Source organism: Pleurodeles waltl, chromosome 9 (genome assembly GCF_031143425.1).
Source record: "Pleurodeles waltl isolate 20211129_DDA chromosome 9, aPleWal1.hap1.20221129, whole genome shotgun sequence".
NCBI lineage: Eukaryota > Metazoa > Chordata > Amphibia > Caudata > Salamandridae > Pleurodeles > Pleurodeles waltl.
Window position 1 is genome coordinate 507,340,627 of NC_090448.1, and position 72,089 is coordinate 507,412,715.

Sequence of the window (72,089 nt, forward strand, 5' to 3'; positions counted from 1 at the left end):
AAAATAGACCTATTTATTGGCACACTTGGAGGACCAGAGGCCTCATATGTGTTAACCAATTATTTAACCAAGATTCCCTTATTTGTTTCTCACAAGCTCAGGCATTCTTTGACCTATAGTCAATCTTTCAAAAAAGATTCCTAACTCTACAGAATATCATTTCACAAGCATATGATCACTTTAAATCCATTTATTCTCCTACCCAATTCCACCCAGTCACCTTGCTGACCTCTTGCACACAAATACAAAGGCTTTCAATATATACTCACACTTACCACGTATCTCTATTTATAGACCCAAATCCAGTATTGAATTGGCTTGGGAAAGTGATCTCTCCATCCCTTTATCTGTTTCAACTTGAAAAAAGATTTGGGTTAAAATTAGTAGATCCTCCTGAGCATCAAACACAATGCAAAAACGTTTTTTCATATATAATAGACTTTTTCCAGTTCCTACATTCCTACATAAAATGAATCCAGATATTCGAGATACTTGTTGGACGTGTCATACAAAACAAGCTGATTTGAAACACCTGCTATTCACATGTCCGTCCACCTCTATCTTTTGATCACAAGTTTGGAAAGAAATCACTTCTATATTTCATTCCAACATGCCCTGCTCCATCTCTAATGTGTTTTTAGGAAGTGTATCTGATGCATGGGCAAATGTTTAATTTAAAATGAAAATACTAGGGGGCAGATTTAATAGCCCCTTCCGCCGTCTAACAAAACATTAGCACCATTTTTTAAAGCTAATGCCGCATTAGATGACCAAAAACACCACAGTAGTTTTATAAAGTGGAGCAATGCATGCATTGTGCCACTTTATAACCCTTTGCACTACATCACGCATGGGCCATGCATAATGTATACAAAGGGGGCGTTCCCCTGTTAGGGGGGCAGAAAAAATGGCGCAAAGAAATTTATGAGATTTCTTTGCATAATTTTTTTGGCACTTTTAACTCTTGCTCAGAGCAGACGTTAAAAAGAGTCACACTATTATGCATAATAGGCTTCAATGGTCTTTGCAGGATTACGTCACTGTTTTTTCCGCTAATCCTGCAAAGCACTGAGCTCGCGCCAAACATATTGACTCTAGTTCCCTAACTACCGCCACGGTGCACAGTATCTTAGATATTGTGCACGCATGGTTGCATTTGGAGGCCGCTAAGGGGCACAAGAAAAGTCGCTCTGTACTGGGTGCAGCACCACTTTTCTTAAATCTGGCCTAGATTCAGCAAATAAGTCGACATTGGAAAGACTTTAAGCAATTATCATTTAAAGCATGGTGGTATGCAGCTTGTTATAGTGATCAATTGGATACTGCAGTTATGCAGCATTTATCACTTCTTTTTACAATGAAAAGTTTCTTGATACCGCTGAAATCTTGCTGTTTGCCCATCCACCCGGTGCTCAAGACCTTTTTTAACCTCCCTGATTTTCCACCCCTGATTACATTATCTTTAATTTGTTTTATAGTTAGTTACATGATTTCTATACATACCTTCCTTCTCCCCATTATTTTATTTTTTGTACTCTAACGTATCAATTCAGAAGTCTTCTGATTGTATTGCTCTTCTTTCAATAAACTTATCTTTTAAAACTTAAAAAACATTTATGACACAGTGACAGGCACAGTGAGAAATGTATGCTGCCTTCAGTTGCAACTCTAGAGCCCCATCTTGAGTACCCAAAGCATAAAATCCACAATATATGGGTTACGGATAGGATGAAACAGTATTGAAACATACCATCTGGATAAAGCAAATGCTTTTAGGGAATACAGGATAATATAAAGCATGATATTTGGTGCCACATAATGAAGACGAGCCCACAACCTAACCACTGCAGGCATCTTAGTTCACAGTATATACTATACAGGGGTCATGTGCCATGAATACATGAAAACATAAAACATGCCATTCAGAAAAAAGAAAATCTTTTCAGGAATGTAGGTTAATGTAAAAAATTAGATGTTGAGCCCCATCATGAACACCCACCAACAACCTGTGACTTCAAGCAACTCTGTTCAACGTATCCACTATGCTTGCGCCGCATGTGGGATGAAACAGTATTGAAGCACGCCATTAGGGAAAAGTAACAACTTTTATGAAATGCTAGATGACGTGAAGCACGAAATGTTGAGCTTTGTCATAAACACCCACCAACAACTTAGCTAATGCAGGCAACTCTATTCACAGTGTCCTCTATACAGATGTCACATGTGGCGTGAAACAGTACTGAAACATGCCAAACAAAGAAAGCACAAACTTTATTGGAATGCAGAATGAAGTAAAGCATGAAATGTTATGCCCCATCATGGACACGCACCAACAACTTAACCAGTGCAGGCAGCTTAGTTCAGACCATGCACTATGCAGGGGGTTCATATGTGGTATAAATATGTACTGATTCACACCATTTCTAAAAAGCAAAGGCTAGCAGGACCATAAAGGGAGTGAAAGAGTTTCCAGATCAAACCCAGAGGTGGCCCCCAAAGCAACACACAACATATGCTGGTCCTGTGTCGGTGACCACTTCATCAATAGCACCCAGTTATGTGCACTCGATCTCCAGATCATGTCAGTAGCAGCTGGGTGTTAAAATGTATCCTTTAGAATACTTTTTAATTAATTTCCCTTTTTATGAAGTACACTGGAAAGGGTATTTCAAAAAGCACACTATTCAATGGTGCAGGTAGTAATGGTGCAGTTGCACATAGAGCCTAGATTCTGAGGGGTCAAATTCACCCTAATAATGACTGCCTTTTGCTATTCCACTTGATGTCACTGGGCTCACTGTCATTTTTTTACGGGGACTTCTGAGAACCTTCCTATGCCACTGACAGTATTGGTTCAGGTTTAAAGCTGTAAATTAAAACTTGATGACTGCGGGGATAATTACTAAGGATTTGTGGGTGTGTTTTCCTGACGCAAAGTGATGCAGAGTGGCGCAAAGCTTTATATCAACATACCAGTGTTGCAGTGACTCTTTAATTAGAATCATGCCCTTGATACTGTATGTGGAATGTTATCTTTGTAACTCATCCTGGAAAGGCTGTGAGCACAGGGTAAAAGTGTGCAGGGTCAGGCAATGTGTCACTTCGTAAATATTCTCCTGAATAAGCCCCTGACTGCGCTATGACAAGATAATGTGTGCTGTACAAAAATTGCATGGGCTTTATAGACAAATTATGCCTATCCTAAAAAAAAGATTAGGGCAGAAAAGGAAAACATGCATGGCAGTTTCTACAGCATTGTGGTTCGCTGGAATATCTGGTCCTCAATCGGCTTCCTTTCTAAAGTTCCCACTCTTGCAATCCAGCTGGCCCAGACCACAGAGCAAGTGAAATATATGGGAGAAGGTTTTAGTAATTTCATACAGGCCACATTTAAAGTTAGAAAAAAACACAAACTCTCAAAATGGATCACAGTCCGAATGCTACTGGATGCCAAAATAGTCTCTGATTTGTGCCTTGAACATACAAAAACTTGATTTTCCATTTGTTTATCATGGAGTTAAATAAGAGGATTGGACATCCCTACATCAGGTAATTATATGTCATAGAAACGTTTTAATTTGTCTTAAGCAAACTGAAGTGGTTGGTAGGCTCTTTACAACCAGAGAATTCTTAATATAGCTGTTCCATCCAAAGTGCCAGATCATTTTCACCAGAGCTTCAGTCAGAAAAGTTGGGGTTTAATGGTTAACTGCTTTACTGTGAAGTGCATGCAAATGTCTGCTCCAACAATCAAACTAGGGGTATACTCTGTAGCACCTAACAAGAAACGTAGCCAGAAGACAGTGGCACACAGTACACAGTGAAAGATAAGGACAAAGTCAACGAGGGATAGGAGAGGTAGCTGGGTTTGTGGATGGTGACTGTATTGTGATATAGTGCTCTTTTAAGAGGGTGATTTCAACTCGTCCCTAAATTGAAGTGGTCTATTCATATGGGGATGTTTTTTCCAGATCCTAGGTGTGTAAATGAAAACAGCCTGCTGCCTTGTTATTTCTTTTTATACTTCTTAGTCCGCAGTCTAATGGTGCCCTGCCTGCACGTATATCGAGATGATGAGCTTGTAAGATAAGGGGGCAGGGTGGGAGAAGGTTATGGTGCCTTTGCAAATGATGCAGCAGCTGGTTTTGAAGACGGTGCAGGCCAGCAAGGGAAGCCAAAGGATTTCCATCAGAATGGGGGTAATGTGATTTTATTTCTTCAAGCCCTGGATGAGGAGTACTGCAGCATGTAGGATGTATTTAAAGGGTGACAGTGTGCTGTCTGGGAGGCCATGGGAATAGGGTGTTACCACCATTCAAACGTGACAGTACACTACAGGGGCCTGAACAGTCAGTCTGAAGTCGTTTTCTGGAAGAAATGGTTCCACTTCCTTCTAGAAGAGAGCAGGAACCAGGTAGGCTTTGGTTTTTGGCAGTGTGTTCCTTGAGAGTGAGGCTGGTGTCCGGGGTAAAACAAGTGACTTGCCATTTGGTGGAATTTACAGTAAGAAACTGACATGGTTCATGTAATTGAGGCCAATGGGTACTGTTTCATGTTGCTTGTCCTTTAGAAATAACAGGATGATAACAATGGTCAGTAGGGAAACTGGGGTACTCCGGAGGTGATATGAATCTTTTGGCACCTGGAGATATCCAGGTGAACAAATGGGTGTTAGTTGGAAAGATAGGAGGAGAACTATGGAGGGATTGTCTTCATATAACAGAATAGAAAGGAGCCTACCCATCAAACATATAACATCATAGGCAGCGTCCCATATGATATCCTCTAGGTCACTTATGAGCAAATGAAAAAGGAGCAGTGCTGAAATGCAGCCCTGGAGATCTCCACAGTTTATAGAATTTTTCTGGGAGATGCCCTCTGCCCAAAAGAGCACCCTAGTTGTATCGCCATTAGGAATTAATTGAATTTTCTCTAGGAATGCCTCATCTAGACATTAGGTCAGAATTTTCATCTATAGATGTGGGGTGACTGAGTGAACGAAAAGCGTAACTAAGATCAATAAGGGCCAAGTAAAATAGCATCCTCTTTAGTTAACATATTCTGGGTGTTTCAAGTACAGGAGATCAGACTATTGAATGGTGTCCACCCCTCACTGAACCTTGAATGTATCTCAGCCACTATGAACTCCTGGGTAATTACAGATCCCATTAACATGTACGTTATCAGGATTGTTCAAAAGTGAAGGTCTGAGGCTTTTAAGCATCCTAGGCTAAAACCCTTGCCTCTTTTTTTCTGAGAGACAAGAGTTCTGTACTGTGTCATTGACATCTCAGTTTGTAGCATGTCACAGCATCATAGGCCTCAAGCACGTAGTCTGGCATTTGAATGAGCTTGTTCCGCTCTCTCAGTTACGAACAAGTCCTTTAACAGAGACCACACAAGGTGAAGGCTGGGAAATAATCTACTCATACAGCTTTCTTCCTCAAACAAATGCCATAGATGCCAATGAGTCACACAGGGGTCTGCTGATCACCGGTATGAGTACAACTTTCAGAAGCACATGGTTCTAAAATTCCCTTCCTCTCTCTGGAATTGGTTCCTGGCCCTTAGAAGGTGACACAAAGCACATCATTCTCTTCCTCATCCTAACTATCTGGGTGATGGACTCCTTCACCTGCACATTGGGGTGCCCCAGTATGGCTTTATGTGGTGCTCTCCTTCCCCGGGTTCTAAATGATGTGGTGACATTTCACCAAATTTAATTGAGAAATTATGGCTAGTTGTTTGTGCTCTAGTTGTATTACAACAAATCTTTGTACGTCTTGAAAGGGTGTGTCAAGTTACATCCTATGTTATGTTTCACAAATCAAAGGTGGAATTCATCAGGTGCATAGTTCCATTATTACTTTTTGACACGACTGAGTGATACACGATCCATGTGGTTAATTGCAGCCCTTCATGTGTAGTTTGCCTTGCGTATTGGTTTTCTCAATGGTGGCTCAAATTCTATAATCCCAAGTCTTTAGAGTCGAGCCTGCGAGTGCATGAGCTAGACCATGTATCTTGCTTACAAGACTCTGCTGGGTACAAGCAAAGGCATGGAGCCCGCCTGTCATGTCCATTTGTTGGCTTGTCTGTCACATTTCTTTACAGCATCATAATTTGTCAGTGCAGGCTTGGCATTATTTCTGTTCCTCTCTGTGGAGCAGGGACATTCACTGATTGATTCAATATAATCAGTGCCCATCCGCTGCTCCCAGGGTGATTGAAGTACTATTTTGTTCTTTTTAACTTCTATTGCCCTGCAAACAGAAGGCTTGTGATTGTCGAAAATGTGCCCAACATGACAAACAAAATTGCAAAGTTTAATTTTAATAGCTAACTTTCTTTTATTTGGCCAAGTTGTCTTTTCTCACCTTGACCTCTGGATTTCTTTTGTTTTTGCTCGCAAGCACTGTTTTCAAGAGATGAGGGTTATCTTGTTCTAAATATTGCAAAGCAACATTGATTCTTTATTATATGTAAATTCTGAAATGATGCTTTAACTGATAATCGTGCAGTACACCCATGCCACCCACTCCAATCTGCCCCAATACAATCCACCCCAATCCACCTCACCTCACCCCACACAAATCCACCCCACCCTTTTCCAATATACTCCAATCCATCCCACTCCAATCATCCAAACTCATCCCAGTCTAATCTGCCCTATTCCAGTTGACCCCACTCCAATCCAAAACAATCCACACCACTCCAAAACAACTTGTCCCCTTCCAATCCAAAACAATCTGCCCCACTCATATCCAAAAGAATATGCCCCACTCTAATCCAAAGCAATATGCCCAACTCTCATGTGCCACACTTTAACCTGCCCCACTCCAAACCAAAAGCAATCTGCCCTACTCCAAACTGCCCAATCCAAAAAAAACTGCCCCACTTCAATCTGCTGAACTCCAATCCAAAACAATCTGCCCCACTCCAATCTGCCTCACTTTAATCCAAAACAATATGCTCCACTCCAATCTGCTCCACTACAATCCACTCCAATTTGCCCCTCTCCAATCTGCCCCACTCCAGTGTGCCCCAAGCCAGTCTGCCTAACTCCAATCCAAAACAATCTGCCCCACTACAATTCGCCCCACACCAAGCTACTCACGCCAATCCAAAACAATACTCCCTACTCCAATCCAAACCATCTCCCACAATCCACCCCAACCCACCCACTCCAATCCACCCCACTTCCATCCAAACCAACCCACACCAACCCAAACCACTCAACTCCAATCCAGTCCAATCCACTCCAATCCAATTCTGCCTAATACAATCTGACCCACTCCAATCTTCCCCTTCCACCTACCCCACTCCAATTCATTTCAATCTGCCTCACTGCAATATGTCCCACTTCAATCTGCCCCTCTTTAATTTAAAACAATCTTCCCCACTCTCTTCTGCCCCACTCTACCCTGCCTCACTCCAATCACAAACAATCTGTCCCACTCCAATTTGCCCTACTCCAATCCACCTCACACCATCCCAATTCAGTCCACTCCAATCCACCACAATCTACCGCACTACACTCCAGTCCACCCCACACCACTTCACTTCACTTCAGTCTAATCTGACCTCTCAAATCCAATACACCTCACCCCAGTCCAATCCACTCCACTCCAGTCCTAACCATCCAATTTCAATCCAACCCACTCCAATCTATCCCATTCCACTTCAATCCAACCCATCCTACTCCAATACAGCCCACCCACCCCACTCCAATCCAATCCAACTAATCCTCCCAGTTCAATCCACCCCACTACAATCATGTCCACTACTACCCAACCCACCTCACTCCATTCCACCTACACCACCCCAATCCATCCCACTCCACCACAATCAACTTTAATCCACCCCACTCTAGTCTGATCCAGTCCACATTTATCCACCCTACTCCAGTCCAATCCACCCCACTATAACCACCTTAATCTACCACACTCCAATCCAGTTCATCCCCTCCAATTGATCCTCCCACACCATTCCAATTCAACACACTTCAATGCAAACTGCCACACTCTAATCAAATCCATCATAATCCACTCCAACATACCCCACTCCAATTAACCCACCCCAATCCAATCCACCCCACCCCACCCCACCCCATCCAACCCCAACAAGTCCAGCACACTTAATCCAATTCACCACACTCAAACAAATCTACCCTACCCCAGCCTACTCCACCACACCCTGCCCTAATCCACCCCACCAAATCCCATCCAATCCACCCCACTCAGTCCAATCCACCTCGCTCCTATCTACTCCACTCCAATCTACCCCACCCCAATCCAATCCACCCCAATCTGATCCATTCCAGTCCTGTCCACCTCGTTCTAGTCAACCCCACTCCAGTCCACCCCACTCCAATCTGATTCACCCCATGCCACCCCAATCCAATCCTCCCCACCCCACTCCAATCCAATTCACCCCCTCCAGTCCACCCACCCAAATCCACTCCACCGCATTTCAGTCCACTCCAACCCACTCCAATCCATCCCAACCCATTTTAATCAGCTCTGCCCCACTCCAATCCATCCCACTCCAATCCACCCCACTCTACTCCTATCCACCCCACTCTACCCCAATTCAATCCACCACACCCCATCTCAGTTCAGTCCATCAAACTCCAATCCAATCCATCCAACCTACCCAACTCCAATCCACCCCACTCCAATTGAGTAGACCCCAATCCAATCCACCCCACACCAATCCAATTCAGTCCACTGCAATCCTATCCAATCCACCCCACCCCAATCCAATCCACCCCATCCCATGTCAGTCCACCTCACTCCACTCCAATCCATCTCACCCACCCCACTCAAATCCACCCAGACCAAGCCAACACACCCCACTCAAATCCAATCCACTCCACTGAAATCAAATCCACCTGAATGAATCAAATCCACCCCACTCAATCCAATCCACCCACTCAGTCCCACTATGTTCAATCCACCTCACACCTATCCACTCCACTCCAATCTACCCCAACCCAACCCTCCCCACTCCAATCCAGCCCCCACTCCACTCCCCTCCCCTCAATCCCACCCAACCACAATACTCCCCTCACTCCAATCCACCACCTCCACTCCAAACCAGTCTATCCCAGTACAATCCACCCCGTCCCAGTTCAGTTCACCCCACTCCAATTCAATTCATACAGCCCACCCCAATCCAATCCACCCACGCAGCCAAAATAATCCACCCCACTACTGTACAATCCACCCTCCACAGCCCTATCACTCCAATCAATACCGCCCACTCCAATCCAATCTAATGCACCCCTCTCGAATCCACCCACCATACTCCCCTACTCCACTCTGACACTCCACACCATTAACTTTTAGCCTAGCCATGTTGGACAGCAGCCACACTGGTGTACAACGTGGCAAAACAAATTGTCAAAAGCCTATAGCTCTTGTACAGAGGAGACCTATTGACTTTGCCAATGCTTGCTTTCAGTTGTTTTCAGAAGAAGTGGATCTTTGTGCCCAGCAGTCAACTATAGCTCTGTGAATTCTGACCCCCAGTGAACACTCATTGGGGTCACAGAGCTGAGCACGGCTTTGTTAGATATTCTAAGACTGTCAAGGCAAACACTATCCTATTTTTAGGTTCATTTATGACCCGGGTTGAATTTGGTTGCTGGAATGCATCATTAATTTGAAAGGTCTAGCTTTACCTCTAAGTGTGCTCTCAAGCATGGTCCTACCAAGCACCTCTGTGTATCTATGCGGGAACCTGTTCTGCTATGTCGTTGTTGCTCATTGTACTGGTGGTCTGTGTGTGTTCTCAATCTAGTTCCAGTCTAGCTCTAGTCAGCTCTTATGATTACATGGTCGTGATGCAACATTATGCTCCCTGATAATTAACCCTATTAGGAAGCAGAGTTAACAGTTATGATTGGGTGTTTTGGGAGAATAGGAAAGAACACGCACGAGGCATGATAGAAAGTGGGTGCTGAAAGATCAGTGGGATTTTGTATGTGGATTCGGTGGCACAGCAACCAAACACAAGTCATATATTGTTCAGTAGATCTCAATTAGTGACTTAATTGGTCTACTTTTAAACACAAAAATTAAAAACGAGAAGTGTACCTTGATATTTAATTCTGTTCTGGTGGAATTATCCTAGGATTAGGTCGTTGAAGAATCTCACGTCAGAATGAGCAAGGCTGATTTTACGAAATCATAATGGAACCAGGGCTGATACTATCTTGTGTTTGGGGTGTGTAGCTCGCTAGGATGGGATTGTATTAGAATCCTACAAGGTGATGCTGATAGACTTCTTTAGTTTGGCACTGATTATGGTTTCCGTCCTATATGATCAGGTTGTTGATACTTTGTGGTGATGATTGTGACTGACATGAGCCTGTAGGTTTGGGTAGGTGGACATATAGTCATAAAACAACTGCTGTTATTTCATTGTGAGTTTGGGTCTTTTGAGATTGAGGTGGATGATTTCCAGTAGCGTGAGGCTGTTGTGGTTCCAGATGGGTATGATTTTTTTTGCTGACGTCTACCTCATAGCACGGTGACTGGTGGAAGTATGGGGCTGTGTACAGGTTAGGTAGTGGCCAGCTGGAATGCTAGATTTTTTTATCTTATAGATTTTTTTTCATACATACTTTGTCATCTTTTAGAGGATTCTGCGTTGGTACAAACCTAAAATGCTATAGCCCTATTGTTCTGAGCTGTATCGCGTTTGCATCAGTTGAAAGTTTTCTAACATATCAAAGAAATGCAATAAACATACCCAGTGAGTCAGGGCTGTAAGGCAGACCCCTGCAGTCTCTGCGACACAGAATGGCCGCCACCCCCAGGGGCCCCCAACCCTTCAAGGTGGCCCCATTTAGTCTAATGTTCGAAAAATATGTGTGAGATATGAGAGGCTCGGGCAGCCCTTATGACATTCTGAATGGAGCCCCCATCGTTTTGTGTTTCGCCACTGCAGTGAGTGCTAGTCCAGGAATACCTATACATTCTTGTCCGTCTTCTCTATTTGTATTATAAGTCCCTTCTCTTTTTTAGAAATGAGAGGTATTAACACATGCAGAAATGCTTTGTGGTTTATACAACTTATTTATTCACCGTGCATTCACCTACGAATACATAATTATTTCTTCCTTCAATCATCCATTAACACATACTCACATTCTCATTCATTCATCCATTCTCACACATCGCCCCACCTATTCATTTTTGCAATCATTTGCCTACCCAATCACACTCACACTCACCAATGAGCAAACAGCCAAATACACTCGCCTGTAAAAAAGAGACGCAGGCTTAACGCTTTCTCATCCGTCTCTGTTTGTGTTTTTCTTTTAAATTGTAGGTCAAAATCAGAAATAGAAAATGTGCTCATAAACACCATCCGAATTATCTATTCATCCATCTGCTCGTCGTCATGGCATGATACATTTTAGTTTCTGCAGCTATCGAACAGTATCACGTGCAAGAAACACGGCAGCACCATTGTTTGAGGAAAACGTGTTTTTCTTGATTCCTTTGTGGCTTCCTTTGTGGCTTGGATTTGTTCTCTGCCATTGGATCACATCTGGCTATGTAGATAAAAAAAGGTACCGCTTTAAAAATAATACAACGTGGGTTCTAGGAGGGATTTCACTTGGACCCGGAGAGCTGCTTCAGTGCTAGATAAACAAGCTCTCTCGAGAACAAATTCTCAGCGAAACTACATTGTGGCAGAAGAAACAGCTGTGCACACCAACAGAGAATACCATGACAAGACGGGCAGATCATTTACATGTAGTTGTAACAATTATCCAATTCAGATGTTACAATGTATCTTTCCTATAACTGATAAAATCATGAGTTAGTTATTCTCGATGACACCAATCGGAGATGGCAATGTTATTTTCCCGATTAATGACATTGAAAAGGGCGTGCAATTCTAAGTAGTTACCAATCCACACTAAAACTAAAACTCTATAATATTGTTTTCCTTATAAATCCAGTGGAAATAATATCACATTTATCCCTTTCGAGTTTCAGTTTACCGTCCAAAGTGGTGAAAATCTAGTCATCTTTGTCCACATGGACGTCATCAGGGAGTCGCAGAAGTGAATCTTTACTTGTTCCTAGCGACCCCGGCAATGTCTTCACCACCCCTGGCCTCAAAGGTGGCAAAATCAGTGCCAAGGACATTGGGCAATAATCTTCGCCCGTTTCTATTATAATAATAGTGAATAATACATTATTATTCCCTATTAGTGTAATCAAAATGGAGCACAATTAACCATATAGGACCTTCCCTGGCAACTGAGGTAAGTAAAAATGCTTTTTAAATGCATGCTGGGTGCATGCTTGCTGATGAAATTGTGCTGATCCAAAGAGACGGTGGGTATGTGTGAGCTTTTGTTTCTCTATGCAAAACCATGTATGTGGGTCAAAGTGAACGCCCGTGAGTGAGAGCGAGAGAGAATGAGTGTCAGTAGGTGAGTATGAGTGAGACTGATTGAAAGTAAGAGTGACTGGAAGTGAGTGAAGTGAATGAGTGTGAGGCAGTGTTAGAGCATGAGTGAAAATGGATGAAAATGAGTGAGAGTGAGAGTAGGAGTGAGTGCAAGTGAGCATGAGTGAGACAGTATGAGTAAGTGAGGAAAAGAGTGAAAGTGAATATGAGTGTGAATGAATGAGTGAAATGAGTGTGAGTAAGACTGAGTGAAAGAGAATGAGTGACAAGGAATGAGTCGGGCATGGGAGAGGACATGAATGGGTTGTGAGGGAGGATGAGTATGAGTAATTGCTATGGCTAATGGATTGGTGAGAGGGTGGGAGAGAGAAATAGAGAGAGAGTGAGAGAGATGGAAGGTTAGAGAAGGAAAGAGTAGAGGAGATTAAGAAAGTGAGATAGAGGGAAAATAAACATAAAAGTGAGTGATCACAATCGAGGGAAGACAAAGAACGAAAGACAGATAATAGCAGAGAGAGAGTCAATAAGAAAAAGATACAAAAAGAGAGAAAGAAAAAGACAAAATGGAGAGAAAAAGAGTATGATAGTTATGAGAGAGAGAAAGTTGTGGTGATGGAAGGAGAGACAGAAAGACAGTTGGAGAGAAGGTAACATAAATATCGAAAAGGGAGATAGAGAGAGAATGAGTTGAAAAAGCTAGAGATAGGAAAGAAAACAGACCTGTATTGAACTAAACTGAGTGTGACAGAGAAAGAGTGGGTGCCCAGTCCTGCATAAAGGTGTAACACTTTGATGAGCATAATCAGTGCTTATTTTGATCCAATGGTTGCCAGTGAGGGTTACCCGCACTCATTTTAGGGACCAGCACTTATTTTTCCTCACCAAACATTTCCCAGTCGCAAGAGAGGGAAAGACACATACACAGGAAAAAAAATAGAAAGAGAAAGATGGAAACCTGTCATCAAGGGAGAAAGCAGGAACCAGCAAGAGTGAGTTAAAGGGACAGAAAGTGTCTGGCTGTGGATCAAAAAGGACTGAGGTGCATTTGGGAAGCCGCAGGTTTCTAAGCAGAGCTTTGGGCACAGGCTCTCATTATTTTACAAATTAAGGACTGGGCATAATACTTGCATTTTTAAATATCACTCCTCTTGTCTGAGGCCTAAGCCTGTAAGTCTGGGGTAACTGGTTTGTGTTAGAAATGGTGTCTTTGGTTGACAGTCAGGTTACCCCCTGTTCAAGCAAGGACCCTCACTCTAGTCAGGGTAAAAGAGAATCACCCTCAGCTAACCCCTGCTTACCCCCTTGGTAGCTTGGCAGAGCAGTAAGCTTAACTTCATAGCGCTAGGTGTAAAGTATTTGTACCAACACACACAGTAACTTAATGAAAACACTACAAAATGACACAACACCGGTTTAGAAAAATAGGAAATATTTATCTAAACAAAACAAGACCAAAACAACAAAAATCCGACATACACAAGTCAAGTTAGGAATTTTTAAAGATTAAACTCAAAAAAAGCGCTTAGAAACAAAAATGCCTCGATGAGATGTTAACACAGCGTCGTGACGGAGTCGTTCCCAACAAGCCGACACCAGCGGCGCCGGACACGGAGTTGTGTAGACCCCCAAGTACAGTACCTTTGGTGAAGAGTGAAAACAAGCCGATGCGCGAAGTCGGGGATCGAGGCATCTGTGCGAAACGTTGAATCCGTGCACTTCGAGCGGCGTTGGTCATGACGTGGTGCAGTGACTTCCATGGAGTCGTGGACTTCAGCGGGGCTCTGCGGCGTTGGGCCTGCGAAGAGAGTCGCGTTCCAGCGAAGGTCACACCGTCGGGTGCAGGCGGTGTTACCGGATTCAGCAGCGGCGTCGGTCCGGAGTCGTCCGAAGTCAATTTCCTTGGATTTCCACCAGCTTTCCTTTCAAGGGCCCAGGGACTGGATAGGGCACCACTTGTCAGAGCAGGAGTCTCTCCAGAGACTCCAGGTGCTGGCAGAGAGAAGTCTTTGCTGTCCCTGAGACTTCAAACAACAGGAGGCAAGCTCTAACTCAAGCCCTTGGAGATCTCTTCACAAGATGGAAGGCACACAAAGTCCAGTCTTTGCCCTCTTACTCTGGCAGAAGCAGCACTGCAGGAAAGCTCCACAAAGCACAGTCACAGGCAGGGCAGCACTTCTTCCTCAGATATCAGCTTTTCTCCAGGCAGAGGTTCCTCTTGGTTCCAGAAGTGTTTCTAAAGGCTGTAGATTTGGGTGCACTTCTTATACCCATTTTAGTCTTTGAAGTCACCTTTCTTCAAAGGGGACTCACACCTACTTGTGAAATCCTGCCTTGCCCAGGCAAGGCCTCAGACACACACCAGGGGGTTGGAGTCTGCATTGTCAGAGGCAGGCACAGTCCTTTCAGATGAGAGTGACCACTCCACCCCTCCCTCCTAGCAGAGATGGCTAATCAGGAAATGCAGGTTACACCCCAGCTCCCTTTGTGTCACTGTCTAGTGTGAGGTGAAAAACAACCCAACTGTCAAACTGACCCAGACAGGGAATCCAAAAACACGGCAGAGTCACAGAATGGTTTAAGCAAGAAAATGCTCACTTTCTAAAAGTGGCATTTTCAAACGCACAATCTTAAAATCAACTTTACTAAAAGATGTATTTTGAAATTGTGAGTTCAGGGACCCCAAACTCCATATGTCCATCTACTCTCTAGGGGAATCTACACTTTAATCATATTTAAAGGTAGCCCCCATGTTATCCTATGAGAGAGACAGGCCTTGCAACAGTGAAAAACGAAGTTGGCAGTATTTCACTGTCAGGACATATAAATCACATGACTATATGTCCTACCTTATCCATACACTGCACCATGCCCTTGGGGCTACCAAGGGCCTACCTTAGGGGTGCCTTATATGTAAGAAAAGGGAAGGTTTAGGCCTGGCAAGTGGGTACACTTGCCAAGCCGAATTTATAGTGTAAAAATACACACACAGACACTGCAGTGGCAGGTCTGAGACATGATTACAGGGTTACTTATGTGGGTGGCACAATCAGTGCTGCAGGCCCACTAGTAACATTTGATTTACAGGCCCTGGGCACCTCTAGTGCACTTTACTAGGGACTTAACAGTAAAACCAATATGCCAATCATGGAGAACCAATTACGTACACATTTTAACCAGGAGTACTTGTACTTTACCACTGGTTAGCAGTGGTAAAGTGCCCAGAGTAATAAAAACAGCAAAATCAGAGTCCAGCACACATCAACAACCTGGGGAACAGAGGCAAAAAGTTAAGGGAGACCACGCCAAGGATGAAAAGTCTAACAGTTTGCACCTATCCATGCAATCACTCACTTGTTTATCCTTTCATGTGGGCATCCATTCAAGAACTTATGTACTCAACCATCACCTATGCTCTCATTCATCCATGAATGATTCATGATCTCAGTCACTAATGCATACACTGATACATTCAACCACTGACTCTTTCTTACATTCAGTCACTCACCCCTCCACAAACAAGCCCCAATCACACACACACACACACCTACACACTCAACAGTTAATCAGGAGGTACTTTATCTTAGCCAAAACAAAAGCCATTGCCAGTGCTACCTAGTAAACACATGAGAGTGTGCCCCAACATGATTGGTGCTTCCCAGTAATAAGTACTGAAAAAAGCTTCTATCACTTGATGGACATATTACACCTGGTATATATCATCCCGCTCCCAAAACCTTGGCCACTAAAATGACTGTCCAGTCATTAACGTATGCTGCCCTACTCTAGTATGTCAATGACCCCATGAACACTCCATAATGAGGTGTTTTCATATATAGTGATTTTGGTGCTGTTAACTGAGCAGCTAACACTGCTCTCACTCATTTGTGCTGAGTGGACTACTGGATAAAGTGGGTGGGTTTCTTTCCTGGGGTTCTTCTGCATAAATGTGCACATCGATCAGTGCGTGTGCTGACTGTATGCACATCTATGACTATGTGATATGCCTTGTAATGCTGTATGATGCAGAGTTTTTTCAACCAATATGTATGTGTTTAAGTATATATGTGTGTGCATGTATTTATGTATGTATGTTTGTATGTATATATATAAATGCATGTGTGTATGTACATTCACTAAAACAACTACGTGTGGGCAGAGTTCTCAGAGTTCCGTGAGAGATCAAAAAACTCTGCCACGCTACACAGAGTTCTGCAAGCGGTGGAGTGAGTTAGATCACGCCGTTCACACTGATTTTTAGCCCGGGATATTTGACCCATGCTGAAAAATCAGTGCAAACGGTACCACGCGCAGTGCAAGAGGGCAGTGCTTCTTTCTGCCATTCGAGTGGATTTTCTACCTTAGCATCACTTTCCTCAACATGAACGGAAAGTTTCTCAATGTGAGCGGTAGCGACCATCCAAGACCGCCCGTGACTGCCTGCATTGAGAAATCTCACCGGGAGGTGTTCTGAGCAGGATTTTCTTCGCTCACGCTCGCCAACTTAATGTTGGTGAGCGGGAATGAGGAAAAAAACTTTGATCCACTACACACAGTTTTTAGGAACTCTGCTCTCTAAGCTGAGCGTGGAGTGGGTTAACTTAGCAGAGTTCACCGCCCACCCCTAAAAACACAAAGGTTAAAGTAACATTATAGTTAGGTGAAATTGTCATTGAGAACATTAACGTTTTGTGACGTTATCAATAATGGCATTTGAGATGTCATCAGTGATGTCATAAATGAGTAATATTAGTATGTGAGGTCATAAACAGTGCATGGAGGTTCTGCTAACTATAACTTGGGAAATCCTGTGTTTTTTTAGCTCAACATGTTAATGTTGTCATAGACATATTCACCCAGCTATAACATTACTTTAACCTTTATATTTTTTAGTGGATTGTTAAGCTTTTTATTTCATAAAAAACACCAGATGTTTTTTATCACATCTTTAGGCTCAGTGGACCCCCTCCCAGGCCATACATAAAAGTTAAAATGAGAGGGAGGTGCTGTGCAGTTCCCCTCCTGGAACCTTGTAGGACCCTGGGGACCGCATCCCTCAAGGCTGTTTGTTTCTGGAGGGGGCCACAAGGTACTTCTCCTTAAGTCTAATTAGGCCCTGGGGACAACATCCCCAGGACCATTTCTGAAAATAAAGGGGAGGGAAGGCTGCATTGCCTCCCTCCCTGAGCTGCTTTCGCCCTCCCAGACCTTATTCCTTAGGGCCACTTATTTATATAAAGGGGAGGGTGCCACACAGCCCCCATCCCTGAGTCTTGCTAAGCCCTGGAGCACACTCCTCAGGCCCATTACTACAAATAAGTGGGAAAGGGGGGCGAGTAGCCCCCACCAAGCTGTTATCAGCCCCTGGGAGACCCCACCACACAGGGTGACTCTTTTAAATAAATGGAAGGGCCCCCCCGGGCTTCTTTTGTCCCCAAGACCCCAACCCCTGGGTCCTGTTGTGACTTTTAGGGGGATGTCGGCACGCTATCCCCCTCCCTGGGCCAAGTTTGACCCCGGAGACCCCATCCCCCAGGACCCTCAAACGTACAAACTTAAAGGTGGGTGCTGTGGTGTTCCCAAGGCCCACGCAGGCCCAGCCGGCTCCCTACATACAGCGTGAGCCAGCATTGCTCCTGTAGCTTCTAGTGCTGCTCCCTCTGGGTGGAACTAATATTTGATATGTTTCCCTGGGCGCTTCATTGTGGGTAGAGAAACATATCAATAGTCAGCTCCCAGTGGGTGGGATCATTTTTTAAGCCCCCCTTGCATACATTATGCCTGATCAGGCATAATGTATGCAAGGGGGGCATTCCCCTGCAGGGAGGCCCGTAAAAATGGCGCAGTGAAATTTACAACATTTCACTGCGTCATTTTTAGCATAATTTTTAATGCCTGCTCAGAGCAGGCTTTTAAATGACATGCCCATTACTATCAATGAGCCTCCCTTTGCTTTGCAGGATTAGTGTTACAATTTATGGTGCTAATCCTGTAAAGTACCACAATAGCGTCATATATTTTGACACTATTGTCCTAATGTGCACCATGGTGCGCCGCATTGATATTGTTGGGGGGGCGCAAGAAAAGTGGTGCATCGCAGCTGATGCCCCACTTTCTAGTAAATCTGGTCATTGGTGTTTACTCCTCTTTGGCTGTAAATTAAAAAATGGAGCCAGCAAGCAAGAACAAACACAGGCTACCCTGCCTGTGCTGACGAGGCACGGAAAATGATCTGTCTCATGGTGGCTCCCTGAGACATATCTTGTAGGCCTGCTCAGGGGGGTGGACTCCCCAGCGCCTTTTGATGCACAGGGCAGGTGGTCACTCGGCCCCCATCCCATAATGTAATCAGCCCCATGGGTGAGCTCACTGGGATCTTTTGAGGCTAGTAGAAGTGGGGGCAGCATGGACTCCTTTCCTATTTTCTTACATTTCAGCCCTGCGTTTGGCTCCTTGGGGCATCTGGAGGCTCAGGGATGGTGGCCACAAAGGGCCCCTCCCTTTCGTCCCACATTAAATGCAGTCTGGCTGCCATTTTGGGGTTTTTATGAGCCAGCAAGAGTCTTGTGGGATCACAGCATTTTTGATTTTTTTGTTTTTTCTTTTTGGTCCCTGATGGAGTCCCGCTATGACCCACCAATGGGGTTCAGTGTATTCCTACCCTGCCCCCTTATATTATTATTTTTTTGTAACTTCAGAACAGGGGACTAAGTCTTCGAGCCTTGTAATGGCTGCCAGCAACATTTTCCTGATGTTGCTGGCAGCCAATCTGGGGGCTCGCTCTCACAGAAGTCTGACTCCTGTGGTAGCGAGACTGACAAAGGGAAATAAAGCTCCCTGGGCCAATTAGAAGTTTTATAATTCAGGTCCTGCAAAAGTCTCTCAAAAACCTTGTGGACCCTACCACCCAGATATTCAACCTTAGTTTCTCAAAAACTATTGAACAGATTTACACCCAATCTCAAAAAGTACAATCTGCGTGCCAAGCTTCCTGGCAAATTTGTTATAACTACTTCTAGCAGTCTTTGCTGTAGCCCTGCCTAAAGAAGTCTATGGAAAATGTGTGAGGATGTGTTTTGGAACACCCATTTTTTCTCTACCCCTACATGCCGGTGCTCCATCACAGACGCGAGCCTCCATACAAAATCCCAATCCAGATTTTGGCAAACCAAATAGGATGCGGAAACTCAAGATTGTGCAGCTTACACCAACATTTATTGTGCAACACAGACCAAAGAATTGTGGCTCAACAGTACTTTGTCAAGATAAGTGATCCAATGCCTCTGGAAAGATAAATAGAACCATTTCATACACATAGAAAAACACTGAATCATGATTAGATAAAAAAGCATTTTTAAACCTCCCGCCAAACGGGAACGAGCACAAAGTCTACTCTGAGTGGTCAGAAGCGGTCAAAATGCTCCTGTCACCTGATTGAAATCTGTTTTCCTGCGTGACGAGGCAGGGAAGCAGATCAACATATTGCTCCCACCTGGAGGGAGCAGCATAAATGCAACTGTTCACTTCTCCCTTGGGTCAGGAGTGATGCTGGCTCCCACACCGTGTGCAAACCTGGATAGGACAATGAGGCCACTGGGGCTCCTCTTGTGGACTCCATCCTTTTGCTCAGTAGATACCAGGGCACCCACCTAGTTGAAGGACAGAGCCCAAGGGATGGGGCTCCAGGGGCCAACATAGGTCTGAGGAGGGGGAGGGTGTGTGAAATTCTTCTCCCCTTTAAAATAAAAACAGTGGAGTCCCCAGAGCCCGATGAGGCTTGGGGAGTGGGCCATACACCCCCTTCCTCTTTTAAAAAGATACAGCCCTAAAGGATGGGTCCTCTGGGCCTAGGGGGCAGCATGCCCTCTCCCCTGTTAAATTTGTTTAACTGTAATTGGCTATTGGTGCCTTGTGGTCAGCCCCCACTGTGCACGGCCAAAGGTATGTGGGGAATTGGCCACAGAACCTGTGGGCAAGGGGGTTGAATTTACATGTAGTGATAAAACATTACTTTCTGTAAAAAAAAAACTAAAATCAAAGGTTGAAGTAATGTTATATTTAGGTGAAATGTTCAGTTACAACGTAATGTTTTAAACTCAAAAAAACGTGCAACTCACTGATAATTATCGCACAAATGACATCACTCAGGACATCTTCTATGACATCATTGATAATATCACTTGAGAGGAAAGAACAACTCGTCACAGTCACTACATGAGATATTGCACTCGAAAAAAGCAAGGATGCAAACACCTCCATCAAGGATTACAGATAACCTCTCAAGGTGCAAATGCAGAGAAAAAACACTTGCTTTCCCTTGACTATGAACAAGAAATTAGGAACATTAGAATCTTACAGAAATGGACCTTGCCCTTTGGCACCTGCTTTGATTTTATCTGTAAATGCTTCCCCTTGAGGTTTGATTTCTGTCAAATGAGTATCATGCCAGAATGAATCCTGCCCTGCATGATTATCCAAGAAGAGATCACCGTTTTGTGCAGAATGTGTATCCAATTGAAATGCATTCTACTGGATAATTAGTAAGTGCTACCTAGTTGGGTATATGTAGAGTGTATCTCTTACACTACAGCTGCTTAAGAGGTGCAGTGGTAATATCTCCAGTGACCTTGTGTGTTTGTAACTTTGTCAGTGTTGTTCTTTCTCAGATAACTTTTAAATGTGGAACTGCAGATACTTATTTGGGCCAGGGGAGGTGGTGGTCCCCAGGTCTCAGGAGTTCTGCAGGCCCCCCATTCATTTACCATTGCCTGCGCTAGGGAGGTGATGGTTCCCAAGGTGCCGGTGGTCCGCACGCCCCCCTGGACATTGAGTAATTAGAACCCTGGGAAAGCGCTGGTCCTGAGGCCGTTTTAATTTTTTTCATTTTTTGTTAAAGACTCAGCTGAAGCTGAGTCTCAAAATGGCTGCCAACACTTCCTGTTAAAGTGTTAGCAGCCAATCAGAGCTTTGCACGAGATCTGCAGTATTCAAGAATTTGTTGTGACCCTATATATGCAAATTCTGATTTCCCTGAATTTCTCCTAAACTACTAAATAGATTTATACCAAATAAACAAAGGCTCATATGCTGACCAAATCTACTCTTCCGCCAAATTTGGTGAAATTCTGTCCAGCAGTTCAGGCTGCAGGTGTGAATTAACATAGGAAATGCACTTATATTGACCCCCTCATTTTCTTGCTCCCCACTTGACGGATCATCCCACAACTTTCCATGCACAACATGACCCTAGAGAATACTTTTTTGGAAAATGTCATGAAGATTTGCCAAATGGTGCAAAATATATAGGTCAGTCAAAAAATGCTTTTCTATGGAAACTAGGTACTAACTATAGCTATCTGCTGGTTACTCCATGTAGGTTATATGTATATATATATATATATATGTTCACTTAAAAAAAATACAAGTTTTAGTTATAGTTGAGTTCTGAATTTGCTCAAACAAAACCATCACAATTCAGCTGTTATAGCTGGAGTTTATTTCAAGTAAGTATTGTAGGAGGCTGGCCTGGTTTGTAGTGGGTACCTAAGGTATTCACACCTTATACCAGGTCTAGTTATCCCTTATTAGTGAAATGTAGTCAGTGTCTGGAAGCCAGGCTGTTTAGAGGTAGCCGTAGGCAGAGCAGCCAAGGCTGAACTAGGAGAAATGCAAAGCTCTTGCAATACCACTGTAGTCACACAGTACTCACACATATGAAAGACAATACGCAGTGTTACCAAAAATAAAGGTACTATATTTTAGTCACACAAGGTCAAAAATATTTTGGAGCCTATACTCTCTTAGGAGGTGAGTAAATTACACAGTATATACACTAGTAACCAAAAACAGGTAAGTAAATAGTCAGAAAATAGTGCAAACGTTGAAAATCACAATAGGTTGCAATGGGCTATGGGGAACACAAACCATATACTAAAATAGTGGAATGTAAAGGTTGGTTTCCTACCTAGGCAAGTGTAGTGTGTAGAGGGGTGCTGGGAGTGTAAGGAAACACCAAAGGTAAGTAAAATACCCCAACTCAGACCCCAGGAAAGCAGGAGTAAAACACAGAAATTTTCAAAAAACACACTAGAAGTTGATAGAAGACAGTGCAAGAACCAGAAGAGACTGCCAGGCACCAATGGTGGATTCTTAAGACCTGAAGACCTGTGGGAGAAGGGGCCAAATCCAAGAAGTACTGAAGAGTACAGGGAGAACAGGAGTCCCTGCTAACCCAGATGAAGGTTCAAAAGAAGAACCACTGGTGAGAAGACAAAGTCAGTATTGCACCAAGGAAGACAGATGCGGGTTCCTGGTTGGTGCAGAAGATGTCCCACGCCGAATGGAAGAATGCAGTCTGGTTTGTGTCGCTGGATTCTGACAACAAGCCGTGGCTCACGCAGAACACGCGGTTGGCAAACAGTGACACTGCCCGGGACCAGGAGGCACCTGGTGGCCTCTACCCAGAAGATTAGACAGATGGGGCTCTCAGCAAGTCATAGAACCCTCAGAAGACCAGGCAGTGGGCACACGAGTCCTATAGCATGGGGACAAAGGAAGTGCAAATGGAGGCTCATGCAGCACGACACAAAGGATTCCCACGCCACCGGAGAACCACTCAGGAAGCTGTGCATTGCAGGATGGAGTGCTGGGGGCCTAAGCTGTGCTGTGCAAGAGAACTTCTTGGAAGGATGCACACAAGCCTTGGCAACTGCAAGTCATGCAGTGCATGGGGGTACTGTCTTGTGTGGGGAGGCAAGCTCTTACCTCCACCAAATTTGCACACCTGGATGTTGGGTGTGTCGGAGTCTCTTTAGTCCACCGTCTGTGTTGATGGATCCACACCTGTTGTCTGGAGAGGGGACCCAAGCCACCAGTCGTCGCTGAAAAGAGGTGCCTGCTGAAGCAGGGAAGTGACTCTGTGACTCCACGGGAGATTCCTTTGGTTCTTCGGTGCAGGCTGAAGACAAGCAGTCCACTGAGGATGCACGATCTGGAAACTGTTGCAGTTTCTGGCAGGAGCTGAAGTTACAATGTTGCAGAAGTTGTCTTAGTTTCTTTGTGGCAGTTCTGTAGAGTTCCTGGAGCAGTCCGTGGTTGATCCGTCAGTAGAAGATGAAGTAAAGGATGCAGAGGATTCCTGCTAGAATCTTGCAATCCAAATCTGAAGAAACACCCAGAGGAGAGGCCCTAAATAGCCCTGAGAGGGGGATTGGTCACCTTACCAGGTAAGCATTTCCACCGTGGAATCCAAGTAGGCAAAACCCAGGGACACTCTGGAGGAGCTCTGGGCACCACCCCTGGGGTGGTGATGGACAGTGGAGTGGTCATTCCATTTTCCTTTGTCCAGTGTCATGCCAGAACAGGGACTGGATTATGCAAGGAGGACACCATCTATGCCCTTCAAAGGCTCCAGAGGCTCTGGGAGGATACCCCTCCCATGCCTGTAACACCTGTTTCCAAAGGGAGAGGGTGTAACACCCCTCTTCTAAAGGAAATGCATTGTTATGCCTTCCTGGGATTGAGCTGCTGAAGCCCCAGGAGGGAAGAAGCCTGTCTGTGAGGTGGCTGCACCTGGGGCTGCAGGGAAAACCTCAGAAGGCTGGTATGACAGTACTGGGGGTCCACTATGGACCCCCCAGAGTGCATGGGATTGTGCAACCATACTGGAATCAGTATTGGGGTACAATTCCCAGTAGTTAGACACCTTACGTGATCATATTCGGAGTTACCATTGTGAAGCTGTACATAGGTATTGACCTATGTCCAGTGCACACTAAAAATAGCGTCCCCGCACTCACGAAGTCTGGAAAAATGGGTCTGGACAATGTGGGGGCACCTCTGCTAGTACACAGGTACTTTGCACCCAGCCATCAGGGTCTGAAGGCGTGACATATAGGTGACTTATAAGTGACCTGGTGCAGTGAAAAAAATGGCTGTGAAAAAGTGCATACACTATTTCACACAGGCTGCAATGACAGTCATGTTGAAGCCTTTGCATGGGCTCCCTGTGAATGTAGAAGAAATGCTGCAGCCCATATGGATCCCCTGGAACCCCAATGCCCTGGGTACTTAGGTACCATATACTAGGGACTTATAATGGGGGTCCAATATGCCAACTTGGAGTGAAATACTAGGTTACCAGTATATAAGGACACATTTGGTACCAGAGAGAGCATGAGCACTGGGGTCCTGGTTAGCAGGATCCCAGTGGCACAGTGAAGCATACTGATGAAAACAGTGAAACATACTGACAAGTAGGCCACAAACCATAAGCACTGGGGTCCTGACTAGCAGGATCCCAGTGACACAGTCAAAACACACTGACAAACAGGCCAAAAATGGGGGTAACCATGCTAGAAAGAGGCTACATTCTCACAAGTATCACTCTCGCCCTTAGATAACCATAACTCGCACCTCCGCCATGCAAATTTTTTTGTTCAATAATTTGACTGCTAATGTTTCATTGATATTTTTTATAATGTTATAAAAGTTGGCATGAGTGCTGTAAATTAGCAGTGCATGGTGAGGGTGCGAGTTTGTAGTGTGGTTATTTTTATGTATCCTTTGCGTGTTTGCTTCAGGCGTTAGGCCTTTGTGCACTTTGCCCTGGATGGATTTTATTCCTTTGCTCGCAGCATCGGGCCTCTCTGCACTTTGCTCTAAATGCATTTTATTCAGCTTCATACTGTTATTTTTCAAATAGCCAGTTCTACGGTCTTGTTTTATTTTTTATATCACACTGTTTAGCCTACTTCAGCACTAGAGTTCTCAATAACACAGTCTTGCTCACTCTGTGCTTCAGTCAAGGATACAGTCTGGTACATTGCCGATAGACGTGGTAGGAGTTTAGTGTTTGGGTTGCAGATATACATTCTTGCGTAGGGACGTTTTGTTACCACATCGACATGTTAGTTATAAAAACACTTCCTTGTCCTAATACACGCAAGAGGGAGATTCCGACCAGGGAACCACAACTAGACGCTGACTGCCCTGTTGCAGATGCTGATCCAGATCACAGGCCTTTGCTCAGGTATGAGGGTTGATGTCTTCCCAGGGAATCTGAAAGGCAAGCTTAGAGCTTAACATGCTGTGCTCGAAATAGAACTTACTTAGAGAGAACATAATCTATTAACACTATGATAGCGTTATTCTTATGTTTCACTCTCCTTGTGACTATTTTAATCCTACTGTGTTGAATGGTTCTGGTTATTGCGGTTCACGCCTTATTATCTCAAATGCAGTTGTTTTATTAAAATCAATCTATAAAACTTAAACTGCCTTTGTCATTTGTATATGAGATCATACCGTAAATGAGAGAGCTGGTTGGGATCTGAGCGACCACGACTTCCCTGAGAAGTTCTAAAGATGTCATGCGCTCGGCTGCCCAATCATCCCTTCCCCTTGGGAGAGATGAGGCACTGCTGGTTAGCCAGAGCAAAACCGGATTGAAGGTGACAGAGGTCCTTCTTAGTGGGTCAGACTCAGTCCCCCACACCAGGAACGACCCTGCTATCTAGAAATCCAGTAGTCTCATTTAGGATAATGAGAGCCAACGCGACATGACGCCGCTAGCGTTTGGTCTGGCTCTAATTTTCGGGTCCAGCTGACTCTCTTGGTCTCATATATATATTGACTCCTCAGTTCTGTTAACGGAGACGTCCGTGGCACTGAGGACTTCCGCCACCGCGATATAGGTAGATCCTAATTATAGCGGTTGGTCGTTCAAGCTTGAACTCTGAAAGGAAAACCCTGATATTGGTGTGCCTTCCCTGAACTAGAGCTGTTTTCAGAATGGCGAATCCCCAAGTAATGCAAATAGCAGTTAATATGCGACAACCGCTCACGGTTCATTTGCTAGCACATGGTCTAACAAACCAGGGGGGTCCAGTCACGTTTGTGCCCATGCAGCCTATAGAACAGAACTTTTTTATTCTTGAGTCATATTTCCAGCAGTTGATGGGAATTCAAACACATTTCACGATTACACTTTAGCGAATGTCCCTGGACAATACAGGGCATATGCATATTTAGAAATACCTCTATCATATCAAAAACATAATAATTGGCTTGATGGCGCCCTATCCCACACGATGGTTGTACGACGGAACACTGACTTCCTAAACAACTAGGCCCGTATTTATACTTTTTTTAGCGCCGCATTTGCGCCGCTTTTTGACGCAAAACAGCGCAAACCTACAAAATACAATGGTATTTTGCAAGTTTGCGCCGTTTTTGCGTCAAAAAACGACGCAAATGCGGCGCAAAAAAAGTATAAATACGGGCCCTAGTGCCTTAACAACGAGGTCGGAACACCAACCTCGTTCCTACTACTAATGATTTTACCACGAATGCCTTAACAATGATTTTCGTTGTAAAGGCATTCCTGATAAAAGCATTACTAATAGGAACCATTGACCCTACAGCCCTCACTCCACCCTCCCACCCCCTCCCCAAAACCAAAAACGCCCCACCCTCCCAACCCCGCCCCAAAACCTAAAACCCCCTGACCCCCCACCCCCTCCCCAAAACCAAAAATGCCCCACCCCCCCAACCACACCCCAAAACCTAAAACCCCCTAACCCTCACCCCCTCCCCAAAACCAAAAACGCCCCACCACCCCAAAACCTAAAACCCCCTGACCCCCCACCCCCTCCCCAAAACCAAAAACGCCCCACCCCCCAACCGTACCCCAAAACCTAAAACACCCTGACCCCCACCCCCTCCCCAAAACCAAAAACGTCCCACCCCCCCAACCCCGCCCCAAAACCTAAAACCCCCTGACCCCCCACCCCTCCCCAAAACCAAAATCGCCCCACCCTCCCAACCCCGCCTCAAAACCTAAAACCCCCTGACCCCCACCCCCTCCCCAAAACCAAAAACGTCCCACCCCCTCAACACCGCCCCAAAACCTAAAACCCCCTGACCCCCCACCACCTCCCCAAAACCAAAAACGCCCCACCCTCCCAACCCCGCCCCAAAACCTAAAACCCCCTGACCCCCCACCCTCTCCCCAAAACCAAAAACGTCCCACCCCTGACCACAAAACCTAAAACCCCCTAACCCCCACCCCCTCCCCAAAACCAAAAACACCCCACCCCAAAACCTAAAAACCCCTGACCCCCCACCCCCTCCCCAAAACCAAAAACGCCCCACCCCCAACCGCACCACAAAACCTGAAACCCCCTGACCCCCACCCCCTCCCCAAAACCAAAAACACCCCACCCCCAACCCCACCCCAAAACCTAAAACCCCCTGACCCCCCACCCCCTCCCCAAAACCAAAAACGCCCCACCCCCCAACCCCACCCCAAAACCTAAAACCCCCTGATCCCCCACCCCCTCCCAAAAACCAAAAACGCCCCACCCCCCCAACCCCACCCCAAAACCTAAAACCCCTTGACCCCCCACCCCCTCCCCAAAACCAAAAACGCCCCACGCCCCCAACCCTGCCCCAAACCCTAAAACCCCCTGACCCCCCACCCCTCCCCAAAACCAAAAATGCTCCACCCCCCCAACCCCACCCCAAAACCTAAAACCCCCTGACCCCCCACCCCCTCCCCAAAACCAAAAACGCCCCACCCCCCCAACCCTGCCCCAAAATCTAAAACCCCCTGACCCCCCACCCCCTCCCCAAAACCAAAAACGCCCCACACCCCCAACCCCACCCCAAAACCTAAAACCCCTGACCACCCACCACCTCCCCAAAACCAAAAACGCCCCACCCCCCCAACCCCACCCCAAAACCTAAAACCCCCTGACCCCCCCACCCCCTCCCCAAAACCAAAACGTCCCAACCCCACCCCAAAACCTATAACCCCCTGACCCCCCACCCCCTCCCCAAAACCAAAAAGCCCCACCCCCCCAACCCCACCCCAAAACCTAAAACCCCCTGAACCCCCACCCCTCCCCAAAACCAAAAATGCCCCACCCCCCCAACCCCACCCCAAAACCTAAAACCCCCTGACCCCCACCCCCACCCCCTCCCCACAACCAAAAACGCCCCATCCCCCCAACCCCACCCCAAAACCTAAAACCCCCCTGACCCCCCAACCCCTCCCCAAAACCAAAAACGCCCCACCCCTCAACCCCTCCCCAAAACCTAAAACCTCCTGACCCCCACCCCCTCCCCAAAACTAAAAATGCCCCGCCCCCCAACCCCACCCCAGAACCTAAAACCCCCTGACCCCCCAACCCCTCCCCAAAACCAAAAACGCCCCACCACAAAACCTAAAACCCACTGACCCCCCACCCCTCCCCAAAACCTAAAACCCCCCACTTACCTTAGTCGACCCCTTGTCATCTGCATCGTCCTCCTTCGCCAACTCCCTTCTTTGTACCTTAACCACGCATGTTCGTAGTTCAGAACATACGTTTTTTAAGGCACAAAATAATGGAGTTGTGGTTAAAAAAAGCATTGTTGCGCTTTCGTTAACCGCGACTTTGTTAAAAAGACGTCATAATAAGTATGTTTCCCCCACACGATAGCACCTGTTTGGCTAGGTCCACTAAGTAACGATGGTCCTACCTGGCCTTTATTGGCTACATATACACCACATTCAGCGGTTGCTCAGTTGACAGTGGCTGAAGTTCGTCGTTTATATACAGAATTAACGGCTACATATAGACGCTTAGTACAATTTGTGATGCAGACACTAAACACAAACCCAGCGTGTGCTGCTCCAGCTCAACAAAATGCAGTAGTTCCGGGTATCAATCCGGCCACTGTGCACTCTGTAATGCGCAAAGTACCGGCTAAACGAGAGGAAACCCCATTTTGGCTGGCGCAAAAAATTAATATGCTGGAGGCAGTATTTCCCCATACGGGACCTCAGGATAAACATAGAATATTAACAATGTGTTTACCGTATGGTATGATTCCTACAGTGGACCATTGTAATACATGGGGCACGGTGTTTGCCGCGCTCTACACTACAGCACACGGTACACCGACATTGGACTTACCGGAAGTGCTCAAACAAATTCAAGATGAATATGGGGCTTCCCCGGCCTTAGATTTGGGTATGCAACCAATAGGCAATTTTGACACGGTTTCTTCCATCATATTGAGTAATCTAAAAGGGGAGGCAGTGGCACTAGCGGTGCGTATGCGTCTTCGTGACGTCCCGCAACTAGATCAGGAGCGGGAGCTGCCGAAAATAATAGCGGAAACATATTCCAGTATCGGTCGTGATAGCCTTGGGGCTAGACCACAGAAACCACAGTTTCAGGGAAAGGGTAGTAAAGATGCTACTAAACAACAGCAACCTGAGGGTAATAAAAAGCGCTGGGAAAAGAAACAACAAACACCTAAAAACAAAAGGGGAGAATCTCCGAGACCGGAGACCCCGCAGACAAGGTATAATCTCAGAAACAGGGATAATTTGTAGACGCCTGATAGATATCAATATACTGATACACGCCAATCTTGTTCCTTTCAGGACTCATCGGAAAAGAGAAATGAGAGAGGTGGGCGATCAGAGCGGAGAACAGAGTACGTGAAGCCAAGACAGGATTCACAACGCTCATCGGAGGTTTCTGTCAAGAAGGAAGAGAAACCGATCCAACAAAAACAACAGTTTAAAAAGAAAAAAGTGGCGGCAGTCTCAGTTAAACATGCCACACAGGAAGAGAGTTCTCTTGAATAACAAGACATGGGCACTAGCACTGTTAGACAGCGCGGCAGAGGTCACAATAGTTCGCCGGAATCTTCTAGAGCATCTGGAAGTGAAAGCAACTGATGACTTCATACAAGTCGAAACAGCAGATATGCGTGTCTCTGATCCCGATAGAGTTTATACAGTAACTTTACAATTAGAAGGGGTTATTGAGGGCACTATAAACGCCATCTTTTGGGATCGTGTAGTCAAGATATATGACATTTTGCTGGCCAAACAGGATTGGCCCCCTGACTTTGTTCGCGACTGTCCAGTTGGGGAGGAGGTTATTACACCTTCGTTCTCACCACTTGTTCCGGGAGAACTCGCAGAGTCCTATAGCATTAAATGGGCTCTGGCACAAGCACCCGCCTTATATAGAAATCATGTGGGGTGGAATAGGGATTCTCCTTATCATGTAATTCCGATTAAGGGCGAACCTCAGCCACAACTGCAATATCCTATAAAATTTGAAGCAAGGGCATCGGTAAGAAACATACTTACACAATTGGAGTACCAGGGAGTTATTGAACCCTGTGTCTCGCCGATGAATAATCCCTTATTCCCTGTAGCAAAACTGGACCATTCTTATAGAACAGTGGTGGACTACAGACATTTGAACGGACATGCACGCACATATGCTATACAAAATTCACATAGCACAGCACTCATGAATAATATTGTGCGTAAAAAATACAAAACCACTTTAGATATCTCAAATGGTTTCTTCTGCCAGAATATGACGCCCGAAAGCAGGGTTTTATGAGCTTTAGTGTGTTTGGCTCTCAGAATTTTTTTTGTCGTTTGCCTCAGGGGTATAAGAATAGCCCAGGACTGTTTTCGGCTTGTGTGACTGAAATATTGCACAAACTGGACCCTGTAGCATTGTCATTTATTGATGATATATATCTCACAGATGACGAGTTACTGCAACATTTAAGGCGGGTAGCCCGCATTGTTGTGGGATTTGCCGAAATTGGCTAAAAATTGAACTTCAAAAAGTCGAAAATTGCCTTCCTCAGCGTCATTTTCCTGGGATATGAGCTGTCAAATGAGGGTAAGAGCTTAGCTCTGCATTTTTTAGAAAAATGTGCACAATTGCAACCTCCTAATACGATTAAGAAACTCCAATCGTTGTTGGGTTTTCTAAATTTTGTCAGAACTTACATTCCTGATTATGCTACACGTATAAAACCATTGTACGAGTTGATTCGCCCAGATTTTTCGAGTAGATTTTGGACGATTGAGCACACACATATTCTTCGAGACTTGCAGAATGATCTCCTAGCTGCAAAGCATTTACACACACGGGACAATAAGACACATCTGGTCATCAGGGTTATAGCTTGGGCCGTTGGGTTTACGTATGTCACCCTTAATGAAGGTGAGACGGTCCCGATAGGATACAAGTCTCACTTGTATTCTACTGCAGAACAGCATTTTGCACAAACAGAGAAAATTCTCACTGTTGTACAGATGGCTGTGATTAAAGAACGACCTCTTGCCCAGGGCAAACGCATCATTGTCAATTCCCCAATTCCAGCCCTAGAGGCTGTTACGAAGGCGAGTGTTCCTAATGCGAAAGCATTACACCTGCGATGGATACAAAGGGCTACGTCTTTGACAGCCACTGATGTAGATAACATTTTTGACCCAAAACTGCAGACACAGGAATTTCTCCAATATGAAATAGAATACCCGGTTCCCACTGGCACGTTGCCTATTGATCAATATCAGGTGGTCATGTACACCAATGGCTCTGCGCAACCCGCGGTGGGAACTAAACATCAATATTCAGCTGCATGTGCGGTGGTGAGCGGCTATATGGAGGGGGAGAAGTTCTGCCCCCAACATACTTATACACAGACATTGGGAGACTGTACGGCACAGTTGGCTGAGCTGAAAGCTCTGTTATTAGCCTTGGAACATGCGGATCCGGCACAGTTTACACTGCTTGTTTGTGATTCCTATTACTGTGTTCAGTCTTTCAATGAATATTTGCATTACTGGAGGTTAAATGAGTTCAGAGATTCCAAGGGTAACACCATAAAACACAGGTTACTGTGGGGGAAGGTAGCGGATCTGAATGAGACGCTTCCTAAGGTCCATGTTGTGCATACACTTGGACACCAGAGCGTTGGAATACACGTTGCTGGAAATACTTTGGCTGATGAAGCCGCCAAATCGGCAGTGGCAGTTGCCACTGTGGCCGCAGTAACTCGTTTGAGTTCCAAACCAGACACAGAGATTTTGGCAGCCATAAAAGCTACGGCTGATGGCACGCCATATCCTAGAGGATTTCCGTCTAAATATCATTACTCAATGGGTGGTATGCTGAACGCTGAATTTAAGATTCCAGGCGTTGGTGTACGCGACATGCCCAATAAAGTTATGCGACCTCAATTAATTACCTCAGCACATGAGGTGGCGGCATCTGCACATGCTGGCGTGGCTGCCACAATTTCCCTGTTGCAGGCCCGTTACTGGTGGCCTGGTCTCTATAAAGAGACGAAGCAGTATGTCCTTTGTTGTGACATCTGTCAACAAATGAAAGTTTCAACGGCTAAACGCCTGCAGCAGAAGCCCCTTCTAATATCAAATAAACCATTACAGTGTGTGTACTTGGATCATTGTGGTCCACTGACACCAGATAGTGCATACAAATATATTTTGGTAGCTGTAGATTCGTGCTCCAGATTTGTGTGGGTGTGGCCACAGCGCTCGGCTGACGCTCGAACTGTTATTAAAGATTTGCGCATCTTTGTCGGTACATATGCAGTTGCGGCTTTCCATTCTGACCAGGGCCCTGCTTTTGCCTCTAAGGCATTCAGGGACGCCATGGCTTCGTTGGGGGTCCAGCTCCAGTTCTCGTCTCCATTTCATCCCGAGGGAAATTCTGTCGTGGAGCGTTTAAATTGCGATTTAAAGCAATCCTTAATGGCTAGGGTTATAGGTACGCGTCGTAGTTGGCTAACCCACCTGTATGGAGTACAGAGAGCACTGCATAACTTGCCTAGAAGGTCCCTGGGGGGTCGTACTTCATATGAGTGCCTGTTTGGAACACGGATGTTTGTTCCGGATCTAGATGGTCCTGGTGTGGAGGCTGCGGAAACGCCTTTTGACATAAATGATCGTGTCACTGTTTTGCAGGATTTACAACAATTCTGTGAAGATAACTCTTCTGCCAGTGCTGCCTCCACAGGAATTAAGGAAGAGCCAGTAATGCCTACTGGTTGGATTCCCAGAGTTGGGGATCTTGTGCGTGAAAAGGTCGCAGTGAAAAAAGAATTTGGCCCTTTGTATCGAGCACCAGTCCCTGTACTGGGAATCCACGGAACAAGAACTGTGATTTTGCCGCCGTTGCAAGGTGCCAAGGGAAATCGCTTTGTCTCCATCGACAATGTCAAGTTACAACATGTGGCCGATTCTGCACAGCAGACCAAGAGGAACTCCTAGTAGTTCCCGAATCCCTCTCACTACTGGGGAAGATGTTCCGCTGCAGGTGATTTGCACCGACGCTGTTTCCTCTTCGAGCTTAGGGAGGGTGGAAGCTGATCTTACGATTGTCCCACTGACGGCAAATAATTAGGAATCTTTTGATCAAGTTGCTGTGACTACTGATGTTGCTGAGGGTGTTATCTACAGTTTACCACAGCGAGAGACACCTGCTACTCCTTTGTTTACGGTGGCACCTTTTGCGAGAACTGCCTCTGGATGCTTTAATACCAACGATGATGGTCTATCAGACTCTTTGTCCTCTTCAACACCTGACCTGGGTCCACGTAAGCTGATGTGTTGGCTTAAAGATACGTATTTTGTTTTTCCTTGGAACTATCTGTGGCTTTTCATGACTCTGATGGCTTTTTTTCTGTGGATAGCGTTTGTTGTTACCTTTTTTCTCGTAATACATGGTCATTATCTTCCTGAAAGATCAGAGGTTGAGCAGGTGGAGGAGGTGTTGAAGCCACATTTTTCATCACATAAGGTTCGAAGAGACTTGTCCTTTGTGAACATTTCCGCTGTGCCAATTCTGGATGGGAATGTGTGGGATAGAGTAGTGTTTGATATATATGGTCCCACGGAGATAATTCAAATACCATATGTTCTAAAGTTATCAATGAATGATATAGTTATACCAGGCATTGTATCTGATGATTGGGATGTCAAGACAGTTGATTCTATGTTGACAGAATTGCAATATTATACTGTCTATGAAAATGAAGATGCTTACCAGTTTAGAGATAATTATGGTGACATGTTTTGTTACAATTATTATGGACACCACTTTATTCATAAAGCCAGTAGCCCTAAAACGATATTTGACTATACGCAATAGGAACATTGCCCCACTCCTCCGAAGGGGAGTTCTACCACATATTCTAACAAATTTGCATATTTTTCTGGGCATCATCAAAGAAGTGCTAAGTCATACTATTTTAAATTAACTCCACATGCCAATAAGCAAATACTGTTAACTAATACGAAATTCCTGTATTCAAATTCTATTGAAGGGTATGAATATTGGTCCAAAAATGTTGATTTGAAATGTGTTTGGGGAACAAAACATTGGCAGCCGCAGGGTAGAGAAACATTGTTTAGCGTATGTATTATTCCTGTCCAAAAGATTTTCTTAAATGATACTGTACAACAGATTAGCTGTTTGGGCTTAGCAACCATTAGAGAATTGAATGTGCCTGGCATACCTGTCCCTTCCAAGATTAAAGATTGGCAGCAATATATTAATGCCACTTTTAGTGAGCTTACAGAGTGGGTCCAGAATGGTACGTTTAACACTTCATTGACACGTCCGGGCGGGTGGTTATTGTGGCCCATAGACACTAATGGGTGTCATCAACATTTTGTCACTTCCTCAGGGGGTTTCAGGACAAGTAGGGCAGACCCTCGCTACATATCACCTGAACATGCTGATATCATTACTACATATAGCGTGGGGAAACTATGTCAACAATGGTTAAAATCACCCACGCTAGATGCAGTTAAAACACATCTCACGCTTCTGTCTAATTATACTGACAGATTTTTTGTCAGGCCTGAGAGTGCCCCGGAGAAAACGTTTTTTGTATGAAGTATACAATGAGATATGGAAACTTTCCCAACAGGAGGCAGCGGCCCGGTTGAGGCAGATAGATCAGGAAAATTTAAAACAAGCATTGTCTGTTGTGGATAATGGAATACATACCCTTTCCGACCGTATATATACGATTGACAACATTGTTTCCTCTGCTATAGACATTATTAGATCAGATATGTCTTCTTTATATCATGGACAGAGTCAAACGCGGTCCATTATGCAGTTGGGTTGGACGCTTCAGTCACTGAAGGCGGGTCGCGTTCCGTGGCAGCACATCAGAGCCAGGGAAATATTTTTTTCTTTTAATTTGACACGTCAACAACAGCTGATGGCAAAAAAGGAAGCGATATATATTATGTTGAATATTGAAAAATTGGGGAGGTTGCCTTTTACTGTGGCTGAGATTCCCTCAGCTGAATGGTTAATACACGGGGTTATTAATCTGCCTATTTCCACTTTGCAATTCACTTCTTGTTTGAAACATGTTCCGGTGGGCAGATATGAAAAATTGGGAGACAGTTATATACATGAGGTGTGGGAGCTTCCCTTTTTATACAGATATCTTAATGGCATGAGAGAGGTTTTTCTTAGCGGTAGTGAATGCGAAACTTCTTTCAGCCATTTGCTGGTTTGTAAGCAGCTGTCCTTGCATGGGGCGTGTAATGCCTCGGTTGCGAACTTGGCTTGCTATCTAAAGGGAGTTCCAGTCCCTGTGATTAAAAACACATTCCAGGTGCTTTCAAACAGCAGCTACGTCCTCCTTAACAGTGAAGACTGTTGTGGCATGCGTGCCGGAATAGTTTACGTGGTTTTGGTCACCAAGGCCGCTAAATTAAGGAAGGTAGCAGATATCTGGCCTCACATTGCTACTTCCAAGGTGAATTTCGACAAGTTGAGTCGACTAAAGGCTCTATTGTTTCAAAACCATGTGGCCCTTACATCTGCACGCGAGACCTACGCACTTCAGGTGGCGAGGTCATCAGCAGAAATACAGTCCCTGTTAAACACTAACTTTCCGAGCCACTTTGGTGAACTCGTGGGACGTATATTTAATGCATCCAGCACTGCTGGAATAGCACAGTTTTTCAAAGCCGTTGGTGTTGGTTTTTTACATGCCTTCTCTTCCATATTCGGTTTGATACCTTCGGCTATTCATTCTATTTTCTGAAGCATTTTTGGAGGATTTCCGATAACTTTGGCTTTATTGGCTAGTGTGTTGCTGTTGCTGTTGTTCTTCCACAATGGCTGTCCCGCCGCAACAAATGTGGGCGCTCCCATCGGCGCAGCTGTGTCGTGAGCGCATGATGCAGCATTTTGGAGCAACACTCCTGGGACATTTGGAGTGTGACTGTTCTCTGTCATTCAGACCAGTATTGGATTGTGTGCAACCAGTGTTTCGGTGCCTTTGGTGCTCCTTTGAACATGCACTGGCTCTCTGTCTCTCACTGCAGCGCCCCCCGGTGGTTGATGCTGATCTGTTGATGTTTGCGGTTAGGGCTCATTCCCAGAAATGTGCCATGCGGTTGCGATTGCTTCATGAGGCAGTCTACGAGATTCCCTTCCTGGAGGAAGATGGTATTGTCTCGTTCATGGGCCCTGCACGGGATGCCGCCTTGGATGGTTCTGGGGCTTTGGAACACACCTGCTCCATGTTAGTGTTTGGCGTGGATTTTCCGGTATTGACATCTGTCGAAGTGGAGACTATCTTGCTTTCCGTGACTTCCTTTGAAAATGAATTTCTTCAAAATTGACATTGTATAAATTTGGCTCTTAAGTCACATGCTTACAAATTTAAATTTAGTTTTTGTGCTTTGGTGTCCTCTGGACTTGTCGAAATGTGTTTTGTAGATTTCTAGATTTTTATATCTGGGGCATATTTTTATTTACGTTTTGCTTAGAATCACTTTCTATCGACAAGGGGAGGGTGTAGTGTGGTCATTTTTATGTATCCTTTGCGAGTTTGCTTCAGGCGTTAGGCCTTTGTGCACTTTGCCCTGGATGGATTTTATTCCTTTGCTCGCAGCATCGGGCCTCTGTGCTCTTTGCTCTAAATGCATTTTAGTCAGCTTCGTACTGTTATTTTTCAAATAGCCAATTCTACAGTCTTGTTTTATTTTTTATATCACACTGTTTAGCCTACTTCAGCACTGGAGTTCTCAATAACACATTCTTGCTCACTCTGTGCTTCAGTCAAGGATACAGTCTGGTACATTGCCGATAGACGTGGTAGGAGTTTAGTCTTTGGGTTGCAGATATACATTCTTGCGTAGGGACGTTTTGTTACCACATCGACATGTTAGTTATAAAAACACTTCTTTGTCCTAATACACGCAAAAGGTTGATTCCGACCAGGGAACCACAACTAGACGCTGACTGCCCTGTTGCAGATGCTGATCCAGATCACAGGCCTTTGCTCAGGTACGAGGGTTGATGTCTTACCAGGGAATCTGAAAGGCAAGCTTAGAGCTTAACATGCTGTGCTCGAAATAGAACTTACTTAGAGAGAACGTAATCTATTAACACTATGATAGCGTTATTCTTATGTTTCACTCTCCTTGTGACTATTTCAATCCTACTGTGTTGTATGGTTCTGGTTATTGCGGCTCACGCCTTATTATCTAAAATGCAGTCGTTTTATTAAAATCAATCTATAAAACTTAAGCTGCCTTTGTCATTTGTATATGAGATCATACCGTAAATGAGAGAGCTGGTTGGGATCTGAGCGACCACGACTTCCCTGAGAAGTTCTAAAGATGTCATGCGCTCGGCTGCCCAATCATCCCTTCCCCTTGGGAGAGATGAGGCACTGCTAGTTAGCCGGAGCAAAACCGGATTGAAGGTGACAGAGGTCCCTCTTAGTGGGTCAGACTCAGTCCCCCACACCAGGAACGACCCTGCTACCTAGAAATCCAGTAGTCTCATTTAGGATAATGAGAGCCAACGCGACAAGTTATAGTGTACTCAGTGTCCATATAGTCCTGCATGTGTCTTTGTTGTCCAAGCAATCTTGCGTGTTGTTTGAACATGTGGCTTGCAGCCATTTTGTGTAGCCCGACAGTTGGCTTTTACCATGGGCCTTTACGTGTTCATTGTTGTTCATATCTTCTTACGTGTTGTTGTTTGAACATGTGACTGACAGCTATTTTCTATAGTGAGCTAGTGTGCTTTTGTCATTGGCCTACATGTATTTTTTGTCTGTGCCATCTAGATTGCTGTTGTTTGAAAAGTTTCGATTTTTCCCTGCATCCTCTGCTTGCCATAAATCTCTTAGGCCATAGGCACAAACCAGCATTATTTTTTCAAGGATTATCCCATTATCCGCTAGAACCCCTGCCTGCAATAGAACTCTTAGGCCATAGGCACACATCAGCAACATTTCTTTTGAGGATTATTACATTTTCCCTTGCACCCCCTGTCTGCCATAGGTTTCTTAGGCTATAGGTGCACACCAGCATTATGTTTTTTTTAAGGATGATTCTAATTTTTCTTGAACCCCCTGCCTGCCATAGGTGCACACCAGCATTATTTGTTTTACAGATTATGTCATATATTTTCTCCTTCACCTCCTGCCTGCCATAGCCTTTTAAGGAAAATGTAATTTAATCTGGAACCCCTAGAGTGCCATAGGTGCATACCAGCATTATTTTCTGAAGGATTATGCAATGCCCCTCCCACTTGAAATAGGTGCACATCAGCAAAACATTTCTAATGTCATTTATTTTCTATGCACCCCCTGCCTGCCATAGTCACACACCAGCATTATGTTTTTAGGGATTTTGTCATGACTCATTTTCCCCTGCACCCCTCACCCCCCTTCCACTGGAGTCTTCTGTTAGATGCACATAAAGCAAATTGTTATTGTGATTGAAATATTGTGTTATTCTTTGGATTAGAATGGATACACTATTGTTGTTAGTTATTTGGGATAGCCTCACTAAGTTGTAACATCTATATGAATGAGTCACACTGTAAAAAATACCATGTTTCACTAAAGATTTTCTTGTTCGTTTGCTTTTAGATACACATAAGACATCACCCACAGTACTGTCAGACGAAAGGCTGGCACAAAGTGACACACCACCACCTGAGTGCTCCTGTGTAGCTACGTGCCAAATGACAGAGCTAGAACATGGCCCTAATGAAAGGTGTTATTGTCAAGAAAGTAGCTAGTGAGGAAGAGAAGAAGAAGCAGATTACCACTACTGCCGTGCCACCCTCCTCCTTTTTCAGAAAAAATGGTGTGTCTGCCACACTGTCCTCCAAGCAGAAATTTGGGAGCAGCACTGTCCATCAAAAGCACCACCCAACCTAAGCCCAAGACCATGTCTCTCAGTGAGGCAGCCACTACAATCTTGGCAGCAAGCAGTGAGTCTGAATTGGATTTGCATTTGCTGCAAAGTCCCCAATTGCAGCAGGAAACTGAGCAAAATTCACAACAGGAACCACAGCCAGCAACAGGTCTTCCTGAAGTAGGAGCAGAACAGGAGGTTGAGCTTCTTGCTGAGCAAGATTCCGCTCTTGAACCATTGGCTTTCCAACCTACAGCAAGGAAAGGGTAATCCACCATCTTCTCTAAGACTCCCTTTGGATGATTTGGACATGGATTGGACCCTGGCTGAGTCCCAGACCCCCCACAAAAGACAAGGTAAATGTAAAGTTCCAGAAACCCTTAGGTTTATAGAAAGTGACAGAGATGAGGATGAGCCAGTGATTGTTAGTATAAAGGGGCTTGGAGCAGGATACCAAGATTACCCCTACTACTCAACATGCTCAGGAGGATGTGGCACTGGTCCTACCACCATCACCACCAGCTTCCATATTTGTAAGGCCCTGATTGGACCTGCATTTATCACTATCTCAACCTAAGTACACCCTGCAGAGAGGCAAACAACACACCCATCTACGTCCAGTTTTCGGGCATTAGCAGTAGCACACCAAGGGGCATATTTATACTCTGTTTGCACCGAATTAGCGTCATATGTTTTACTCTAATTCGGTGCAAAACTAACTCCATATTTATACTTTGATGCTAGACCCGTCTAGCGCCACATTTATGGAGTTAAAGTCATTTTTGGGAAGTGGAGACCTACCTTTCTTTAATGAGATGCAAGATAGATGTTCCCGTGCAAAAAATGACTCTATGGCCTTATCGGCATATTTAGGGGCATATTTATTCTCTGGGGACATTTATACTCTGTTTGCACCGAATTAGCGTCATTTTTTTAACTCTAATTCGGTGAAAAACTAACTCCATATTTATACTTTGGTGCTAGACCCGTCTAGCACCAATGCCCTGATTTATACTTTTTTTGTGCCGCATTAATGTCATTTTTGACGCAAAAGTGGCACGAACTTACAAAATATTGCCCCGTATTTATACTTTTGGCTGCAAAACTGCACTAACTCAGTTTTGCACCAAGAAGTTTAGCACCGGCTTGCACCATTTCTGTGCACCAGCAGGGGACCATATTTATGGAATGGTGCAAGCCAGTGCAAAGGGTAGGCTAGAGTAAAAAAGAATGACTTTAGTCGGGTGGGGCTGGCGGTATAGAAGAAGAGGGTTTAGCACCAAAAAATTACTTTAGGCAGGTTAGAGTACAAAATAAAATGACTCTAACCAGATTAGCATCAATTTATGGTGCTAAACCTATTATGCCACATGACTCCTGCCTTAGAAAAGGCAGGAGTCATGCCCAACACCCAATGCCGAGCACAGAGGACAGGGGTCCCCTGGGCATGGCCATTGCACCCAGTGACATGTATGGGGGCCCATTTCAGGGCCCGATGGCACTTTCAAAAATAAAATGCAATCTTACCTGTACTTACCTGGGATGGGGTCCCCCATCCTCTGCAGTCCCTTTAGTGTGGGTGAGTGTGCCCCTGGGGCCTGGGGAGGGCACCTGTGGGCTTATTCCATGGTGTTGCACCATGAAGATAGGCCCACAGGTCCCCTAATGCCTGTGCTGACCCAGGCTTAAAAAAATGGGGCAAAGAAAGCTTTTTTCTGCACAGGAATGCCTATCTTGCATCTCATTCAGGCAAGGTAGGTTTCCATTTCCCAAAAATGACTTTAACTCCATAAATTTAGCGCTAGATGGGTCTAGCACCAAAGTATAAATATGCAGTTAGTTTGACGCTAATTCAGTGCAAACAGAGTATAAATATGCCCCTTAGCGTAAAAAAATGACGCTAATATGGTTAGAGTAATTTATTTTGACTCTAACCTGCCTAACGTCATTTTATTTTACGCTAGCCTACCCTTTGCACCGGCTTGCACCATTCCATAAATATGGTGCCCAACTGGTGCTAAAAAACGGTGCAAGCCGGTGCAAAACATTTTGGTGCAAAACTTCATTAGTGCACTTTTGCACCAAAAAGTATAAATAACTTTATACGGCCCCAAAACTTTTCTCTTCCCTAGTTTGGGACTTATTCATGACTAGAAAGCAGGAGAATACCATTGCAATATGCTCCATTTTGCATGCGAGTGTTTATTGAGGTAAGCCTGGTTCACGCTATTGTCATGGAGGCCAAACGTCCCATATGAAACAAATCATGCAATCCCTTGGGAAAAGCACCTTAAAAAGGTAGCTGTTGGTAGTGAGATAGGGGCAGCAGCTCTAATCATGGTGATAGCAGATGGGGATGAGAAAGAAGAGAAGGACAGCCTAACACAAAGCAGCCCTGCACCTGCAGTGTGCCAGCATCACCAGCATCAACAAACTCCAAATGGCACAAGACTCAATATAGACACCACTGCATACAGTGACGACTCCCCGAAGATGCACATTTAGGGGCATATTTATACTCTGTTGACGCACATTCATTGCAAACTTTGCCCCATATTTAAACTATGACGCCCGACCCCGCGGACGTCAAAAAACCTCGGTGTGCGTCATGTTTTTGATGCGGGAAACTGCCTTGCGTTAATGACATAGGTAGGCGTTCCCGCCCCAAAAACGACTTTAAGGCCTGTGCGCCTTATATATACTCCTGCGTCATTTTGAGGCACAGGAGGGGCGGATCTTTCAAAATGGCGCACAGCCTGATGTACGCAGTTTTTTAATGCCTGGGTGAGGGCAGGCGTTAAGGGACCTATGGGTTCACTTCCATGGTCTCTGACCTTGGAAGGAGTCCAGAGGTGCCCTTCCCTGCCCCCAGGAAACCCCCTGCCACCCTTGCCCACTCCTGGAGGACACCCACTTTATGGCGGACCCATCCCAGGTAAGTACAGGTAAGTTGAGGTATTTTTAAAAAAAAATTAAAGTGGCATGGGGGGGCCTATTGGGCAAGGGGGCATGACTCCTGTCTTTGCTATGGGGGTCATTTCAATGGGGGTTATGGGTCAAAAAATGGTGCAAGTCTGGTTTGAGGCATGATTTTTGCCTCAAACCTGACTTGCACCATTTTTTGATGCACAACCCCCATTTTCCCCTACGCCGGCGCTGCCTGGTTTGAGTCATTTTCTTTTACTCTGACTAGTCCGCAGCGTCGGCTAACGTCATTCCTTAAATAAGGCGCCCACATGGCGCGTAGGAATGGCGTTAGCTGGCGGTAAAAGTTTTGACGCAAACCAGCAGCGGCACTGGTTGCCGTCAAAAAGTATAAATATGGGCCTTAATCCACCATCTCCTGGTACTCTCCGTAAGTTGCCTGTTTCAGTGGCACCCCAAAAGTAAAAAATCCAAGCTACTATTATAGGCATGTTTAGGCAGACGGGACCCTATGAACACAACCACCCAAAGGCACGTCTGTACAAAGGGAAGCTGGATAAAATGTTAGTGCTGGACCGCCTCCTTTTTTCCTTTGTGGACAGAGTGTGAGTTTTGTAATTTGTGGTAGCTATCTGCCCAAAATGGAGGTTCCCAGCCAGACCTATTTTGCTAGAGTTGCTCTTCCAGCACTCCATCATGATGTGCTTCAATTGACAACAGACATGAGGACCATTTGTCAATCATCTGATTACATGTGTTTCACTGCGCACTGGATCTCTTTTATGGGTGTTAAAAACAGCTGTCTGCAGGTCTCAGCACTGACAAACATTTTAAGGGTATTCACTCAAAAGTTTTGATGCACATTCGGCACAAACCTTGCTCCATATTTAAACTATGACGCACGACCCCGTGGATGTCAAAAAACCTCTGTGTGTGTCATTTTTTGGGATGCAGGAAACTGCCTTCCGTTAATGACATGCAAGGTAGGCGTTCCTGTCCAAGTACAGGTAAGTTGAGGTAAGTATTATTATTTTTATTTTTTTAAGTGGCATAGGGGGGGCCTAATTTGGGCCCCTCCACATGCCACTGTGCCCAATGGCCATGCCCAGGGGCCAAAAGTCCCCTGGACATGGCCATTGGGCAAGGGGGCATGACTCCTGTCTTTGCTAAGACAGGAGTCATTTCAATGGGGGTTGTGCGGAAAAAAATGGCGTAAGTCCGGTTTGAGCCAAGATTTTTGACTCAAACCTGACTTGGCGTTAGTCGGCGGTACATTTTTTTACGCAAACCAGGGCCGGCGCTGGTTTGTGTTAAAAAGTATAACTATGGGCCTCAGTGTCACGCAACAGTAGCGATATTTGCAATGGAGAAACTCTGTAAAGCTGCAAATGTCTTGAAAGATTTTAACAGCAAGGTGTTTGAATGGCTGCAACCTAGAGGTCTCAGAATCAGAATTGTTACCATGGAAAATGACAGTAATATATTGAAGGTCATGGTAGATGGCGAATATTTCAGGGTCCTGTGTTTGGTGCATTGCATCAATCTGATTGTGCAGGACTTTTAAAAAAAAGAAGACATAGTCAACAACATACTGATTACCTGCAGTCATTCCAGTCATTCTTTTCAAACCCGGAAGCAGTTGAGGATCATTCAGCATGCTAATAAAGTATGGTTTAAAATCCTGATACAGGAGATGCTAACACTTTGTAACTTGTCCTACTACATGTTGTAACATCTGTCTGAACAATACATACCAATCACTGACTATTTCCTTCAAAGAGGAGGATCTTCAAACATGAAAAGCATGACCAAGGAGATTAACAAATGAGGCTAGTTGAATGCCTGGCACAAATGCTACTTCCTTGTGAGGTTTTCACAATGGATGTCAGTAAGGAGGAAAGTACGAGGAGCCAAGCAATCCACAAAGATGTGGATTGTTGAGCAAGTGGAGACCCGGAAGAAGAAAGGCTGTAAGATAGACTCCCGGGCAAAAGATCTGGTATTCAACCTTCAACTTTCAGTAAGGACAGTGTTGTCTTACAGCAGCAAATACTAGCAACACTAATAAAAACAACAGCAACTGCACCAATAACAGAAGAATCAGACTCTGCAAATGGCTTGGTTTCAAGTGGTAAGGTGTTAGTCAAGTGCAGAGTTAAAAGCAACGGAGGTCGAGCAAGTGACAGCACTAATGACCATTCAGATGATGATCCGAAAATATCTGGATGACCTAAAAGAAGTCTCCCTGGATCGAAACCCATTGGTTTATTGATTTTGGAAGATGTGCCTACGCCCAGAGCTCTAGCAACACAAAAGCATGATGTATGGAGTTCTGAAACTTTTCAAACACTCACCCCTGTCACAGATCTGGATTTAATACTTTGTTCTTTTGCTTACTATAACAACGCATTATGGACCCAGCCATATGCAAATCAGTCTTCACCCTGTTCCCCATGGGAACAGTCCAGCATGAACTGCCAGACCAGGTCCTTCCTGGACCAGAAACAAGCATCCTGGAACCGGTTTCAGAGTATCAACCTTCATCAGCCAGGCTAGCTTGAATCCAGTGGTACAGTGAGCACGGGACCCATGTCTGATTATACTCTTCTCACTTAAGGCAACTTTAGTAACACAAAATAATGATGGACAGAGTGCTGAAACTTTTCAAACACTCACCCCAGTCACAGATCTGGGTTTAATCCATCATTATTTTGCTCACCATGCCACCCGATTAGTACCCAGCCATATGCAAATCAGTCTTGACCCTGTTCCCAATGGGACCAGTCCAGCCCTAACTGCCAGGCCAGGTGCTCCCTGGACTGGTTTCAGGATATCACCCTTCATCAGCCAGGATAACTTGAATCGAGTGGCACAGTCAGCAATGGACTCATGTCTGGACATACCCTTCCCCCTTAAGGCAACTTTTGCAACACAAAAGGATGATGGATGGAGTGCTGAACTACTCAAACACTCACCCCCAATCACAGATCTGGGTTTAATCCATCATTCTTTTGCTCACCATGGCACCCAGTTAGTACCCATCCATATTGTTGGACTTTTTTGCTTATGCAGGGTCATCCCCAATCTTTTTGCCTCCTGCCTCCTATTTTTTTTGACCTGTTGCTGTTGGCTTTTGAACTCTGAGCACTTTCCCACTGCTAACCAGTGCTAAAGTGCATATGCTCGTTGTGTAAATTGTATTGTTGATTGGTTTATGCATGATTGGCATATTTGATTTATTAGTAAGTCCCTAGTACAGTGCACTAGAGGTGCTCAGGGACTGTAAATCAAATGCTACTAGTGGGCCTGCAGCACTGGTTGTGCCACCCACATAAGTAGCTCTGTAATCATGTCTCAGACATGCCATTGCAGTGTCTGTGTGTGCAGTTTTAACTGTAAATTTGACTTGGCAAGTGTATCCACTTGCCAGGCCCAAACCTTCCCTTTTCTTACATGTAAGGCACCCCTAAGGTAGGCTCTAGGTAGCCCGAAGGGCAGGGTGCAGTGTATTGTTAAGGTAGAACATATAGTAATGTGTTTTATATGTCCTGACAGTGAGGTATTGCTAATTTCGTTTTTCACTGTTGCAAGGCCAACAACTCTGTGCCCCATTTAGGGGGCGACCCTTGCCAAAGGGGGCAAAAAGGGGCACCCTAGCACAAAACAAAAAAGGGGAACAAAAATAAATGTCTGGCATATTGGTGGTTTCTGCTCTCATTGGGGGCAGATAACCCTGAAAAAATAGGCCCATCTGCCCCCAAGGGGGGCAGAAATGGCCAATACTAATTGTCCCCGCATTGGGGGGTGGCCCTTGCCCAAGGGGTGCCCCCAAACACACAAAACACACACACCACACAATCCCTGGCGCCTAGTGGGTTTCGACACCCCCGGGGAGAGATCGGCCAAAAAAGATGACCGATCTAGCCCCAGGGAGTGCTGAAACATATAAAAAATGATTGCCCCTGGGGCAGCGACCCATGCCTAAGGGGTCGCTGCCCAAAAACATAAGGAAAATAAAATCCCTGGTGGTCTAGTGGTTTTCGACCACCCCGGGGGCAGATCAGCCGAAAAAACGGCCGATCTGCCCCCAGGGGTGCTGAAATAGGATTATTTATGGCCCCCCAGGGGAGCGACCCTTGCCCAAGGGGTTGCTCCCCAAAAACATAAGGAAAATAAAATCCCTAGTGGTCAAGTGGTTTTTGACCCCCCGGGAGCAGATCGGCCAAAAAAACAGCCAATCCGCCCATATATATATGGCATTTGACACTAGTTAGTTATAGTGAGGACCACGTGTCCATGGAAAAATTTTTTTTTATATCTTTGGCACTGTCTAACGAATCTTCATGACATTTTCCCAAAAAAGTGTTGTGGTGATTCTTGTTTCACACAGAAAGTTTTGGGGTGATTCATAAAGCGGGGCTGTGTAAAGGGGGGGGCAAAAATTTTGTGTTGCCCATGTTAATTCCCACAGGACCTTTAGACACATCTACAAACCAACAGAATTACACAACAGCTTGCTTTGCATGCAGGGGAGAGATGAAATGCTTCAGAAAGCATGGAGCTGCTGTCAAAAAAGCTCCCTGCTTGCTGGAGCAATGACACTGCGAGGGAAGCCTTAAGGCTTCCCCCGCAGTGCCAGGTAGCCTGTAAAGGGCTTTTCATTTAAAAAAAATAAACATAAATAAATATATAAATGAACAAGAAAGGACCATGCGGGAACCCTTGAGGGCTCCCTAGCGGTCCAAGATAGCCCATAAAGGGGTGAATTTTTTTTTAAAACCCCATGGCTCAGTGTGACAGTCGCAGACCTTCACACTGAGCTTTGGGGATTCGAGTCCAGCTAGACTCATTTCTATTTTTAAAAAAATATTATATTAAAAAAAATACATTTTTAAATTGGAGACAAATAACTCATTCTAAGTATATCAGACATCAAAGCTTAAAAAAATATTTTTCTCTCCCTCTCACTTTCTCTCGCTCTCTCTGTCTCTCTTTAAATCAATTCTCCCATTCATACACCTACTCAGACACTTGGGAACCCACTCACAGGCCCACTCAGACACTCACGCACCCAATCACTGAGCCACTCAGACCCTCATTCACTCACTCACAGCCTCAGTTGGACCCTCACACACCCAATTAGACTCATTCAGAAAGTTACGCCCCCACTCACAGACACCCACAGACCATCACACACCTACTCACAGACACACTCAGACTGTCACACACCCACTCATAGACTCACTGACACTCTGATACACCCACTCACAGACCCATGCACATACTGACACATGCACACTCTCACCCTGAGAGACACTCTGACAGCCACTCCTACCCCCAGAAACAGCCTCTCACACCTGTTCTCACACCCAGCGAGGCCACGGCCAACTTGCACCTTGCATGCACAAAGGTCTGTGCACAGCATCAGGCTAGGTGGTAGGCTGCAGGGACTAGCTGCAGGCCAGCCCTTGCGGGCAACCCCTACTGCACACAGGAGAAGGCTATGCACGGATGGGTGATTTTAGGGGGTTGGCCTCAGGGGCTGGACTGTGGCCAATCACCGCCATGCACGGCAGTGCTTGGATTCACGTATAGCAGTGAAAATTAATATACGTTAAAAAAACTATAGAAATTCACTGAAAAAAAACAAAGGTTATAGGGATGTTATAGTTAGGAAATAGAAATAAAAACAGCTTACCTGCATGGTAAAATACCACAGCGTAAAGTATGATAAAATACCTAAAAAAGAGCTATGCAGTACTTCTCTGTGTGTTAACGTCTTGCATTGTAAAAGATGCGTAGTAAAGGATGCATACCCTTCTACAGCCTGCTGTCATCTGCATGTGTCTGAATAACATTTCGGAAGGTATTTGCTATATATTGAGGGTCAATGTGGTGGGGGTTGAGATTCAGTAGAAATGTTAATTCCCCTATCTCCCCCTTCCTCTATTTTTAACCCGAAAAAGAATAACAATCATATAAACCCTTGGCACAAAAAACAATTGCAAATGCTGTTATTAGACAGAAAACGTGCCACAACTGCCACTGTGTTGTGGTAATTACTTTCATTTTAGAAAAGCAGCAAGAGAGTCAATCTACCAACATGGGGCAATTTGGAAAGTAAGATGTCACGTGCTCAGTATGCTTTAAAATGTCTAATTTGCCAATAAACTGTCTGAAACACATTAATTCAAGAACCCCTTTCTTCTTTAAAATTTGATTTTAAGCCTATAGAGAGTAGAGTAGACCACAGTTACTAATCCCATGTGTTGTAAACTGTGTAATTTGTCACAGTGGTCTAAATTTTGCTTGGAAGGGATCTCCTTAAATCCATGTACAAATTGGCTATCGAGCTTTAATAAGTGTTTCTAGTGCACCATTTGGTCTTCATTTCCTCTAGATCTATGGGGAAGAAATGTAGCTTACTGTGCTTTGGAATACAACATTTGGTATTCCTTTCACCTAACCCATTAGTGAAGAAAACTCTGTACTGAACCACTGCACTCTAAAATGCACAAGTCACTTTAACGTTTTCTAAACATTCATTGAGAAAGACCCCCAATCACTTCTGCAACTATGGGCCAGATTTATGAAGAGTGGTGCTATATTACATGTAGCACCTCTTTTCTTGCAGTCCCTTGTGCCCCCCTACCACCACCATGTGGTGTAAAATACAGAGCATCATGGCATGGAGTAGGGGGGCAATAGAGTCAGAATTTCTGAAGCTATTGATGTACTGTTCAGGGTTAAAGCCAAAATGTTGGAGCTAACCCTGAAAAGTACATAGGGGCCTGTTAGAAATGGGGTCTTTGGTTGACAGTCAGGTTACCCCCTGTTCAAGCAAGGACCCTCCCTCTAGTCAGGATAAGAGAGAATCACCCTCAGCTAACCCCTGCTTACCACCTTGGTAGCTTGACAGAGCAGTAGGCTTAACTTCAGAGTGCTAGGTGTAAAGTATTTGTACCAACACACACAGTAACTCAATGAAAACACTACAAAATGACACAACACAGGTTTAGAAAAATAGGAAATATTTATCTAAACAAAACAAAACCAAAACGACAAAAATCCACAATACACAAGCCAAGTTATCAATAGAAATGCAAAAAGAGTCTTTAAGTAGTTTTAAACCCAAACTAACGCTGTTAGCGTGAAAAACTGCCTTGTGTGCATCAAAAATAACCCAGCACGGGCAAGTGCGCGTCAAAAAGGGTATGCGATGCGTTGATTCCACTCACGAGCAGGACCTTGTGTCGTTTCTCCTCTCGCCGGGTCGGGCGCGTCATTTCTTCTCTCCGCAGGAGAGCGATGTGTCGATCCGGTCAGCACTCTCGTTTTCGGGCAGGCCTTGCGTTGTTTTTCCACACCCAGCAGTACTTGAGTCGGAAATCCAGCCGCACGATGATCCGAAAACCCTGCAGCGCGGGGGTTGTGATCTCCCAGCCTCCGTCAGCGATGCTGTGCATCGTTTCTCCTGCTCAGTGCATCGATTCTTTGGTCGCATTTCCTGCAAGCGTCGATTCTCAGCTGCGGAGCCGGCGGCGCGTCGTTTCTTCAGCCGCAGATAGGAGTTGCTAAGATCTTATCCCCGCGCAGCGCTCTGTGTGTGGATTTCCTTGTCTTTAGGTTGCCAGCTTCTCCTTTCAGGGTCCCAGGAACTGGATGGGCACCAGAGGGCAGAGTAGGAGTCTCTCCAGAGACTCCAGGTGCTGGCAGAGAGAAGTCTTTGCTGTCCCTGAGACTTCAAACAACAGGAGGCAAGCTCTAAATCAAGCCCTTGGAGATTTCTTCTCAAGATGGAAGGTACACAAAATCCAGTCTTTGCCCTCTTACTCTGGCAGAAGCAGCAACTGCAGGATAGCTCCACAAAGCACAGTCACAGGCAGGGCAGCGCTTCTTCCTTAGCTCTTCAGCTCTTCTCCAGGCAGAGGTTCCTCTTGATTGCAGAAGTGTTTCTAAGTCTGTGGTTTTGGGTGCCCTTCTTATACCCAATTTCTCCTTTGAAGTAGGCCTACTTCAAAGTAAAGTCTCTTTTGAATGTGAAATCCTGCCTTGCGCAGGCCAGGCCCCAGACACTCACCAGGGGGTCGGAGACTGCATTGTGTGAGGACAGGCACAGCCCTTTCAGGTGTCAGTGACCACTCTTCCCCTCCCTCCTAGCACAGATGGCTCATCAGGATATTCAGGCTACACCCCAGCTCCCTTTGTGTCACTGTCTAGTGTGAGGTGCAACCAGCCCAACTGTCAAACTAATCCAGAAAGTGAATCTACAAACAGGCACAGTAACAGAAATCATATAAGCAAGAAAACGCTCATTTTCCCAAAGTGGCATTTTCAAACACCCATACGTAAAATTAACTTTACTAAAAGATGTATTTTTAAATTGTGAGATCAGAGGCCCCAAACTCCCATGTCCATCTGCTCCCAAAGGGAATCTACACTTTAATCAGATTTAAAGGTAGCCCCCATGTTAACCTATGAGAGGGACAGGCCTTGCAACAGTCAAAAACAAATTTAGAAATATTTCACTGTCAGGACATATAAAACACAGTACTATATGTCCTACCTTAACCATACACTGCGCCCTGCCCTTGGGGCTACCAAGGGCCTACCTTAGGGGTGTCTTACATGTAAGAAAAGGGAAGGTTTAGGCCTGGCAAGTGGGTACACTTGCCAAGTCGAATTTACAGTTAATACTACACACACACAGACACTGCAGTGGCAGGTTTGAGACATGATTACAGAGCTACTTATGTGGGTGGCACAACCAGTGCTGCAGGCCGACTAGTAGCATTTGATTTACAGGCCCTGGCACCTCCAGTGCACTTTACTAGGGACTTACTAGTAAATCAAATATGCCAATCATCGATATACCAATCAACAATACAATTTACACAGAGAGCATATGCACTTTAGCACTGGTTAGCAGTGGTAAAGTGCTCAAAGTTCAAAAGCCAACAGCAACAGGTCAGAAAAAATAGGAGGCAGGAGGCAAAAAGATTGGGGATGACCCTGCATAAGCAAAAAAATCTAACAGGGCCCATTTAAAACAATGACAAGCCCCCCCTTTGTTGCCTGCTTTTAAAAATGCTGAAAAAGATGACGCAAAGAAATCTTTTAGGTTTCTTTGCACCATTCTTTCCCCCCCCCCTCCCTCCCCCCAAACGGGGGAACACCCCCTTTGCATACATTATGCCTGGCATGGCCATAATGTGGTGCAAGAGGTTACAAAATGGCGTAATGCATGCATTGCGCTTCTTTGTAAATATGGTGCAGTGATTTGGGCCTCGTTGGGCCACACCAGCATCAAATGCATGACGCTAATGTGGAGTAAGGAGGTGTTAGGGGCTCTTAAATATGCCCCTATGAATTGAGACTCTTTACAGTGTTGATCCTTTCTACTTTTCCATTGAGCTTTAACATGTCCTATCTGCCACTAATGACTAAATGTCACCTTAAAATTATCCGTTGGCCTCTAATTTTTGACACACTCAAATCCTTTTTAAAGTGTCTTCTAAATGCTATGCTGCTTTTGTTACCCCATTCACGTTCTAGTGCATCACAACCAGACAGAAATTACTTGCAACCTGCAAGCATGGCGAGTCCTGCCTTGGAAATACTCAAAGAGTAACCTTGGCTCCAGAGGAAAATAGGAGAGAACCTGCCTCAACTGCCACGTGTCAATGAGGGGTTGGGGGAGGGCTGGGAAGGAGTTTATATACATGGAAAATCATTTCCTATCTTGTGGGTTAAAACCAAAGAAATTAAACAATCAAATGTACATTCTCTCTATACTAGGGTTGATAGTCAAACTAATGGACAATGACTAAATGCAGCGGGGTTCATCTAATGGTCAAAGACTAAAGATTATGGGGCCCAACTAAACAACTGAACTTAACAGGATTGGAGGGGAGTACTCCTAGAAATCATTGACTGTTGTAGATGTCTAGAATTGTTTCCATGGTTTTTTGTCCACCTTATGTTAAGAACAAATCTACAACAAATGTGAGAGGAAACCTGGGAGAGGTGTTTTTTTCTGGCTTTTTCAAAATGGCTTTGCAAATTCATCCTCAAGTTAGGGTGAATCTCCCAGCCTCCCAGACATGAACGGTGAACACTGAGATATGCATGGTCGTCATGAATGCTTTGCTCTGAACCTGAAAGAAAAGACAATGCAATGTTTTTGTTCTATACATTTTGCAGTCAAATACTCGAAAAAGCCACGATTAGTTCGCTTTGGGCTAAAACTGCAGAACATGCTTTAGAATCTCGAGTCAACAAGAGTGCAGTAGGATTGGGCGAGTCAATAAGAAGTAAGCTCATGATATTATCCATGCATGCAAAAACATTCAGCTCAAAGGTAGAGATTTTTTTTTTTTAGCAAGAAGAAGGTGCAGACTCTTACACAGCACGTCCGGGGAGAGAGCACACAGCTATGTAAAAACAGCAAGAATAGTTTGCTGCGAGTGGCCTGATAAAATAAAAAATAGAACATTGGAGTGTTGAGAGCTCCTTTGAAGACAGTATGTCTGGACATATAAGGGCTGCTGTAAGCCTTCTGCTTAAACATTTTAATGTTTGACTTTCTATGTCTCCGTTTTAAACTTAGAACATTCTACCCTCAGGGGGTGGAAGCCTTTCTGCCTTTGGGTTCACCGGTTGTTAGAAACCCTCGCTCTTGCTATAGGGCCTCCCCTGTGGATCGGGCATATAACTCGGGATCAGGCCCTTATCAACCGCTATGGCCCTGGGCAGCGTACTATAATGCTATGATGAATGTCCGCAGGATCCTGTGGGCCACAGTGCTGAAGGCTACAGAGAGACCTAGCGAATGAGGGCAGAGACGTCACCCATCCATTTATCAATATTCCACATATCCATCCGCATGCATGTATACATCGTCAATCCACCCACACACTCAACATCCACATAAGTGTCCATGCACCTGTATGTGATGTCTGCTACTGTATTTATGCTGTGTGTGTTTGTGTGTCTCTATATTTGTTCTATATGTGTAAATGAATGTCCATGCGTGTACTGTATGTGTGCATGGATTCATGTATGCTTATTTATGTGTTTTTTATGTGTGTGGCTCAGTGTGTGCACTGATTCTTTGCGTGTTGTTTTGAGTCTGAGTTTCTGAATGCCTATTTCGTATGCAGTGGGCGCAGGTTGTGTATCTCAGACTGCTTGCATTGCACGAAAGTTAGACCTATTGACTTTTTCATTGCATATTTTACAACGAGTGCTTGTAAATTGTTAGCAATAAATAATAATTTTGGTATAGGTCATGTAAAAAAATTGAGATCAGCAGTTTTTGGCAGGGCATAATATTTCCGAATGGAGCAACATTGGACCCACAGCTGAATAAAAAAAATGCTGAATATGAATGGTTGGTTTGACACGTTCGATTAGGAGCAAGCAGGCCGGGCAAGGGTCCAGAATACATTTTGTTAATTCAGTAGCAATAACCATTTCTGTAATCCACCAGTAGGTCGAATAAAACTTGGCAGGGAATCGAGGAGAGAAGATGTGATCAGAATAGAGTGGTGAAATCGAGAAAAGAATGTCTGGTGGAGAGTCCTGGTTTTGGTGCAGATTATTTGTGCATCTTCACTTCTTATTTCCGAAAAGCTTTAACGGTGTTTTAATCAGCTACAGTGTATTTCCCTTTTAGTTATATATTGCCTTTTAAGAGGTTAACCACTGAATCAAATATCAAGAGGCACAATTCAATTAGTTATCCTTTCTCTTCAATGTGTGCAGTCAGTTAAAGTAACTGTAATTGATCTGGTTCACATATTACCTGCCACATTATGAGTTCTTTAAAGAGGAGCTGATTAAGTTAGGTTTATTTTTCAAACCACTTTAACAGGTTTACTGCCTCGGTTCGCATACTTTACAAAAAAGAACCCTCACTGTGGACCCGATTCACAAAGGTAAACTTAGAACAAAAGTCTACATTTAGACCAAACGTCTGAACTGACCAAAGTTCTAGCTCTACTAGTAGTAGCCCTATATATTCCTAAACAAAAGTAGGAAAATGGACCTAAAATTCAAACTAGTGATTTTTCGCTCTCTTTCTTTTCTATCAAATGTCTCTCTCAGAACCCATCAACCTGTGTCTTATTCCCTATTATTGTATTTTGAGAATTGTCCACAACTCTTTTTAGATCACATCTCCTTCTTTGAAACTGTATACCTACACACATATAATACTTAATCACCTATAGCCTATGATTAATGCCACCAACCACGTCCATAACTCAATTGACTCTGAATGCCTCTTTGCAATTTGAAGCATCTTAGAATTCTTCACACAACTGGTGACAAGGGTTCCAATGCAATAAAAATATTGCTGTGACCAGTTTATTTGAGCAGTTCACTTATTGTGCTAAAGGAGGCTCACTGATTCAGGTTTTTTAACATTTAGTTATAAGCTGGATTACTCAACTTGGGTCCCCTCAAACTAAAACATTTCATCAGCAGCCCGCATGATCAATAATAATTGACAATGCCAAAAGGTCTGGCTTTAAAGTAATGGTGTATGGAAATGTTAAGTATTACAATTAAATAGCATATGTATTTCTGAGGAAGCAAAGAAGTTTACAATGATATTGGTGTAAGTTTAAAGGTCAGGTGACAGTCGCACTGTCAAGCACGACCTAAAAGTCCATGCAGGTTCATCTTCCTGTCTGTACTGCTGACAGTCAAAGTCAGAGACAAACACCTTAAATTATCTAGTTATCTAAGACACTTTTCCAGGATTACAATGCCATGTGTATGACCCTGACAATTCAGGCTCAGCAAGCAGGATCAATAAACACAATGATCACAGCTGGTGTAGGGGAAACAATTTTCTTGTGGAAGCACACAACATCTGCCCAATCAAAACGTGCACTCTTACCTCCCAAACAGTGGGCAGAGCCAAATAAAAGTTCCTCCTTAGTGGTACTCACATAGTTATTTTGCAACATCTACATTGTTAACCCAAACCATACAAACTACTGCACATCATTTAGCACATTGCTGGGCATCTGCTGACATTTCCTACTATCACTAATATGGATCCGTCCATAAGACTTACAGACAACAGGGTTTTGCGAGCTTTGCAAGTCTAAATTGGAAAATACCAGCACAATACAATATATGCAAAGTTTTCGTGACTGTCATAGTCTTGGCCATGTACATACACATTAACTGACTCAGTAAGCAACAGTAAACTAGAAGGGTTCCTAACCAATAAGCACAGCATGTATCACTTTGAGCCTCAGAGAAACTAAGTAACTGAATTGGTTCTCAGTCATCCAAGTTGGTGTTTGCTCTCCTAAGTTTCTGAGTCCCCCATGCTGCAAAGGCGAGAGGTCCCTGGTTTACTGAGTTAAAGCATTACTCCAGCACCCCATTCGAAAAGTCAATGCCCCTGTAGCTCAAAGAGTACATTTGGATTAAGGGCAAAATCATCCAAACTCAATAAGAAAGGGGTTGATATAATGATCTGGTGGCCTCAGCTCCTGTGAAGACAAACACTCCCCTCCATATTATACTTTTAGTCTCACTAGGAATCTGATCAATGCCGCAAGTATGCACTCTGTCATTCCTCTCTTCACTTACAACAGCACTCTTTTCCACTTTGGGGTTTCAGGATTCATGTTAGTGAAAAGAAAGAGGCCGGCATCGCCCATTGTTACAGCTTTTTTACACCAATGACTTCAGCACCTTGCCCCATCATCGGGCTGAATATAGCACCAGCATGATACTTCTGCCCAGCACAGCATCTTTGTTTGGATCCCTCAAGGAGAGTAGGTAATATTCCATACTCAAAGGCTCTACATCCTACTGACTAAACAGGCTTAAATGTACCCAGCCCAGGTATTGAGTAGGTCAAGCACCACACAGTAGCCAACCACTAGTACTGGAAAACATTTCTGTAGAAATCAAAGGAGGCAGGCAATGACACTTAGGACTCGGAGGCCGCCATAGGGCCCTTACCCCAACACCGGTCATACACCAACCGACAAGACAATTTTGTTTGATGGAAGAAGTATTTTATTTTTATATATACTTTCATTAAAATTCATAAACACAATTTATGCAAGTCATCATATGCACATTACTCAGCTAAAACATTTCACTGCAAACTTTAATATATATATATACTGTTATAGACGCTACTTTGTAACCATAGATTATTTTGACAGGATCCCTTCCTGTCCTGAACCTCCTTTGGACCACACAGGGACTGGTCGTCACCTGTATCCTTAGGGGGGGCAGTATCCCTGCTTCCTCTGTTCCTTGCCCCCATGCTCAGGGTTCCGCCCCCCTCTCCAAACACCAAACAACCAAGGGGTGTACCAGGGCGGCCCAGGGCATGAGCCCCGTGACCACCCCAGTGATCTGGGCTCCCTACCCCCAAACAGGTGTTTCCATCCGCAGGTTGGTCCAGGACTTCAGGATCCTCTCTCTGTTGTTATACCGGGGCCCCACCCTTGGGGTCCCCTCTGTTGCTTCCGGTTACTTTATTCTCTCTTCCTCCAAGCCTAATAATAAGGAGAGGGTGGGTGGGAATTGACGACAGGCCTGTCCGCTTGGGCCGCCACGCACGAAGTAAGAAGGCAGAGCCTTCTGGGGGGGGGCGCTTTTATGCCCCCCCACCAGTGCGCGGCGTCCCAAATTGGTCCGGCACTGCCACCGACCACCGACGTTCCCCAAGCGTCGGACTTCCGCCCGCACGTCTCGCGAGACGCGCGAGAGGAAGCCCATGGCCAGCCTGCGCACAACTAGTGCGAGGTTCAGGCCCCAGCGCCACCGACCCCCAAGGGTCCGCGCTCCCCCATGTTGGGGGGGCGCTCTTCCAAACTCACAGGGAAACATCACATACATTAAATACCATTTATATTAAACTGTATTTCAATTATTTCAAGCTTATTATGAATTATTTTGTCAATTAAAAATGTAAATGGGAATATTTCGATCACATTTTGATAAATTATATTTTAAGTAATATCTAAGGGTGAGCTTAACTTGCATGATTCCAGGTAGCATAATTCCGTAAGATTATCAGATAAGTACATAAAATTACGCATAGCTTTGCAAAATGTATCTAACACTGAAAAAATTACCCAAAAAAATCATTCAGGTAACAATTCACCTCAAAAACGTAATTTCCAGTTTATTTTCTATTGCTAAGATTTAAAACACTGCCTCTCGCATTCAGATTTGTACATTTGTGTTTAAACATTACCCGAATGGTTCACTCGTGAAAAATCTACCTGAAATGGTGCTCGCATTCAAAAATTACTTAAACAGCACATCTCGTGCTAACATGTCTCCCCAAAATTATGTGATGTAAAGAAATTTCACGCAGATGTTACACCAAAAAACCAGTTACGCCAATTACTCTGATGTAATTCAAATTCTGCCCACGCCTAAAAATACCCTATTTTTACAAAATAAATTTAAGTCACAAGTGCAATAATATGTATTTAAATCCAAGATTGTGAAACTTTAAAGACAATAACACAGTAAGGGCGAGATAGGGTAATTTAGCATTCCATTTATTTTAATTGTATTTTATTTAAATATAACAATCAATTAAAGTCACAAATGCAATTATTTGAAATGAGTAGGTTTAGTGCTGGTATATTGTCCCTTGTGACTGTGGTAGTCCAAAGTAAATAGGAGTTAGGGGAATGTGTTTAAATATTTTGAATAAAAAAAATGCATTATCTTGTTTTTTACCATTTGAAATTATTATTTTTTTAATTCCTTATTACTTTCTTCAGAAAGATCTCCACTTCAGCGGCAGGTAGCTCCACAAACAGGCAGTAAGTTACTAAGAGCAACTTTTCGGTTGTAAATTCAGTTGTAGGAGTGTCCACCTCCTAACTTGAGGGGCGGAGATTCGTAAATCAACGTCTATATGTGAAACTACAGATGTAATTAGACCATTCATGAGGAGATTAACACCTAAATGTAGGTGTAGCTCTACACGTGAGAAGAGTCATGAATGCAAACTTACCTTTGTGAAAATAGTCCTGGTAGGCACACGAGTGGCAGCCATGCACAATATGCGTGTTTATGCTAATGAAAAACTACAAATGGTAAGTTAGTAGTAACGTTCTGATTTGTAATTTATGATTCTGCATATAATTTCTTGTACAGTTTGTAATATTATGCAGAAATAAACATTTTCCAAACAGCAATATCACACATTGAAATCTTTTTTGTTCTCCCTAAATGTTGTTACTCTTTTCATTGTGGATATCCATGTCCAAATAGAGCACTTTGTACAATTGTTCTACTATTTTTATATTTTCATTATTATGCACCTGGAATTTCACTCGTGGCAGATTTTGGGAAAAATAATGATTTGCTGATAAACCAAAATAGAGTTGCTGTTCTCCTTAGCAGACTTCCAAATGTACATATTGTTCACTGCAGTAAGTCCGAGCAAACGCATCAGACAATTACCAAGCGATCAACAAGTTAGATGCACTGTTTTGTGGCACCTATTCATTTCAAATATGTTTACGTTTAATAGTCATATATCAAGCTTCTTATTTTCAGTCCAATTAATCGATCTCACTTCATTGTTTGCCTTTTGCTCCATGCACTGCATTTGATATATATTTATTACTAGCCAAGCAAATGATCTCTCCAGCTAATCGGTGACCGACCTTTGTGACCCTGTGACTGTAAAATAACCCCGGAGGGGCTGGAGGGGGGGAAGCCTTTCAAAATTATTATGGGGCCATAACGGGGGTTCATTACTATAGTAATTGTCACCAGAACTAGAAAGCATGGGAGATTTAGCTGGCAAATACATTATGCCATCATATATATTGGTTTTGTTTAGATAGCAACAAATCAGCATGTTCCTTACATAGCAAGAAATCAGCAGTTTGCTATTACTCAAGACCAACAGAATTGTAAAGTGACGAGTTGTTGTATTAAAGTCAGCATCTCTTCGGCAGCCATCTTTCTTGAGGACAGCAGATGCGGGGAAAATATTTGCTTGTTGTGCTTTTCCGATATTTTCGTCTGTCCAAATCATACATTTTGATATTGGTCTTAATTTTGAGAAAAAGCTCAGTAAATTAATTAAATTTCACTGACATGCCTGTTAAAATTCTCCCAAAATCTCTCGGATTTGCCAATTACAAATTCAGGTTTCATCGAGTTACTTTGATTCAACAATAGTCATCACTTTCTACATTTAGTTGTAGAAAGCATTCGCATTGGCTTGGCCTCAAGGAAAACAATTAAAATGCTGCACTCAGTGGCACAGGTAAAAAGCTGGTGCAAATTAACTGAGACTGTCCCAAATGGCCTACTTGCTATTTTTCTCTGTTTGGCTCTAACACTATTGTCCACTTTCGATCTCATTTAACAAATATCAACAAAAGCCCTCCTTCGATTCCAGAAAATTCAATATTGTGACAAAGGGCTTCATTTATATATATATTCTGACATTTGCATGTGATATATATATATATATATATGCTTTCTGTGTGTGAATCCAGTGGAAAAAACATATCTCACAAAACTTTAGAATTTGAGGAACTATGCTGGCTCACACAGAGCTGAGAACCGTTTTGTTTACGTTTGAGGTGTCTAAACATAACACATATAACTCAGAATTTCTCAGAATTAATACATAAAATGCAGCAGCAGAAGTCGCAAAAACGAGCAGGTATTGCCACTTTCTCTTTCCGACTCGTGCTCATTTTAGACACCTCCGGTCCAAAATATAGGCTTCCAGATCTGTGCTAAGGTTTATCAACACCCTCACTGCATATAATCTATTTGAAGAGGCATCCCTTACACCTTAGGGGAGCGGTGCAAGTTTAAGATGGAGACCTCTCAGAGAAGGTATTTCCTGTGCTTCGTTCACACCCTAGAGTTATGTCGATGTTTAAATAAACTTGACAAGCAACATGGGGCTATGGGCAACTGTAAACAGCACAGGGAACATTTCAAGAGGAAGATAAGTGCGTACTTGGCATTTCCTTCTGAAATTGTCTTCAAATGGGCTATAGCGACCCAAAGAAGAGTTTTATCATTGATGTGTGAAGATCTTACCATAATGCCATTGTAGGATATTAAGCATGTTATATGTATAATGCTTAGTGATGCACCCCTCATCTTATACACATTTGAAACACTTGCATAGGTCTCAGCTCCACCATCACGCAGGAACCAATTTTATCCGGTAGGATTATAATGACCTATTTTCAGGCTGTATATTGTTTCTGACAGCTTTCTTCTTTCTATGTCTTTGAGAACTCCACAATTACTTTGAGATAGCAAGTAATGCTTTACCCAACACCTTCTTTAATAAATATATAACTCTTACTTAAAACCTGGTTTCTATCCACTGCATTGAACAGTTCTTGCAGCCAATTGTTAATACATGGTCTATTTTTAAAATCCCATGCTATTTTATCAGAGCCTTCTCTCCATCCTGTCCTTGGTGAATTATTTTTATGTCTGGCTAGACAGAGCTGCTTTCTGCAGATCCAAAAACAGAAAAAGGTCTTTCAGAAGCATAACTGAGGGAGAGGCTTTAGCTCCTCTCACATTCTGATTAACTCGAGTACTCCATTTCACAGGACAGAATTTGTATGCGTGGTCTGAAAAGGAGTGCTTGTGACACTGGCATTGACTTTCACATAAACCAGCAGCAGCACGGCCAGTAGACATTTTGCTGTCAGTGTGCACTCAGTGGTCAAAGTGGGAAGGATCCGAGGGGCACAACATGCCCATACTTTGATTTATGAAAAACAGTATTCTTTCTTTTTGTTAAAAGACAACCGTCCTGGCATGGCTAATTCCAACAATTTAAGTTGTTGGGTGAAGTGCAAGGCAGCAAGTCTCTGGTGCAAGTCTCTGGTGCAATGGACAGACAACCAAACAAGCCCTCTTGCTAGGGTGCCTGCTTATCTGCAAAGGTAAAGGCTGCTTCTAAGCAATTACAGACCTTAAATGATGGAATCACTTGAAGTGCCCTGATGACACAGAATTATCTTATGCGTGGTAGTGCGAGCCTGTGAAGTGTGCTCTTTTAAGGGACAGTTATGAAAAATTGCACTACATACACTCTTATACAGTATGTAATGCAAGTTTGAAATGATGACATCATAATGCTTTCTGTTACAGACTAGAACCTCGTAGAACTAAACATACGTAAGTCACTGTAGAGTAGGTCCTGAATGAGAGACAGGTTTCTGCATGTGTTGGCAGCAAACTTTATTCACCTTGCTAGTATCACACCCTAGAAAAGACCTCATTCGGTTCCCCACTTGACCATTTATACTTTTTCCGATGTACACGTTGGCAGTACCACATGTCTGCTAAGGGAAGGGGGATAATTCTCTGTCTCCACTCCTCAGGGTCATAGTATGGTGTTGTCCCCTAAGGGGGCAACACTACATCCCTCCCTTACCTAAAAATATGACGACTATCAACAATAAACAGACTAAAACATTTGGGTGAATCAAAGTGACCATTGGTACAAATCACAATTAGAAAGGGCCACAGGATTGGTATCCTCCTTGGATACCTCACAGTCACTCCAGCAGAAAATTAGAATGCTGCTTGGGCAGCCCCGGGTTTGATCAAAGGTGGTATATTCCTGGTTTGCTCCCTGCTGACAGTCCTACTGCTGTTTCTCCTCCAGACAAGGGCTCCATTGCCACAGGACTGTGTCTTCGGGTCTCAGGCATGGACGGCAGCGGCTGAACTCCAGAAGTAAGTGGGGATTATTCAGCAGGCTCTGGGGAGCTCTGGCAGTGCGGTCCGGAGTAGACCTCCCACTTTGCATGTTGTCTCACCCTTCATCACTCTGCAGATCGTCTATTGGTGAATCGGTGGATGGTGAAATAAAAACTTTTTTGAATTGAGGCACATTCCTGGTGACTGTACTAGTTCCTCTCACTGAAGTGACCATCCTGCCTTTAACAGCGATCACTGTCCATGGCTTGGCTTTGAAGGGCTAATGGAACTTTCCACTTAGTTGACAGTCTTTGACTAGACCCCGTCACCCACTTGTATGGCACTCTATTTTGCTCACCGTCTCTTTGAGGCATATTCATTGTTGTGTGTTCTCCTCACCTCTGACTGGTTTGGGAAGTTTGGCTGACCGGCCCACAAGGGATGGTGTGGTATAGTCAGTTACAGATCTTACAAAACACATTTGGCTGGGGGCAGCCCCGGTGGTGGCATGGGTGTGAGCCGGTATTCTTGGAGGAAGTTATAAATAGTTCTTCCAATGCTGTGTGCGTACATTATTGCAATACAGATGACTTTGGTCTGAGTTCTCACAAAACTCTTGACCTCCCCGTTAGCTTGAGGCCAACGGGGTGTAATGCGACAATGTGTGGTGTTCCGGGAGCGAAGGTACTCTGCCCACTCATAGCTGTTAAAGGGGGGTCCATTATCTGTGCATATTTCTTCGAACAGGTAATGGGTGGCCATCATCTTCTCCATTCTAGGATGACTTCAGAAGCTGAAGTGGTTGGAACAATCTCAACCTTGGGATACTGGGAATAGTCATCCATGATGATGAGCATGTATGGCCCATCAGGAATGCCCCTGAAGTTAGCTCTGACACACTGCCAGAGGGCAGTGGGCCTGTTTTCTGTGATGACCAGCGCAGATGGGTCTGGTGTCCCCTGGCGTGGCAGGCCAGGCAGTTCTTGCCCATCTCCTCTACCTGTTGATCTAGGCTGGGAAACCATACTTTATTGCTAAGTCTGTTTTTTTATTTCACCACCCCTTGAAGGGGGCTAAGTGCTAACAAGATTGCTCTTTGTCGCAGGCTCGCCGGGAGAACTAGGCGGGGGCCATGGAGGAGGCAGCCATTCTCTGTGACTGAGAGCCCGTGTCTGACGTGGTGAAAGACCAGCAATGCCAACATTGCTTCTGTCGGTCATTAGGTTGCTGGACATCGTAGAGGCCACGAGTCCCTGGTCAGTGTGGCTTGGATTGCTACTTGCAGTCACTTGTCCTGTTTAGTCACTTCTACAACCTCCTGTAGGGACATGGGAATGGGCTTTGCTCTGACATGCACCAACTGGAAATACTCCTCCATGTCTTGGGCTTCTTGTGCTTCGGATGACCTGACTGGGCGAACATGCAGAAAGTCCGCAGGGTTGTAAATGCCTGGGTGGTACTCCACAACAAAATTTAACTCTTGCAGTTGCAAGATCCATTTTTCAATCCTGAGGGCGGCTTGGATGCCCCAGGATGCTTGTTTCCGGTCCAGGGAGGACCTGGCCTGGCAGTTCGGGCTGGACTGTTCCCGTGTGGAACAGAGTCAAGGCTGATTTGCATATGGCTGGGTCCAAAATGGGGTGGCATATTAAGCAAAATAATTAATGGATTAAGTCCAGATCTGTGACTGAGGTTCAATGTTTGATTGGTTCAGCATTCTGTCCATCATTTGTGATTGGCAGCTTGGATGATGACTCTTAGAAATGGGGAATCAGCGGTTTATGGTCTGTGAGAACACTTAGGGGCATATTTATACTCCGTTTGCGCCGATTGTGCGTCAAAAATTTTGATGCACAATCAGCGCAAACGTTGCCCCGTATTTAAACTTTGACGCCCGAGCCCGCGGATGACAAAATTCCACTGTGTGCGTCATTTTTTGGATGCGGCAACCCGCCTTGCGTTAATTATATGCAAGGTAGGCGTTCCCGTCCAAAAAATGGCTTAAAGGGCCGTGCGTTGTATTTATGCTTTCGGGCAAAAATGACGCATGGCCGGGAGGCGGAGCCAGAAAATGACGCACAGCCCGATTTGCGTAAAAAATTAGCGCCTGGGTCAGGGCAGGCGTTAAAATGGGGCAAACACACCTGTATTTAATCAGAACACACAGAACAAACAGCAGAGCAGCAGAGCAGCAACAGGGAGCCATGGAGGTGATTCTAATCCAGCATGCGCGCAGACGCAGAGCCCAGCAGCAACAACAGCAGCTACAACAACACCAGCAGGGACCCCAAAGGCAGCGCAGAAGGCAGGAGAGGATATTCCGCCCAAGAACAACCCTTCAGGGCCTCAGGGAACACAACATCATACAGAGGTACCGGTTGAACTGGCAGGCCATTCAGCAGCTGCTGCGAAACATTGAACAGCAGTTGGCCCCCACTTTGGTGACACCCCGCACCATCCCAACAGAAACAAAGCTGCTTGCCGTACTTCACATGCTGGCAAGTGGCTCTTTTCAAACAACTGGTGCCCTGGTTGGCGGAATATCACAACCATCATTCTCCGCCTTTTTGCCCAAAGTACTGGACGCCATCATTCGACTGACACCCCGCCACATCTGCTTCCCTAACACACTGCAGAAGCAGCAGGAAACTAAACAGGGGTTCTACGCAATCAGTGGCTTCCCACACGTCCTTGGTGCAATCGACTGCACACATGTATGCCTTGTGCCACCTGCTGCAACTGAACACCTCTACCGCAACAGGAAGCACACACATTCCATCATCGTGCAGGCCATAGTCGATCACCAAGGATTGATCACCAACATCATGGCTAAATATCCTGGGAGTGTACATGACTCATACATCTTCCGTCACTGCACCATCAATCAACACTTCCAGGATGGACGGTATGGCAATGGACTACTTGTTGGTAAGTACAAAAACCTACTTATTTACACACTGCACAGCAACCCTCTAGGACACACAACACATACACCACAACAGCAACATGTCAACAGGAACACACTGAGGTCGTGACATCGCTAGTCATGTTTCTTAAGTCACCATTGAACCTGTCACACATCGGAATTTACTGTACAGCCTAATGTGAAGATGTCAATGAGTGTGGTTGCCTAAATGTCACCTTGCAAATTGTAAGTGTCCCAATGACCTTTACATAAATCCATTGCCTAAGTCTAAAGGTATGGGATGTCCAGGGTACTTTGATATAAACGTGTTAACAACACTTTCAATTTTAACTGTGCATGGAACTATCATCTCACCCGCAGTGAAGACACACAGACACCTGTATCACAAGTCACCTACTCGTATCTTTCTCCCTTATCTCCTAAACCTCCTAACACACACCCCCCTCCACCCTTAAACCCCCCTCCCCCAGCTCTTCTCACTCTACCTGTCCCCCCCTCCCTCGCGCTTTCCCGCCGCGACCTCCTGCACGCCCCCGCCCCCCAGCTCCCATTCGCCCCCACCTGACCCCTCCCCCCCTCCTACCTCATATGGCGGCCGCTGCGCGACAGTGGTAGTGACCCTTGACCCAAGGGTAGGTCGCTCCCCCTGCCGCTGCAGCTCCTCCAGGTTCCTGAGTTCCTGAGTTCCTGAGACCCACCTCACAGTAAGTACCCCCCCCTCCCAGCCCCTCGCTCTGCCCCGCGCTACTCACCCTCTCTCCTGCTCCTGCTTCTTTTCTTCTTCTCTGTTCTTCTGTTCTTCCTCCTCGCTCCTCGTCTGTAATCTTCTTCTGTACTCTTCTTTCCCCCGTCTTCACTCTTCTTCTCTTCTTCCTCATCTTCTTCTGTGGTCTTCTGCCCTCTGTTCTTCGTTTTCTGTATCTTCTTCTGTGTTCTTCTGTGTTCTTCTGTGTTCTTCTGTGTTCTTCCGGTCTTCCTTTCTTCTCTCCTTCCGGTCTTCTGATCTTCCTTTCTTCTCTCCTTCCGGTCTTCTGTTCTTCTGTTCTTCTGTTCTTCTGTTCTTCTGCTCTTCTGTTCTTCTGCTCTTCTGTTCTTCTGTTCTTCTGTTCCTCTTGTCTTCTGCCTTCGGCTCTTCTGCCTCCTCCGTCCTCTTCTCCCCGCGCCTGCCCTCCTGCTCCTGCCTCATTCCCCTCCCCCACTCGCATCCCCCTCTCTATCTCCCCTATCTAACCCGTTCACTATCTACCTCCCTCACTCCTCCTATCTACCTATCTCTCTATCTCTCTATCCCACTATCTAACTCCCTCACTCTCCACCTCCTCCTATCTTCCTATCTCTCTATCTATTTCCCTATCTATCGATTTCCCTATCTATCCATTTTCTCTATCTATTTCTCTATCTCTCCCCCCCTCCCTCACCCCCTCTATTACCTATCTTCCTATCTTCTCACTCTACCTCTCACCCTCACCCACCTCTACAACCCCCCCTCCCCTATCTTCTCAACCCTACTCCTATCTTTCTCCCTTATCTCCTAAACCTCCTAACACTCACCCCCCTCCACCCTTAAATCCCCCTCCCCCAGCTCTTCTCACTCTACCTGTCCCCCCCTCCCTCGCGCTTTCCCGCCGCGACCTCCTGCACGCCCCGCCCCCAGCTCCCATTCGCCCCCACCTGACCCCTCCCCCCCTCCTACCTCATATGGCGGCCGCTGCGCGACAGTGGTAGCGACCCTTGACCCAAGGTTAGGTCGCTCCCCCTGCCGCTGCAGCTCCTCCAGGTTCCTGAGTTCCTGAGTTCCTGAGACCCACCTCACAGTAAGTACCCCCCCCTCCCAGCCCCTCGCTCTGCCCCGCGCTACTCACCCTCTCTCCTGCTCCTGCTTCTTTTCTTCTTTTCATCTTCTCTGTTCTTCTGTTCTTCCTCCTCGCTCCTCGTCTGTAATCTTCTTCTGTACTCTTCTTTCCCCCGTCTTCACTCTTCTTCTCTTCTTCCTCATCTTCTTCTGTGGTCTTCTGCCCTCTGTTCTTCGTTTTCTGTATCTTCTTCTGTGTTCTTCTGTGTTCTTCTGTGTTCTTCTGTGTTCTTCCGGTCTTCCTTTCTTCTCTCCTTCCGGTCTTCTGATCTTCCTTTCTTCTCTCCTTCCGGTCTTCTGTTCTTCTGTTCTTCTGTTCCTCTTGTCTTCTGCCTTCGGCTCTTCTGCCTCCTCCGTCCTCTTCTCCCCGCGCCTGCCCTCCTGCTCCTGCCTCATCCCCCACTCGCATCCCCCTCTCTATCTCCCCTATCTAACCCGTTCACTATCTACCTCCCTCACTCCTCCTATCTACCTATCTCTCTATCTCTCTATCCCACTAACTCCCTCACTCTCCACCTCCTCCTATCTTCCTATCTCTCTATCTATTTCCCTATCTATCGATTTCCCTATCTATCCATTTTCTCTATCTATTTCTCTATCTCTCACCCCCTCCCTCACCCCCTCTATTACCTATCTTCCTATCCTCTCACTCTACCTCTCACCCTCACCCACCTCTACAACCCCCCCTCCCCTATCTTCTCAACCCTACTCCTATCTTTCTCCCTTATCTCCTAAACCTCCTAACACTCACCCCCCTCCACCCTTAAATCCCCCTCCCCCAGCTCTTCTCACTCTACCTGTCCCCCCCTCCCTCGCGCTTTCCCGCCGCGACCTCCTGCACGCCCCCGCCCCCCAGCTCCCATTCGCCCCCACCTGACCCCTCCCCCCCCTCCTACCTCATATGGCGGCTGCTGCGCGGCTGCGCGCAGCGGGCGCGCCAGAGGCAAGCCCGTCTGCGCCCGTCCGCGCCTGTCCCGTGCCCAGCGCCACGACCCCTGGTCCCCAGCTCTCCCAAACCCTGCTGACCCGCTACGACCCCACCACCCTCCACGCCCTCAACCCAGGACGCTCCAACACCTGCTTCCAAGCTCACCCCAAACGCACCCATGGACCATTCGCCTGCAACTCCTGCAAACGCACCTTCCACCACGCAACAACCACGACCACAAGCCCACGCGCCATCAACCACCTCAAGTGCATCCTAGTCAACGCTCGCTCCGTCCACAAACACGCCGTTGAACTCTGGGACCTCCTGGACTCCATAGCACCGGACGTCGCCTTCATCACCGAGACCTGGATGAACGCCTCCTCGGCCCCTGACATCGCCACTGCCATCCCCGAAGGCTACAAGATCTCCAGAAAAGACCGCACCAACCAGGTAGGAGGAGGTATCGCCATCGTCTTCAAAGACTCCATCAGCATCACCACCTCCACCGAAGACACCCCTCTCGCCGCTGAACACCTGCATTTTCAGATTCGCACCGATCCGAGGACCACCCTCAGAGGATCCCTAATCTACCTTCCTCCCGGGCCACACGCCCCTTTCAGTGACGCCATCGCCGACTTCATCTCCCCGCACGCCCTCGTCTCGCCGGACTACATCCTCCTAGGTGACCTCAACTTCCATCTGGAACAAAACAACGACCCCAACACCACCACCCTGCTCGACAACCTCGCCAACCTCGGCCTCAAACAACTGGTGAACACCGCCACCCACATCGCCGGACACACGCTTGACCCCATCTTCTTCGCCAGCAAACACGTCTTCTTCAGCCACGCCTCCGCCCTACACTGGACCGACCACAGCTGCGTCCACTTCACATTCTGACGCGAGACCCGCCACCTCCGCACCCAACCCATCCCTCGTCGACAGTGGAACAAGATCCCCGAAGAGCAACTCTTCTCCGCACTCGCCGCCAACCAACCCACCCTCACCACCGACCCCAACGATGCAGCCCTCAACCTCACAAACTGGATCTCCAACTGCGCAGACATCCTTGCTCCCCTCAAACGCACGCATCGACAGACCAACACCAAAAAACCTCTCTGGTTCTCTGACACCCTCAAAGAATCTAAGAAAACTTGTCGCGCCCTTGAGAAAGCCTGGCGCAAGGACCGCACCGCTGACAACATGACTGCCCTCAAGAACGCTACCCGCAAACACCACCACCTGATCCGCGCTGCCAAAAGGAACTTCTTCACCGACAGACTGGACAAAAACAGACACAACAGCAGAGAACTCTTCAGCATCGTCAAGGAGTTCTCCAACCCCAGCGCCAACGCCAACGCCGTCACGCCCTCACAGGATCTGTGCGAATCCCTCGCCACTTTCTTCCATCGCAAGATTAGCGACCTCCATGACAGCTTCGGACACCAGACCCAACCAAACACCACCGAACCGGCATCCACGGCCATCACCCTCAACAACTGGTCCCACATCAACACGGAAGAAACCAAATCTATCATGAACTCTATCCACTCCGGCGCCCCTTCGGACCCCTGCCCGCACTTCACTGGAATCCAAGGCCAGGCCCTGGACTGGATCGCCTCCTTCCTCTCAAACCATTCCCAAAGAGTTTACCTCCCTCAGTTTCACTCAGAACCCACCGAGATCATCTGCGGCGTACCCCAAGGCTCATCACTCAGCCCGACACTCTTCAATGTCTACATGAGCCCCCTCGCCAACATCGTACGCAAGCACGACATCATCATCACCTCCTACGCCGACGACACCCAACTTATACTCTCCCTCACCAAGGACCCCGCCAGCGCCAAGACCAACCTACAAGAGGGTATGAAGGACGTCGCAGATTGGATGAGGCTCAGCCGCCTAAAGCTGAACTCTGAAAAAACGGAAGTCCTCATCCTCGGCAACACCCCGTCCGCCTGGGACGACTCCTGGTGGCCCACGGCCCTCGGCACCGCACCGACCCCCGCAGACCACGCCCGCAACCTCGGCTTCATCTTGGACCCTCTTCTCACCATGACCAAGCAAGTCAACGCCGTGTCCTCCGCCTGCTTCCTCACCCTCCGCATGCTCCGCAAGATCTTCCGCTGGATCCCCGCCGACACCAGAAAAACCGTGACCCACGCCCTTGTCACGAGCCGCCTGGACTACGGCAACACCCTGTACGCCGGGACCACAGCCAAACTCCAAAATCGCCTGCAACGCATTCAAAACGCCTCGGCCCGCCTCATCCTCGACATACCCTGCAGCAGCCACATCTCCGCACACCTGAGACACCTGCATTGGCTCCCAGTCAGCAAAAGGATCACCTTCCGACTTCTCACCCACGCACACAAAGCCCTCCACGACAAGGGACCGGAATACCTCAACAGACGCCTCAGCTTCTACGTCCCCACCCGCCTCCTCCGCTCCTCTGGCCTCGCACTCGCTGCTGTCCCTCGCATCCGCCGCTCCACGGCGGGTGGGAGATCTTTCTCCTTCCTGGCGGCCAAGACCTGGAACTCCCTCCCCACCAGCCTCAGGACCACCCAGGACCACTCCGCTTTCCGGAGACTCCTAAAGACCTGGCTGTTCGAGCAGCGATAACCCCCCTTTTTCCCCTAGCGCCTTGACCCGCACGGGTGAGTAGCGTGCTTTATAAATGTTAATGATTTGATTTGATTTGACAATGCTAGGGAGGGCACACTGTACTGAAAATCCCAAAACATACTGCTGACAAACGGTTAGCAGACAAACACTTGTTCAGCCAAGGAAACAACACAATGCAGATGGTATAGCCTACAAGCATAGGATGTCACATTAGTACACAAAAGAGTCACAGACAACACAAGACAACTACTGCCATTAAAGGTCTTTTCAATAGTGCCATCTACATCAACATGATCCCATTCATTTTCTCTTGCAGCTGATCAGGGGTATGGCATCCAGCCATGGATTATGACACCATTTGGCAACCCGAGTACAGCTGCAGAGCGTGCATACAACGAGGCCCATAGGAGGACACGCAGCATTGTCGAGCGGACCTTCGGCATCCTCAAGTCAAGGTTCCGCTGCCTCGACATCACTGGTGGTAGCCTCCTATATTCCCCCGAGATGGTCTGTAGGATCATCGTCACATGTGCAATATTGCACAACATTTGTATCAGAAGAAACATTCCACTCCTGGAACCAGAGCAACACATGCCTGAAGAGGAGGAAGAGGAGGATGCTGGCCTGCAACAGGAGGGGGAACTACAGAACACAGCTGCTGGTATACGCAGGCGGCAACAGATTGTAAATAATTTCTTCTGAATATGATCACCTTCACCACTTTACTTAACTAATGTAAATAAACACCTATTATAATCACCATATCATGGTCTGGCTATTCCTTTTTACACACCTTCATCTCTACTTATCAGAATAAGAGTGTTGCCTCATGGAGCATTGCTGAGATACTGAGTAGGACACGGAACATCCCAGAGCTTATGTGATGCCTAACATACAATGGTCACATACACACACACTCTTAATGACATATATCATGTACATATCTCCTTTGAAGGCCAATAGCAGAGGACCACAACTATTTCACACATACATGTTGAAAGCAAGGTCCAACGCAGCATATGGCACACAACTATGACACCATCACTCAATAAGGGGAAAACAAGCCTCATACATGAGGCAGTCAATGTGCTTTGGCATCACTAACAGGAATGTCTGACAAGACCCTTGACAGCAGTTAGTCCAACTGCATCCAATATTTGCAAGGAATATCTGTGACTAGAGTTCCCTAGAAGCAGAACATAGACAGCACAAGTGCCACACATATGGCATGCATTGCGCACATGACATTGCATGTACATGTCAGCCCATTTCCTAACTCCTGACACACCCATGCACCAGGTCACAACCCACCTGTCGGAAGAGGTCCCTGGAATACTAAGATGTATACCCTGATAATACCTCCTCTACAAACACAGACCAACATTAGCAAACCAGTGTGCTACACCCTTTCCTAAGGTATGCCATTGTCAAAGAACATCTGACTGCATGGACGTCAGGTCAATTTATACACTGTCTTCTAGTTTCAAAGCCCTGTTAGCACATGTAGATTGCTTCCCCTTGTGAAAATATCTGTTGGCCCTTAGAATGCAAGTCTCACCTACAGGACTGGTGAGAAACAGATGCAGCCCACACCTGTGATCACCTCCATGCACACCACCTATTACAAAAAGCACTGCCCCTGATG